The following is a 69,641-nucleotide window of genomic DNA, read 5'->3' as shown; positions in this document are numbered from 1 at the left end:
GAAAGAGAAAGAGAGAAACATTGATGTGAGAGAGAAACATTGATTAACTAATATTTGCCTCTCATATGTGCCCCAGCTGGGGATCAAATCCACAACCTAAGTATGTGTCCTGACCAGGAATTGAACCCACAACCTTTTGGTGTATGGGCGACACTTCAACTGAGCCACCTGGCCAGGGATGAGGGCAGTTTTTCTGTGGACAGCACTTCTTGTCCTCTGTAAATGTCAGCGTAAGGCCCAGAAACCGAACCCTTTGCAATCAGTAATAACACACAAGCCAAAGGTGAAACACAGGTTAAACAGAACTTTCTCACCTCTGCCAACTCAAATTCAACAAAAGCAAATCCTCGGTGCTTTTCTAGGGGGAAAAAAAAGGAAAACAAAAACAAGTAATTACTGTTTAGGGCAACGGGAAGAAAAGGCGGGCACAAGGAAAAGGAAGCCAGTCACACGCCATATGCAGCATCAGAAATGCTACCCGGTCCCTCTTTCGGAAGAAGGAATCTCATTCTTTAATTCTTCTGGGTTTAAAAGACATTTCAAGCTATATTCACTCTATCTTTTAGTGAACATAGCTAAATAATAAACTATATTTTTCTTTAAAATAAGCATTCTTCTACCAAGACCAAATTAAAACCTTCACCATTGCAAGCAAGGCAACTAAAAAAATTAAGTCATTTAACTTATTCATTCTAAATACACATCTTGAGCATCAATTGTAAATAAAGCATGAATCCTAAAACCTGGATAAGGATACTCATTCTTTATCCTCAGGAAAATGCTGATCTACCTAGAAAGGCCAACCACAACAGGGTTAATTTAATTAATCAAGTAACCTTAAAGAACCAGTATAATTTTACTGTTTTTACGGATAAAGATCCAGGCCCAGAGAATTTAAAGACCTTGCTAACGAACATTCAGGGTGATAGGGCTGGGCCCAAAGCTCCAATCCTAAAAGTGACAATAAAAGTAAACAGAAAACTGAACTATATCGGTGATATCTATTAAAGGAAAACCTACCCGGGCAGACAAAGGCCAAGTCCCCATCGTTAGACGGGGCTTTCCTGCTGCCTTGTTTAATAGCAGAGAAGCAAGCAGGTGTGGTAGGGTCCTGAGAGACAGTTTGAAACAACAGTCAGGTACATTCTGAGCCCCATGTAGCTCAAAATCTATCTTCCTACTGGGCTATTGAAAATTGTTTTATCTCAAATCTAATAGATGGGACTTTCCGAAGAGTGCTGTTACAGTTGACAACCACAAGCCTCAAAACATTCCCTCTCCCTGGCTGGTGTAGCTCGGTGGATTGAGCGCGGGCCTGTGAACCACATGATCACGGTTCGATTCCCAGTCAGGGCACATGCCTGGGTTGCAAGCCAGTTCCCAGCAGGGGACTCATGAGAGGCAACCATACATTGATACTTCTCTCCTTCCCTTACCCTCTAAAGATGAATAAACAAAATCTTAAAAAAAAAACCAACATTCCCTCTGCATCGAGATCATGGTCACACTGCCCTACTGTGGCACCTTCCAGAACTTTCCTACATACCAACCTTATAATACACTGTGATAGGACTTAAACAAAAAATTTTTAAGTTATTTTTCCAACAGGAGGATTCTGACCATAAGAGAGAGTAAAAGGACTCACCTGTTTCATAATCCAGAGGAATCTGAATATCTGTGATGTCTCCAAAAGGAATAAAAGCAGCGTGAAGAACTTTGTCATCCACCTCCTCTGCAAGTCCACCTGCAAAGGAGCCAAGGGCCTTCTGAGTCACTGTCCTTTATTTTCTTGAGAAGTCCCTGCAGCCCAGTTAGCATCCTATAGCTAAGGGGAGGGGTCATTCCATCAAGTCCTTTGGGTACACAGGCACTCTGCTCATCTGCTCCCTCCCCCTAACTTATGAAACACACTGCTCTCTTCATCCTTCTTGTAGACCCTCATCCAGCTCCAGAATTACTGCAATAGCTTCTTAACTGATCTCCCTCTCCCCTACACAGCCAACTAGGACAGTCCTGGGAATTCCCTGCTTAAACTCCTTCAAAGGTTTCCTACTGTCCTCGGGATAAAGGGCAACCTCATTAGCAGGCTCTTCATAATTGCAGCTCTGCACACCTCTTCAGACTTTCCCCTCTGCTTCCTCAAATTTCTGGGTTCCCATAAGATGACCCACTTGCTCACAAGTATTTCATACCTCCTGGGCCTTTGCTCTTGAGGCTCTCTTTCAGTAAATACACTTGTCCTTATTTTGACTACCTGGCTAAACCCGGATCATTAACTCCACTGTCATCGCATCCTGAAAATTTGCTCTCACCTCTCCAGATGGAAGGATCATTTCTCCCCGCACCCAGGTGCTTGTCATGGTTGTCTGTCCCCACCAAAGCGCTCATCAAACTGTGCTACTGAAGTTATTCTCACTTCTCCCTGGCTAGTCTGAGGACCCCTTCCTTTGGGGAAGGGGTCAGGGCTGAACCATCGCTGCAACTGTTTGCAAAATGAATGGGCGCGAGGATCTGGAGGCTCATAGCATTACTCTACCAGTCCTCCCCACCTAGGATATGAAGGGGTACCTGTTAGAGCTTAGCAGGCTTGGAAGGGAGCCGGAAAGATGTTTACGTCTCGGGCTAACACCCCGAAGAAAAGCAATACCACCATAGATCCCGCCTAGACAGCTACTCGCTGTTCTCCGCGTCGGGTCCCACACCCGGCCCCACTCGGATCGGGTTCGCCCAGACCCGGCTTGGGGCGCCCATGCCTGCTCACCCACGTACAGCACACGCTTGGTGGTGGCCATTTTGCTTCCGCGCTCTCCTTCCGGAAGCCTGCGCCGGGTCCGCCCCCTTCCCACGGCCCCGCCCCTCCGCTCCCGCTTGTCCTGGCTTCTCAGCGCTCGCAGACCCCGCCCACTCCTGAGAAGAATGCGTCAGCCTGCATCTCCTAGGTAGCATCTGGGGCCCCGGGAGGTGCACAGGGATGAAAGAAGTTGCAAGGTCCAGCGCTGCTGGTGCTCAATGCTGCAGGAAACAATCATGGGCCCAATGAGTCGGTGCGGCAAATAGTAGACTACTGCGAATAAACTACGGTCCGCGGCCCACCCCTACCACCTGTTTTTGGACAGCCTGCAAGCTGGAACTGGTTTTTCATTTTTACACAGTTGAGAAAATTATTTAAACAAGAATAGTTCGTGACAGTAAAAATATTGAAATTCAATGTTCAATGTCCATAAATAAAATTATATGGGAACACAGTCATGCTCATTCCTTTAAGTATTGTCTGTGGCTGCTTTCACACTACCAGGGCAGGAGACCTATGGACCACAAGGCCTAAAATATCTACCACCTACCTGGCTGTTTAGGGGGAAAGTGTGCGGACTCTTGGAATAAACCAACTTATACATAAATCACAGATCGACACATGTAGTAGAAAGTTATGGGGCCACCTGTTTTAGATAGAGCGATGGGTTGTGGCCTACCTGAGGTCACATTTAAGCTGAAACCTGAAGGAAGGGGAGCAGAGAGTGGAAGAAGAGGAAGAGAAAAGGATTTCAGGGAGCGAAAACAGCTTCTGCTCACTCGAGGAACTAACTGAAAGGACAGAGGTGAGGGATACGCCATCCCGCAGGAAAGTTGGGCAGGAGCCACCCCATCCAGGGCCCTCCCTGTAAGCCATGTGGAAGATTTGGAAAACGTAGGAAGCTATCAAAGGTTGTGACCGGGAGTTCGAGGTCACATTTATGTTCTAAAATGTGTTCTCTCTGACAACTGCCCAAACGGAGCGCCTCTGATTGTTCCCACAGCATAGTCCAGTCCCTGCCCACGACCCCACCAAACTCCTCCCATAGATTGTGTCTTGTCTGCCATAGACCAAGTCCCCAGTATGTTTGGTCTGGATCTGGGCTCTCTGCCCTTTAAACTGCTCTAAAATCACTCTACCCATTTGATTTCCATAGTTTCATAATAAATCTTTGTATCTGCTATCTTTTTCTTTTTTCAAAATTATTTTGATTATTCTTGTACATTTACTCTTTCCTATGAATTTTAGAACCCACTTAGCCAGTTACACACACAACTCTGATGATTTTTTGTTGACATGAATTGAATTTGTAGGATTCTTTTGAGGGAGAAGTGACATCTTTATGATAGCGAGTATTCCTATACAGAAACATATTATATACCTCTTTAATTGTTCTTTTATATTCTTTTTATATTTAAAAATATTTTGCATTTTCCTTAGTAAGGTCTAGCATATCTTCTATAAGATATATTCCTAGATAACTTAGTTTGTAATGATATTTAGAATGGTATCTTTTCACCTAATATGTATCTTCTGGTTTCTTCTTTCTGTAGACAGTGACTTACTGATTTTTGTCTGTTGACCTTGTACCTAGTGACTCTGCCAAACTCTCTGATCAGATCAAATAGTTTTTCTCTAGATTTTCTTGGATTTTTAGGACAGTAATCTAACCTGCAGATATGACTGTGTTGTTTCTTTCTAATTCTCATACTCTAACTTGTTTCTCACTAAACTGGCCAGGGGCCCTAGAATAACAGGGGACAGTAGTGGCTACAGAGAGTGATCTTACCTTGTTCCTGACTTAACAGAAGCACTTCCAAAGTTTCCTCTTAAGTATAAAGGTTAGATTGGAGGTAAATTTCCTTTCATGAACTTAAATTCCCCTCCTAGTCTTAATTTCATAATTGTTGTTGTGAGTCAACTTTAGTTGTACATTTCTCCATTTTTGAAAGGATCCTATAATTTCTCTCCTTTACCAGTTAGTTGGCAAGTCATGGTGATAGATTAACTAGCACTGAATTTTCCTTCTTTGAATCAAGGGAAAATTATTACCAGGCCTGGATGATGCATGCCTGCTTGACACTGACCTTGGTCTTCTGCAACACCGTTTCCTTGGAAACTGCAGAATTAGGATAAGTGGGGGATATTCTGTTTGCCTCCTTTGTTGTGTGCGTAGGTTTACAGGAGTTGTCAAGGGGCACATAGGCTGTGGGCCTACACAACCAGAATCATACAAAATATTGGTGGACAATAGGGGCCTCAGCTTCTGCCAGTCAATGTGAACCCCACACACCTGGGCTCTCCCAGCGGTAGCTATACATGTCCTGTGGGTGAGTGACAAAAAAACCTGTATACCTGGGTAGCTGCTGGAACTCCCAGGGAGGTGAAAATACAGTATCTGCCTATCTCCTGCTTAAATCATTTTTGTCTCTAGGGTCAGATTGCCAACTTGAACTTGTAACCACAGCTGGGATACTGTACCTTTCATTCCAGTGCTTATGACATAATTTTTATACACTGCTGGATTCTATTTGCTAATATTTTATTTTGGGATTTTTGCAAATATTCTCATGAGTTTGAGGTAAATTTTCTTTTCTCATACTAGCATCCCAGATTGTGTTGGAATTAGTTTACAGGTCCACAACACTTACTTTCAATTCCAAAATTCAAAAAGTTCTGAAAACTACAAATAGGGTTTTTTTTGGCAGCAGGGTGGGGGGTAGGTGTGTTTAAATCATATTCCTTTGCAGCAAAACCTCATCTAAACTGATGTGAAGCTATTTCTGGTTTTTATTTATCCTACTTTGTATGTTTTGCTGCAGAAACATTAACACACTGGATTGTGGAAGCTGGTCCTGATTGTACCAGGGGGTTATATACAACTCCCACATTGCTTAGTCTTTGTAATCTCCCAACCCCACAATGTTTAAGGTAAAGGATTGTGAACCTATGCTACCCTAATAAGATGAGTTGATCAGCTTTTCCTTTTTTTCTAGTTATTTAAAGTAGTTTGCATGATACAGGAGATAATCTGTCTCTCTGAAATGTGGGAAACTTATTGGTAAAGCTATTTGAGCTGTGTGTGTGTGTGTGTGTGTGTTGGTGGTGGTGGTGGTGGGTAACTTGCCTTTCCTGGGAATCAGTTCATTGGTGCCATTTGACCCTGTAGTAATCGACTGGGCCAAGCCTTCCTAGTTCCCTTTGAGGAAGCTTGGTCTTGAAATTCAAAGACATTGGAGACACTAAAGACCAGGTATTGGGCCATTTGATTTGCAGAAGCTACTGAGTTTTAGGCTTGACAGTTTGAGAAGAAAAAAGGCTTTAGGAGATTTTGTTTAGTTTAGTTGTGAAGTCTGTATTTTACTTTTACCTCTAGGGGGCTGTCTTGGATCATAAATTGAAATGCTGTTTTTAAAACCATATCCTGAAATAGATTAAATGGATACCTGTTTAGATATGTATTATTTTCACTTTACAGGTGGTGAAACGGAGCCTTAGAAAAGCTAAGTAACTTGCTTAATTCACGATAGCAGCATAAAGCAGATCTGAGATTTTTATCCTAGATTTCAACACTATTTTCTCAGTCTCCCTGTCTGTCTCTCTCTGTCTCTGTCTCTGTCTCTTTCTCCCCTTCTTTTCCATTTCTTTCCCATAAAAGAACTATAACAAGGTGGTTAAATGTACCAACTCTAAAGTCAACCTACTTGACCAGTAAGGGTTGGCCCACACCAGTACTTATAGGGCAGAATGGCACCAGGTACCAGATCTTTATAAACAGTGAGTGACCTACCATACTTACCAAAGTCTGGCTCTATCACCTACCAGCTGTTTGACTGAAGGAAGGTTACTGAATTGCTCTGTGGTCCAGGTTCCTCATTGGTAAAAGTGAGATGGTAAAGGATATTTTCCTTGGGTCTTGAGCATACACAGAGAGACTTCCCTACCACATGGCTCAGCCTGTGTTGCTAATGAAGTGCATGGAAGAAATCCATCAGGGGCCCAGAGGAAGATGCTAAAGTAACTGCTTCTCAGAGAACCAGTCAGAATCAGCAAAAACAAAACAACAACAGAAACACAACTCAGCCTGGTGATGAAATTGTTATTTACTTGTGAGAGCTGTACTATTTGGAGTAAATCTAATAGACTTATTGAATCAATAAAATTCAAAAAAACTACACATGGAATTGGGACTAAGCTCCATTATAAGCCGAACAGCTCTGTTCTGACGAGCTAAAGACTTGTTTAAACCAGCCAATCCCCTCTCCTTAGGAAACTCTGCCTTTTGACCTTATCAGCCCACCCTTGTCTTTGGTCCCGGAGTCAAACTTCACGGGGCCTGTTCTCCCTTGTATGTTATTACCTACACGTGTTAGCTCATCGGTGTGGTTTCCAGCATTTAATCTGAAGACCCAATCCCACGGGTCCCAACTTCCCTGTTGAATCAAGTGTCTTGCCGAACTGGCAGCACATTCAGGTTAACATTCACTACATATCATTATTTATTTTTTTATTTTATTTGGGATAATAGTGTCTATCTCATAAGACTATTTTAATGATAAAATGAGAGGATTCACATAGAGCAATGGTAACAAAGTGTCAAAAATATGATTGCTATTGATGTTGAGTGCCTAGACATCAGGCACTGTGGTCTGGTCAAAGGACACGAAGGTGTGTGTCCCCCCTGATCAGGGGACAGAAACCACACCAGTTATCTGGGCAGAGAGAATTTGACCCAAAGCCTTGTTACCTCAGTATAATTGACTGGTTAACTAAAAGGCAAGAGAACAGAAAGGCATCTTGCAGGCAGCGACTACGGTGGTCCCTCCTCCCATCCCTTATCTGCAACGGATACGTTCCAAGATGCCCAATGGATGCCTGAGCCCCAGGATACTGCCGAACCCTATACAGGGGTGGTCAAAGGAGGTTTACAGTTGTGAGCACGTGAAACACAGTTTCTTCTTATTCTTTTTTTTTACCAACTAGTCTTCCAATAGTTTATTCTTGTATCGTTGTAATCATAGCCTGCGTGTCTTTTCCCATATGCACAACTATAAACCTACTATTTCCCACGCTGTATGGGCTGCTTTTTCCTATACATGAATATTTTTTCACTTAAAGGAAGCACTTTCAGGCTTCTCTTTGGCAGATCTGAATTGCCAGCATCACTACTCTTGTGCTTTGGGGCTGTTACTAAATAAAATAAGGGTGGCTTGAATACCGTGGTACCATGACAGGTGCTCTGATAAATGGAGACAGCTGCTCAGTGACTAATGGCTGGTAACGTGTGCAGAGTGGCTACGCCGAACAAAGTCATTAAAGGAATTAAGAGAGAAAAGAATATAAAATTGCTATTGGATTGCAAGAATCATTTCTTATAATAAATATCTCTATCTATATATAGACACGGATCTCCTTTTGGTTCTGTTTTTCTTGAGAACCCAGACCAACATAGTCTTGCTTGTATTTGTGTTCCCAGAGTTTAGGACTTAATAGGCATCCAATAAATATGTATTAAATGAAGGAATAAAATGCAAGTTGAAAGAAGACAGATGCAGAACTTTCATGCAAAAGGAGGCCAAGGGTTGTGACTGTGACGAAAGCCACGCCCTCCGGCACTTAGGCGGAGCCTCTTGACTTCCACCTCTGCTCACGATTTTTCAGTGTTTTTCCTAGTTTCCTTTCCTATCACCCCAAAGGAGAAAGTGTCCCTGTTTCCCTTTTTCTGATTGTTCCACCAACCTTGGCCTTCAGAATCTTTCGTCCATCTCTTCCTCTCCTTCTCCTCACCAAGGGCTCTCCAACGACATCCCTGTCCTCTGGAAGCGTCTAAAGTCTGTGACCACTGCCCAGCGGTCCTCTTTTGTTGCCACATCTCGTTTCTGGCTCTCATCTCTGGCCCTTTGGTTATGCGCTCAGTGAAATCAGCAATGATAACAGCTAAAATACATGAGCAGTGTGTGCACCAGACAACTTAAGAGGCATTGATGCATTTACTCTTCACAACAATATTGTAAAGTTGGTTCTAACTTTATCCCGGTTTTACAAATGAGGAAACCAGAGGGTTTAGGTGACTGGCCTGAGTGAGTGAAGTGAATGATGTAGCTGTGACTGGGCAAGGCTGACTTTCCACCTCGCCATCTCCTTGTGTGCCTTTCCTGCCCTGGCTGGGATGAAATACTGCAAGAAGAACCTTCTCCCCACTGTCTGGCTCTTCTACCCATCTTCCTTCAAGGGTCTCCAGAACCTTTGGGGCCCTTCAAAGGCCCTTCAAAGTGTGACCGCCCCGCCCTCTGCTGGCATCTGCCTCTCACTGCACCTCCTGTGTGCACTTAAACAGCTTTTATTAATTGAGTCTTTTGGCTGCAAACCATAGGAGCCAGCTCTAGCCAATTTAAGGGGGAAAAGGGTGGGCTAGGTGGGGAGAGCAGGGGATGAACATTAGGAGGGTCACAGGGTATCTCGTGGATTCCAAACCAGGATTGAACAGCCAAGAAATTGTCACAGAGGGGCAGGCCTAGAGCCCCCCCCCCCCCCCCGCCCACAGCAGGAGGTCATAGGACTCTCTTCCTAGAGCACTGCCATCCACGTGCTTCAGCTCTAATGGCACTGAGACCTCTGTGCCTCTCCATTCAAATTCTGCATTTCCAGGAAACAACATCTGATTGGCCCAACTTGAGCCAGGGGTTTCCTGCAAGCACAGACTGAGGCCTGGGGCCTCTGTGGTGGCTCACTTACTTCATCTAATGGCCAGGCTGGCCACTGTGTGCCTTGATCTGCTCCTGTATTCCCACAGGCCCTCGGAAGTCTTCAGAGCCGATAGGCATTCCGGGGTGTGTGTGTGGGTATGTGTGCTCAGCGGCTGAGCATCCCTGCTATGCCAGGCCACAGGTAGTGGGCAGTGGCTGGTCCATTTGATGGTTCAAAAGTCCTGGGCATGGGGGCAGGGTGCCTGGGGTGGCAGGAAGCATGCAGAGAAGTGGCTATTTACCAACGGATAGAAAATGTTTTAATTTTAACAGTTGGTTGTTCTGGTATGTCATGGCTGAATTTCAGCCTTGCCACCACAAATCAATTGCTTGTCTTTGACTCACAGCCAGGAGTGACATCCTACAGGCCCTGCTGGCGAGGTGCCAGATCCCAAGCCATACTCCTAGATAGTGATGGTCTCTGGAAACACAAACGTATATGCACATTTTTTTCTGACCCCCAATGGATAGCATGCCATGTTCTTATGCGATGGACCCAGCAAGCCTAATTACTTGCTCCCAATCTTATCTAGCCTCTTCACCCCCAACTTCAAGGTCTTTACACGTGCTGTCCAGTCTAATAAGCACAACTTATAGGTGATTATCTAAATTAAAGTTAAATAAAAATTTAAAGTTCAGTTCTCTGTGAGAACTTACGGTGAGCAATGGCACACTTAGCCAGAGCTCACCATAAGCGACTAGTAGCTACTTTAGGGGGTAGCCTGGATACAGAACGTTTCAATCACCACTAAGTTCTATTGGTCAGCCCTGGGCTGTAGGGTCTTCTGAAGTTCTCAAGAATTGACTTCTCAAGGGCACACTCTATCCTCTCTCCAGCTGGTGTTGCCACCACATGTCTTCTTGCCAGTGCTTTTTCGTACCTTGTCCTACCCTGCTCCGGCAGCACTGAGGCAGATCAGCACACCTACGGGTCAGCTGAGATAGAACTGGAAAATAGGAGTCAGACTCCCCTTCCTGAGGATCCCCCAAAACTTCATGAGCTAATTCTTTGGGGCTTGGGGAAGAGCTTTGGGGGAAGGGAACCATTTGAATTCACCCGCAAGGAAAGAGGGGTGAGAACAATGTGTCTCTCTCTACAGTCACGGCATTCCTCTGGTCCCTGTCCTCTTTGTAGGAATCTGGTGGGAAGATAGAGAGACTCTTGGGCTAGTTCTGAAGCTGGGCCCCTCTCAGCAAACACTGCAGAAAGATGGCTGAAATGACGACCTTCAGCACTCTGAATTTATAGTACCAGTCACTTACCGGCTTGCTCTCAACTCTATTCCCATCCTACTATGCTCTTCTCTGTATAGCAAGAGGCTGGAAGCCTTTATCAGATTTCTTTGTCCACTGGCTTTCCATTAGGTTTTGCCCTTGGGAGGTGCTGGTGGGACTTTGGAAGGCAGAGGGAGAACCCGTTTTTCCCTTTTCTGGGTGTGGTAGGAGCAGAAACGGCGGGTGGGCTCGGGCAGTGCTCTTCCAGAGGTGGCGGCCGTGGCAGGCACTCCAGGAACCCCAGCAGCGTGGCACTCGTGAACTCTAGCTCTGGCAGGGCCACCAGCGGCCCCACGTGACTTCAGGCTTCCAGACTGCAGCAAGAGTGGGAGCTCCTGGCTTCCTGCAGGGCGGCAGGGCTGGTGGTTCTCCTGGGGGCTGCCGGCGCTCCGATTGACTTAGCAATGCAACGAGCGAGGGCTCTGGAGGGCACCGTTTCCCCTTCTGCCCCTGCAGCCGGGGGGTGGGAGTGTCTTCCTCCAATCACAAGTGTCTGGGTAACTGCCCTGTGTTTTGTTTCTCTAGCCCTTCTAACACTTTTGCGTCCAATCTCTTGTACTGAATTCCTTCTTTGAAATAGCAGAATAATTTTTGTTCTCTCTGGAATGTGAAAGGAAGTGGTGTGAGCCACTTCCAGCTTCCTCCGCTCTCTCTTTCCTTTTTTCACCGGCTGGAGACCCTAGGGGATGATAGAACCACAGGTAGAAGGAGCCCTGGTCCCAAATCCCTGTAAGAAGCAGAGCTACCCTTCAACCTGACACTAACCCTGGACTGTACATAAGCAAGACATAGGCTTTTATCGCACTTGAGTTATTGTAAGTTTGTATCTATCTGTTACAGCAGCTTAGCCTTTGCCCCAATTAATACAGCAACTTAACCATGATTTATATATTTATGTGAATATAGTGCTGCTTGCGCCAAGCACTCAGCGGAGCACCTTATCCTCACGTAACAGTAGCTCTTTTCATTATTCACATTGACAGACTGGGCAACTGAATTGAGGAGAAGTTAAAGTAACTTGTCCAAGGGCTGTCTCACTTGGAAGTCTATGTACTTAAGTAATAGATGGATCTCTGATATACATATATGCAATGCAATGTATCTGTATAGATAGAGAGAGTTCATAGGAACTCTTTGAAATAGATGCCGTATTTTCGGACTATAAGACTCACCCTCCAAATCTGGGTGGGAAGGGAGTGCGTCTTATAGTCCGAATGTAGCTTACCTGGCTCACTGTGGGCAGGGGGGGGGGCAGTGGAGTGGGGTCACAGGTTATTAAATATTTTGCCACATTTTTTGCTTCAAAAATGTTTTCACATTTTCCTCCTCTAAAACTTAGGTGCGTCTTATGGTCCAGTGCGTCTTAGAGTCCTAAAAATACGGTATATCTATAGGTGTGTAGATACAGACAACTATCTATTCCCATTAGGTTTGTCTCTGCTTGTCTCCACTCTCTACCCTCTCTGTGCTGCCCCCATGAGGCTGACTTGTGAACTACATCAACTGAGTTTCTTTATCTTCCGGCTTCCGGTTGGGTTTATCCAATGGAAAACCCAAGTAGGAGAAAAGCACGTGGGTATAGAAGGAAGTCAAGATATTTATGCCACTCACCCTCAGTCTCTCTCTACCACACCATGCCTTGGCGATGGCTGTGTCCCCTTACCAAAGTCCAGGGCCTCCACTGGAAGGCTCTATCCTGCAACATCTCTGCTTCCTCCGCTGGCCCTTTGAGGCCTCGTCTCCACTGGTGCTGGCCTCATGGTGCTCCACCGTACCTTGTGGGTTTCTCTCAGCCCTGCCCATGTCTGTGTAAATAGTTCCCTCTGTGACCTATCTTCAGTTACCTGTGTGCCATCTGCTTGTTTCCTGTTGGCACCCTGATAAGTACAGCTTGTGTGTATTTTTATACTTTAGGAACTCCTGCTGTCCTTAGTAGGAAGACCCACCTTTCCTACCCTGGGTGCACATTCTTTGGGAGGAGTTGACCTTATCTGTCAGTTCTAGGGGCAGGTAAGTGACTCAGCCCTGGCCAACCAGAGCACTGTATTAGTGATTGATTCTGAGCTTAGCCTGGATCCCAAGTCAGGCCAAAGGGAACCAGCAAAGGATGTTGACTGGCTGCTCTGGGGAAGAGCAGCTCTCTTCTTCTCTGTGGGACTCTAACCTGAGAGCATGCTGGTCTGGAGATGCTGGCAGATATCTTGCCTTTATGTGGAACAAAGACCTGGGAAGAGGTCACATGTTAATGCCATTGTTTAAGTTCATGAATCCAGCTGCCCCTAAAGTCCAATCTACTCCTGGGGTTTTCTCTTATTTGACCCTCTACATCCTTTTCTTGCTTGACTCATGTGGGTTAGATTTTTCTGTCACTTGCAACCAAGAGTCATAAATGTTGTAGAAATATGTCAAATTCATATGTGCTTTCTGCAAGCAAACAGAAGTCACCTTTAAATATCTGAAAGAAAGAGAGAAAGGAAGAAAGAAAAGAAAGAAGAAAAGTTAGGGCAAAGGGATGTACAGTGGCTCACAGAACCAAAGGGAAAGCAGAGGAGGTTTTGAAAAGGACATGTACCCGAGTGGTCCCTGGGAATTCAGACAGTGGGAGTGAACAGACAGTGGTGTTCATTTCCACTGTCTGAGCACTGCCCTCTAATAATAAACCAGTGCTAACCATCTACTACCCCTGAGTCACTTTACTCAAGATTCAGATTAGCTTAGGCAGGAAGGAGAGAAAGAGGGAGTCCAGTGAGCCTTGTATAAGCCTCATGCCCAATCCTTGCCCATAGGAAGGCAGGACACCTGGATTGATAGTCCCCCAAGACCGTACACAAAGCAGGCTGGGTAATTCCCCAAAGCGAAATCTGTTCTAAGCACTTTGCATATATCAACTCATTTTAGTCCTCAGAGTAGCCCTTTGAAATAGGTACTGTTATTATTATCCCTATTTTGCAGATGATAAAATTAAGACATGGAGAGGTAAAGTAACCTGCCTGTGGTCACACAGCTGGTAAGTGATGAGCTGGGATGCAAACCCAGGCAACTTGGCTCCAGAGTCTGTGTACTTCCCCCACCACACTATAGGGCTTCAGCAGCAGGAGGGGATGAAGGCAGGGCAGGCAAAGACACAAGGCCCCCTGCAAGTAAAGCTCAAGGGAGAAATTAATGGGGAACTTCTACTCTCTGCATCATTTTTTTAGCCACCGTGTATTAACCAGACCTCTCTTCCCCCCAAAAAAGATAACTGAGAAATTTCTATTTTGGTTTACCTGGCCGGTATAGCTCAATGGATTGAGTGTGGGCCTGCAAACCACACAATCGCGGTTCGATTCCCAGTCAGGGCACATGCCTGGGTTGCAGGCCGGTTCCCGGCAGGGGACTCACGAGAGGCAACCATACATTAATCCTTCTCTCCTTCTCTCCTTCCCTTCCCCTCTAAAGATAAATAAATAAAATCTTTTAAAAAACTTTTAAATAATAAATAAGTGGACAATGTTTAGATATTTAATAAGAATGTACTTTTCAATACTTAAAGTTTCTAGTTTTGAATACATGGTTACATTGTACTCAAATGTTTGATTTTTATGTGCCTTGTCCTGTTATTCAATAAAATCATCTTCATTAAAAAAAAAAGAAATTTCTATTTTGGAAAGTTAAAGAAAATCCTGCTTAACTAATAGAAAAAAGGGAAGGAGACCAAAGCTGGTGCTCTCACTGTCTCCCAGACACAAAGAAGACTGAAATATCTAGGACCCAGGGGAATTCCAGCTGTCACCAGGCTGCACTAGCCAAAGCTGAGGAAACCCAGGGAGGGAGTCAGGAAGGCATTATCCATCATAAAGACACTGTTAGTGGCCAAAAAGAGGAGGAATGCCAGCCCTTCGGTGAAGCCAATTGAAGCGGCCACTGACTGCAGACCTCTGCTCTCACTGAAAACCCTGCCCTGGGCTCAGTTCCCTTCTTGCCCTTTTTTAGGGCCGTCCGCACGACCACGCTGTTTCTTCTTCCATGAAGCTTGCTCTGACCTCACTCTGCAGTGCCCGTTCCTTCAACAATGTGGAACAAGTGTTGCCAAGGCTCCAAGCCTGAGAACAACAAGGCACAACAAAGCTCCAGAGCCTAAAACGTATTACTCCAGCTCAGCCGTTAGCTGCAGAGAAGTGGAGACTCCAGCTCCGTTCTGGACACTGCCCCTTCTCAGGAACACAGGTCCGTCACAGTTAAGAGTGTGGGCTCTGGAGTCAGGCTCAGTTAAGAGTGTGGGCTCTGGAGTCAGGCTCGGGCTGCCATCCCAACTTTGTCTCTAACTGGCTGTGTTACAATAGGCAAGTTGTTGAACCTCTCTGAGCTTCCATGTAATAAAGTAATTATTTCACGGCAGCTTCACTGCCGTGAAATAAAGTAATGATACCAGTGCTGAAATCGGGATGATACCAGGGCTGAAATTCAGTCCCTGTGCACTCGTACAGCTGAACTGGTTGTCAAAATATCAAAATACCTTCCAAATTGACTGGTAAGTAGTTAGCAGTAGCCCATGGGCCCCTACCTCTCTAGCTTAGCTCCCCTTGATCCAGTAACCAACATGTTAACTCTTGGCAGAACAGAAACCTACCAAATCCTTATCTAGCACTAAAGGAGGGCACTGAGCATCTGTCCTGATCGGTAATGCTCATGCCTGAAGAGAATTGTTAGATGTACATATTTTTAAGATTTTATTTATTTATCTTTAGAGGGGAAGGGAAGGAGAGAGGGAGAGAAATGTCAATGTATGGTTGCCTCCCGTGTGCCCCCTGCTGGGAACTGGCCTGCAACTCAGGCATGTGCCCTGACTGGGAATCGAAAAACGATCCCCTGGTTCACAGGCCCGCGCTCAATCCACCAAGCTACACCAGCCAGGGCAGATGTACATATTTTTTAATCCTCACTGAAGGATATGTTTATTGATTTTAGAGAGAGAGAAAGGGAAATGGCAGGGGCGGGGAGAGACATTGATTGGCTGCCTCCCTTACATGTCCCTGCTGGGGATTGAACCCACAACCTGGGTATATGCCCTGACCAGTAACAGAACCTGAGACCTTTTGGTGCACGGGATGACGCTCCAACTAAGCGAGCCACCCGGCCAAGAGTTGCTAGATATTTTTAATATCGCCCTTGGCAGTGGTCATCTCTGGAATGGAGATGATGCAGATAAAGGTCTTGGCAGAGAGTCTGGTACATAGTGAAGCCATTCAGTCAAGGTCAGCTGCTATTGTTGTAAACATCAAGTCTAAAGAGCAGGGGCAGTATCAAGATCAGGGTCTCAAGTGTTAAGAGCAGGTGAAGATGGGTTATAATTGGCAGCTCAGAAACAGCCACAGACCCTGAAAAGATTCATGGGGTGATCCTGCCTGATTTAAAGAGCTAGAACCAGACTGATATACCCTGCCTCACCAACTGCCCCTTGCCTTCCTCCTTCCCCTGCTTACCTGGGATTCCGGGATCACATGCTAGATTCCAGGGCCAGGGAGGGGGCGTCAGGAGAAGCACACCCTGGCGCTCTGCGACCAGCTCTACTGCTTCCGTTGGAATCCCATGTCTTGTTGGCCTGAGACAGAGAAGCTGCTCCCAGGAGGCTGGGTTTTGCCTTTCTAATGCCTTGGAGTCTCAGAAAGAATATTCGAATCCAAGGTCATTCCTCACAAGGACTTGAAAGACCTTGAAAGAGAGGCAGTATTATGTACTGGTTGGAGCCAGACTACTTGGATTCAAAACCCAGCTCTGCAGCTTTATCAACTATGTGAACTTGGGCTAGCCAACTGCTTTGAGCCTCAATTTCCTTATCTGTTAAATGGGAGTAGTAGAGTTCTTAGTACCTGCTTCACAGAGTTCTTAAGAGGAAAACAAATTAAGTAATATGTATAAAATGTTACAATAATGCCTGACACAAGGACATTCTCAATTTATGTTAGTTATTGTTAAGAATCAGTCAGATTGATGCCCACACACTTCTGTTCGGGGTGACGACCATTCTCCACCTTGCTGCTCTGGGACTCCCGTACCCGCTTCTACATTTTACAGGCTGGGAGCCCAGAGAGAGAAAGATCTTGCCTGGCGTTATATGTGGCATCATTGGAAAAGAAGAGACCCATGGAATTTCCCCCGCTAGTGGCCAGACCACCTCAACTTTCGCTGGTTCGGCAGAAACCCCGCCTCTTTCTCCGCGGCTCTTCGGCATTCCCGCTCCCATTGGACCAATCTCCCAGATGCCCCGCCCCACTTTTGACAGCTACCTAGAAATCCCTTCCCCGCACGTGGCCCAGCGGGAGGCTCTCTGCTCCTCCTTTCGCCCCAATTTGGAATAAGAGTTTTCCCACAACCCTGACTCCGGCGTTCTCAGCTGTCAGTGCAGCTGGGCGGCCCGGCCGAACTTAGGGGAGACCCTCAAGTGCGGGGAGGAGGTGTTCCCGGGGCCCTGAAACCTTCCAGACCCGCTCAGTGTAAACCGCCTCGGGTTTGTGTCAACATCCGAGGCCGGAGACTGGCGGCAGCTGGGGACCGCCTCCGACTAGGGACGGGAAGATGGGAGGATGGGGGAATGAAGGGGTCTATAGGATAGATAGAGGGGTCCTTTTGCGGGGGAGATCCCGAGAGGTCTTTGAGGGTTCCATGAGACATAAGGACGGCTGTCGGGGCAGGGCTTGGAATGAAGGGTTTACGAAGCCCACGGCTAGCGCGGAGCCGGAGAGGCTGGGTCCTTCGCCATTCGAGCTGAGCTCTCCGCGCCCGCCCACCCTCCTCTTCCGTTTCAAGGCGTGAGGGGAGTGAGCGCGTGGAGGGTTGATGCGGAGACGTGGGTTGCTGACCATCCCATCTCTTCCCTGCCCTGCCCAGCTCCTCTGCACTGCTCTTCGCCTTCCTCCGAATTCGGGTGGGATATGGAGGGGGGCACACACTGTGACTCATCCCCTCTTCCATCCCCACCCCCGCTGGGGCCCAGCAAAGGAAGGCTTAGAGACTAGGCTGTGGCTCTCCCGTTTCCATAGCAACCGCGCGGTTGTTTTTGAGAATCCACTTCAGTCGTCGACACTTCTCACCCCAGACTGCGGCCCGGGGCCTGAGCCTCGAGGGGGGCTACTGAGGGGGTTACCGCCCTCCTCCTTCCTCACGACTCCGGGAAGGTCAGCGCGGGCGGGCGGGGCGCGCTCCTGCAGCTGGGCCTCACTGGTCGCCGGGTCCCCACCTGGAACTCCGCCTGCCACTCTGCCCCAGAGGAACCAATCAACGCCCAACCTGCCGGGGATGAGGCGGGGCTTATACAAATCTTGTTGCCTCCGAGAGGCACTTGGCGATTCAAGAGCTGGGAGGTGTCTCCGGCGCGGACCTCTGAGAACCTGGCCGCCAACCTGCGAGCCAGTCTTGGTCCCCGAGGCCGGCTGAGGCTCAGAGCCATCCAGCGACCCGGCGAGCGGCCTCAGGTAACGCGGGTGGGGCTGGGCGGAGGCCCTTGTCCCCTCACCCTCCACTCTCCATTTTCAGCCTCGTATCCTGCCCGCTCTGATTCATCTCCCTGACCCCAGGTTCTGCCAAAGGGTGCAGCATCTGGAGAGTGGACCCCCACCCAAGTCCAGGTCCCATGGGTCCCAGGAAAGGGGGGCAGAGCTTCTTCCTTATCCCTAGCTCAGGTAAGAACAACCACGGCTCTGTCCCCCAACACCCCCCCCCCCACACACACACACCTGGGGGTGTGGTGTTGCTGGTACTAGAGGAGGCACCAGTCGACCTCCCTCCTTTGGAGACAGGTAATCCACTTAGTCCCATAGCAACCCCTACCTCCTTAGATAGCCCCCACTCACATCACCCAGCCCCACCAGCAGCTGGGCTCCTCCCCCTCTCAAAACACTCCAACCCTCCCTCCTGCCTTCTCACAACACTCTCTCAGCAGCGCCCCCTCTCCATGGTCTCAGTGCTAGGCAAAGACCCCATGTTTGGCCTCTTTCATCCTGGTCAAAGAATGAACCAGGGGCTCCACCGCCCAGCAGACCTCCCATACCTGTCAATCACTGCTGCAAAGGTCCCAGCCTCCTCCATTCCCCTCACCCCTCAGAGCCAAAGCGCCAAGTCCTCTTATTTTTCCTTTCAAATGTCTTTCTAATTTGTACCTTCTCTGCCCTTCTTGTACCCATTCACTCCATCTGAGTTCCTATCTTCCTGCGGCTCTGGGGGAGCTGTGCGGAAGCTCCACGTGGACTGTATTGCTCCTGGGGGTGCAGAAGAGCTGGGTTCAAATCTTGCCTTTGCCTCAGTGCTGTCCAACTTTGGCCAAGTCACTTCCCTCTCTGATCCTTCATGAAATGAGAAAGGGGTCAGGACTAAGGGTGGGCTGGATGAGATGATCTTGAACAGCTCTCAAACTGTGACACACTCTGGTTCTATGGTTGATTATAAGAAAACAGGACCCTTTCCCTCTATCCCTGAATCACGAGGATGTTTCAGAGAAGGCCTGGGAGCTTTAGTTCTCACTGAAGAGACATTGCTTCTTACACAGGCCTAGGTCCCAGCCATCCCCTACCCACCCCCATACACACACTCCCCAAGCCTGGGCCCCTTCTTGGCTGGTAGGAGTCCCTCCTAGACCAGCAGCCCGCATGGCATAAACAGCGCCAATGTAGGGTGGCCAACAGGGCCCACACTCTGTTTATTATCCCCTGCCTCTCATTAGCCAGGAGAGGGAGAAGATCTGGCTGCTGCCACTATGGCTGCCGCCACTATGGCTGCTGCTTGGAGAAGAGCAAAGGAAGGAGAGGAAAGAGAGAGAAAATCTCCTGACCAGGGAGCTCTTGTCACCATGGCAACCATCTCAGCACCAGCTTCTCTGAAGCTGGGTGAGGGTGTGGGATTATCACATCCCTCAGTCCCTCCCACCCTCACTGCCATCTCCCCATCTGAAGCCCACAACCCTGAACTCTGCCCTCTGCAAGAAGCCTCTGGGCACACAGGCCAGTGGCTTTGTGTATGGCCTCATGCCAGCTTCTTCACAGCTGGAGGGTAGCCCGCAAGAGGTGAGCAGAGGAGCCTGTGCATGATCAGCGGGGCTACAGTGCCAACAGAACGTGCCCCCAGTGCGTCCTGGCCTTTGCTTTGTTGCTGATGGGCTCTGCTTTACCTTGGGTGAACCATTCCTTCTGCCGGGTCTGGCTAACACTGTCTCTGAAGTTGGTGTAATGGCGGGAGAATGCAGATAAAACAGCCCGATGCTGTTCTATGGAGGAAGATGGGGTTCTGTCCCTCATGTAATCCAGAACCCACTGAACATCGCTGGGTTCTGGGCACCACCCCTATGCCTCTGCAGGGCAGTTCTGAGCAGCCACAGAGGGACAGAGTGGGAACTCGCATGGGCAGCTGCAAGAGGACAAACTTAGGAACAATAAGAAGAGCACTTTTCTTATTCTTCGAGCTTCTCCAAAGTGCACTGGGTGGTATTGGGAGGAGATAAGCTCTTTACCATTGAGCAAAAAGGTCTGGAGAACTTTTTATGATGGAGGCAAGGGTTTAATGCAAAGGCCTCTCCCAAGTCAGGCTCCATTCTAGAATTCTTAGAGCTGCAGTCACGTGAGGGTCAGAGAGCTCCATAGTTGTGGGGCTCAACTCCATAGCCTCACAGGTCTACTCATGCCTGGAGTGCTGCTTCTATGCTGCTGACTGTCCAGGCCCACAGGCTGATTATAGCTGTGTGAGTCCAGGAAAGAAGGAAGGGTATTGGGGGAGAGGAAACCAGGTAAGCAATAGGTGAGGCGGGTTCTGTCTGTGAGAGGCTTGGCTTGAAAGGAGTATAGAGTTGTGAGGGGAGCCGTGGGAGGTGAGGCTGGACGGGTGGGCACCTTGACACCAGATTCTAGAGAATTCAGGAGTTTGAGGGGGCCTGTGGACATGGCCACCTCTCACATATATTGCACTTCTGGGCAAAACCAGGAAGACATTCTCTTGGAAGAGAGGAGTCAGAGGAAATTCCTCTGCGACAATTGAGTCTACGGGCATGGCTTGCCCAGCGGGGTCCCAGCTGGACTTCATTCAGCCCCCTTGGCTGTGCCTCTGGCCCTGACTATGGTGAGAGAATGAACATAATGAAGTTTCCCTGAGCACTTCAAAAGAAGGAACAATAAGATTTGGTGGCAAGTTGGACCTGGGGAAAGGGGAGAGGGGAAAACTAAAGGTAACTGACATGGCATTTTCCCCTTGAAGGGCAATGGAGAGAGGACAGGTATAGGTTGAAAATGAGTTTGGTTGTAGATGTGCTGGGTTATAGGTGTGGTGGGCTACCCCAAGGGGTGGATATTTCCTGGGTGTCAGACACCATCGCCTGGAGCTCAGCAAGATGGTCTCACTGAGGCTAAGAGAAAGATCAAAACTATGGTTTCCCTGAAAGGCAAGTAGGAGTGGGGAAGGCTTAAACTGGGCAAAAGTAGCCATGATCTGGAGGGGGTGGTTCAGGCAGTAGCATGGATTCAGCTTAGGTGCTTATCTGGGCCCTACCATTGACCCACTGTGTAACTCTGCATTTTCACTGCCATAAGGGGATGATCTTAAAGGGCACTGCCAGATTTGACCTGCTGATTGGAGAGCTAGAGGAAATAAGGAGAGATGGAGGAGACAGTCCTTGGTGGGCCTGGGACCAAATGAGGGCCAGGGACAGGTATAGCCCCAGATAGAGAATTGTGGGAGGGGGCAGAAAAGGTGCAGAAGGTGAGAGCCACACAGACACTATGACACACACAGCGACAGTGCGCTCTGGCAGATCTGCAGTCCTGTGTGTTGGCGTGCTGCCACCCACACCCCACACGTCACGCAGACACTCAGGTGCATTTCACAGGAGACAGCGACAGGCGCTCTGCCTTGCCCATCAGAGACCTCCACCTCTGGGATCTCTGCTTCCTTGACTATACCTTGAGTCTTCGGTGTGCTTTGAACTTGAGGAGGGGGCCACTGGGTTTGGGGCCTGCCTCCTTCTGCCCATGGTGTTCCAGAGGCATCCTTGCCTCTGGTTCAATTGCAGCTATTTTGAACCCCACATTTCCAGGTTCCTGAAGATGTCATGCATCCTTTTCCCTGGCTTCTCCTAGGGGCATACAGGATTCCTCATCTTCTGAGGGTGGTAGGTGGGGAGGATGTAGCTACCCCCACTGCTCCTTGATCTTACTCCTGGCCCATGAGAGTAATCTGAGGCCCATAGATATCCTGTAACTAATTTGAGGTCATGCAGCAAGGGAGGGGGCATGGAACAAACCGATTTCTGGTTGTTTATGGAGCTCCCAGCAGTAAAGATTAGCAGCCACACTAGCCGGGGCTGGGCTGTAGAAATGGCATTCCTTCTGCTGACCCGAGGGCTTCCTTTTCAGAGTGTCTTCATGACAGACTACCCTGTGGTTGGAGTCTGGTGCCATTCCAAAGAGTCCAAGTAGGTCAAGGTCCCCTCCCAGGCCATGTCTTGGGAAACTCAAGCTCTGGAGAGACAGTCCTCCCATGGAATTCAGACAGGCTGTCCACCCAGCCTCCAGGGCCTGGTGCAGCATCACTCTGGCCAGGCTTCCTGGAGAGGGCTGTACACCCTCTGCAAACACTCCTCCTGGCAAAGGCTATCTGAGGGGCTCATGTTCCAGCTGAGGACTCACTCTTCATCCACCCCAAAATTGCTTCAGCCACTCAACCCCGGATCTGAACACGTGCCCAAACTCCTCCGCCCCTCTCACCCAACATCCATTCAGTCACCAAGTTCTGCCAATGCCCACTCCTAACAGCTCTCAGCCCACCCCCATTTCTTCACAGCCCTTTCCTCGGCGTCCTCACCTCTCACCCGGACTGTGTAGCACGCCCTTCTCTGTTCTCCCTACCACCCCCACCCAGGCCATGTTGCATACTGTAGCCAGAGGAAAAATTTTAAAACACTATCCTTCTCCCTGGGTCCCCAGTACCTAGTTCGGGACCTGCCATACTGGAAGCATTCTGTAAGGGTTGTGGGATGAATGCTATCTTCCTAGCCCTTGCTTTAAAACCCCAACAGCTTCTGTCCCCTCTGGGTAAAGGCCAAACTCCTTGGCACAGATTGAAGGTCCTTTACAATCAGCCACCTACCTCTTTGACCTAAATATGAGTGAATGAAAGTTGGCTCGTGTCTACTTTATCCACATGACAAGCACAGGGCCTGCCACACAGTCAGCCTCAACAATGCGCAGGGAATGAGGGAACTAATGAAAAGATGGATGTAGTCAGGGCCATCAATGCTACCAGCTAGGGGTTCTACTTATATGGAAGAAAGTGGGAGAGAAGCTTCCTGCTGGCATGGCCTGAAAGGCCTTGAGGGAGAACTTGGGAAATGGTGCCAGTGGGGGACACATGAGGAGGCTGCTTCTGGTCTCTGGTAGGAGAGGAACCTGAGAGACAGGTGGCACTGAGTGTGAAAGTTCTGAAAAGCAAGGAGGGAATTAAGACTGTAGTCTATGGGCGTGAGGGGCTATGGAAGGTTAAACAGGAGAGGAGAGGGTGAAGGATGTGGCACGCAGCACCCATCAGTGAAAAGGAGGAGAGCTGAGTGAGACCTGAAAGGCTGGGGATCCTGGGTGCCAGGAGCGGAAACCTGAAGGGGAGAGAGGAACGGCCTGGTGCGGAGGCCCTTTTACGGGGGCAGAGTAATGAGGGGAAGGGACCCCCTCCTCCTCGTGTTGTGGGGTGGGTGGGGCGGGGAGGGGAGATAGGAAATCTTGTGGGAAGGGATGGGTGAAGGTTAGAGCCCCGCTGCAGGAGGATGGGACTTGTTGAGCGTGGTGGTGAGAAGATAAGACCCTGCTGTGGAAGGAGGGATCCTGGCTGTGGGAATGTGGGTTTCTTACGGGTGGGGGCTGTTGTAGAGAAAGGGAACCCTGGTTTACAGACTTGGAGGACCGCTGCTGAGGTGAGGGCCTTGCACCTGTCCCCCAGGCCCCGCCATGGGGAAGACCAACAGCAAGCTGGCCCCAGAGGTGCTGGAGGACCTGGTTCAGAACACCGAGTTCAGCGAGCAGGAGCTGAAGCAGTGGTACAAGGGCTTCCTGAAGGACTGCCCCAGCGGCATCCTCAACCTGGAGGAGTTCCAGCAGCTCTACATCAAGGTGGGCGGGGTCAGGGTGTGCGGGGCGGGGCCAGGCACCAGGGGGCGGGGGCGGGGCCGGCGGGGGCGCGGCTGCTGCTGAGCCCCACCCCCGCACCCCCACCTCAGTTCTTCCCCTACGGCGACGCCTCCAAGTTTGCCCAGCACGCCTTCCGCACCTTCGACAAGAACGGCGACGGCACTATCGACTTCCGGGAGTTCATCTGCGCCCTTTCGGTCACTTCCCGCGGCAGCTTCGAACAGAAACTCAACTGGGCCTTTGAGATGTACGACCTGGACGGCGACGGGCGCATCACGCGCCTGGAGATGCTGGAGATCATCGAGGTGTGCTGGCTGGGGTTGGGTCCTGGAGGCTGGGATGTGCTGGGGTGACGCGCCCCCTGTCTTCGCAGCCCGGCCCTTCTCTGGTGCCTGGTGCCTGGTGCCTGGTGCTGCCCTTTCCGGCCCACATGCTCCTCCGGGGCCTTGGGAGCCTCCCTGGCACCCACGCCCCCCCCNGAGATGTACGACCTGGACGGCGACGGGCGCATCACGCGCCTGGAGATGCTGGAGATCATCGAGGTGTGCTGGCTGGGGTTGGGTCCTGGAGGCTGGGATGTGCTGGGGTGATGCGCCCCCTGTCTTCGCAGCCTGGCCCTTCTCTGGTGCCTGGTGCCTGGTGCCTGGTGCTGCCCTTTCCGGCCCACATGCTCCTCCGGGGCCTTGGGAGCCTCCCTGGCACCCACGCCCCCCCCCACCCCCACCCCACCTCGCAGGATTCGGTGGCTAAGTAGCATGGGTTGGGTGCTTGGTGTTGGACAGGTGAGTGCTTTACCCACCAACCCAAGGGACTCGGTACTGTCAGAAATTCCATTTTATAAGGAAACGTAGCAACTGGTAGTCCGTGATTCAAATCGAGGGTGACAAATTGTGGCCAAGAAGTCCGACTCCAGAGCCAAAGTTCCCTTAGCTCGTTATTCTTTCAACGAATATGTATTGAATGCCTGCCACATGCCAGGCGCTGTTCAAAGGTCCTGCTTTCATGGGACATTTTCTATAGTGAGAAAAATGTAAAACAACAACAAAACTATGCTATGTTAGGCAGTAACTGTAATAAAGAAGATAAGCAAAGCACAAGGGAGAGAGAGCATGGAAGAAAGCAATGTTCTAAGGTGAAATGTGAGCAGCTACCTGAATAAAGTGAGGGAGCTAACCCCATAGATGTCTGGGGAGGGGGGTTCTATGCACGGGGAATAATAAATGCAAAGACCCTGAGGTTAGATTGTATTTGCAGCGTTCAAGGAGTGGTCAGGAGGCCAGGGTGGTGGAGAGAGGTGAGCAAGGGAACAGTGGTGGGAAGGAGGTAGATAAGCAGCCAGGAGCCCAGTCACGTAGCATCTCATAGCCTGGGGCAGAGACTTGACTATTCTGAGTGAGATGGGAAGCCAATCATGGCTCGCTCCAATCTGTATGGAGAATAGACTAAGGGGTGTGGGGAGAGCATCGAAAGCAAGGAGACTGGTTAGGAGGCTTCCACTTCCACAGTAGCCCAGTCAGGAGCCGATGGAGGTGACAACTGTGAAGAATCACTCAGTGGAAGTGGTTAGATATGGGATTTATTGCAAAATCAGGCCTGACAAGGTCAGTTGAAGGATCGGATGTGGATGTGAGAGAAGGATAGTCAAAAATGGTGTCAAGGTTTTTGGTCTGAACAACCAAAAGAATGATTCTGCTATTTCCTGAGACAGGGAATGCCTGGAAAAGAGCAGGTTGGAAGCGAAGAGTTGGGATTCAGACACATTAGTTTGAGGTGCTCATTAAATAAGCCATCCGAATGACCATACATCACCTGCCAGCATCCTCAACATTTCCCAGTGTTCTCCCTACCCGCTCCCAAACCCCCACCATTGACCCCCAATCCTCCCTGCCCCCTGTGCCTCACCAGGCGATCTACAAGATGGTGGGCACCGTGATCATGATGCGCATGAACCAGGATGGGCTCACGCCCCAGCAGCGTGTGGACAAGATCTTCAAGAAGATGGACCAGGATAAGGATGACCAGATTACTCTGGAGGAGTTCAAGGAGGCGGCCAAGAGCGACCCATCCATTGTGTTGCTGCTGCAGTGCGACATGCAGAAATAAAGAGTGGAGGCTGGTGAGGGGCAGGGCCCCTGGCCAGGAGGAACGTGGCCACCTCCCAACCCCATGGTCTCTGTGGCTGGCCCTTCCCCAGGGGGAGGGGTACACCAGCTTCACCCTCTGGCCCACCCACCCCTCTTTCCAAGCCCTTGCTCCCTCAATCAAGATCTTTGAGGGACCACCTCACCCTGGAAAAGAGACAGATCTTCAGGTATCCCGTGGTCTAGCACCACCCCCAGTCTTGGCCCAGAACTGACGCTCACTGGGTGTAGGGGAGTTGGCTTTTATCCCTACCGGTAGGGTTAAGGAGGGAGGATGGTGTTCTGCTTTGAAAGTCTGTTCTTCCTGGGATTATGCTTTGTAGAATGTGGTCCCATACACCCTAGGTAAAGGGCCAAATTGGCTCTGTCCTGTGCTGAAGACCTAGATCCCGGAAAGGTGGTCTCTGCCCTGCCCCCTGGACTCTACCCTTCTGGCCCCCGTCTTCGGAGCATTCATTCAGTTCTTTCTTCAGCTAACACTGAGCACCTGTTCGATGCAGGGCACCTGCAGGTGCTAAGGATATGGTGGCCTACAGGACACATTTTGTGCCCTCTGGAAACTCCTAGAGCAGTAAGGCGGGCTTCCAGTGGTCAGAGTCACAGATGGGGATGTCGAACACAGCCAGTAAAGCTGGTTAACTTGAGAGGAACTATTGAATCTTTCCACTCAGTCCTACACAGAGCTGCAGAGGATGGAATGAAAGGTGTTTGGAGGTCTAGGAGCCATGTGAGTGGAAGTTTTAAGAAAAATTTATGTAATGCCTATTTTTTCAGTCAAAGTGGAAAAAATCCTTAAAAGGATTTTAAGCTGAAGTCATTTTATTAGTTTAGGGTATTAATATATTACTCAATTTCTTATAAAATGATCAAATGAATATAGAAAGGCCACTCTTCATAGGAGAAAAAAGAGCTGAGACAAAAGTAGGGAAAATACCACTAAACTCACCAGAAAACACCTTTTCTTATCAGGCTACATCCTCAGCTGCACCATCAGCAGCTTCCTTTCTGATGATCTCTTTCAACACAGTGAACAATGCTGTTGCACACTCCCCCTGGTCGGGTGCTATCTGCAGAAACACACACACACACACACAAGATTTTCGAAGAGTGAGGCTGTGCATTTCCCACATTTTGGTAGTTCCTTGGTGGATTTGGTCTACTTTCAAGGATGGGCTTATGCTTTCACTGCTACCAAAGCAGAAGGAATTAGAAGATGAGGACCACCTGGCCACCCTTTAGGCTGCCAGGCTGTGTTTATGGACCAAATGCTTAAAAATGTACTGGGCATGCTCCATTTGAAAAGCCTTCTCATACCCCACACCCTAAATCTGCCAGGTAATTCATCGTCTTCTCAGTGCACTGGCTTCACTTTCCAACGTCTGCTCTCTGATTCTGGATCCATGAGCTATACAGCTGCATGCTCTGCTGGAAAACTCATCCTGCTTCTCCAAGTCTTGCACTTATACTCTCCCATACCCGTGGTCAGAAGTTAGCTTTGATGCACAGTGACAGTTGATTTCCTCTCGAACCGCCAGTGAAAACAGTCTAGTACACGGGTGCTGTTGGCCCAGGGTGGGAGCAGGGGATGGTTGCAGAGTTGGGGGGTGAGGATTGTATCAGCAGGAAAGCAATGCAGCCAGCATGCATTTTACTTCTGAGTGTTCACTTTCCCTCCCTCTCTGCAGGTGGAAACTCTAGGGCACAGGGGGCAATCACAAGGTCCGAGGGCTGAATGCGACCCCCACCTTGTTTTATTCGGCCTGGCACCTTGTTTCTACCCTGCAGCAGCACCGAGCTTTTGCTTAACTGTTAAGGAGTAGTTACATTTATATAGTCCTAAAATGACATTCGGCCCTTTGAAGGCAACCACGAGGCTGATGTGGCACTCAGTGAAAATGAGTCTGACACCCCTGCTCTAGGGGATGCTGACCTTTGGTCCCCAACTCTATCGGACCTTACTTCTTGCTGCTCTTGGAGGTAGCAAGGCCACTGGATTCCCACCCTCTTTCTCTCCTCCTAGGACCAGCCACATGGTAAAGCTGGGAACTCACATCCTCAGGCAGTAACCAGCATGTTTTTACCTGGTAACACCTCAGAGGATGTCCCACTGCTCCCAGGAGCTGCCCACTGGGTGTGTCTTTGCTGTCAGTGCACCACAGGTACAGATGCCCAACGGCCTGGCTCAGCTGGTACTTCCATTGGAAGACTTTTTACAAAACAAGGTTCCTCTCCCCCAAACATTGAATCTAACCCAGCTCCCGTTCACACAGAACTTAGGGCTTTCGAAGGCTTGCCACCTACCCCATCCCATTCTACATTCAAAGCCTAAGGAAGCGAGGATTTTCATTCCCTTTCTCTAGACTTGGAAACCGAGGCACGGTGCATCCCTGGTGCAAATGCACAGTCAGGGATTGGCACAGCACCGAGACTTGAACCCAAGGCTCTAAGCATGTGGGTCTTTCTCAGGCTCATTTATTTGACTCTGAGTTGTCCAGAGGTCGACTGTGGGGCAAGCTAAGTTGGTTATGGTCTTTTACAAGCTTCCTGCTAAGGCTGTGGTCTCCCAAAAAGAAACCGAATCTTGGCTGAAGACTCCACATTTTCAAGCATCTTGTTTTCTGTTTCTGGGCAGCTCTGCTAACAAGTCAATGCATCAATGCTAGGAGGCTTCTGACTCAGAACCAATATGGGAAGCATCTTGCACTGTCTTTACCTTCGTCTTCTTCCCTGAGAGAACTGCTTTTGTTTTTTCCCAACTGGTGGGCAAGTCCTACCTGTGAGGGTGAGTTTGATCACGCCAAGCTTTTGGACACATACCCCTGGGTCCAACATCACCCCCTGGGTGATGTTTGCTGGTGAGGCCAAAGATTCTCATATGGCCCATCAGTGTTGGACACATAACGCCAGGCCAGGAACCAGGCCCACCATCTTGCTAATGGGAGGAGCCCCAGACAGGCCAGGCCTTGCTCCCATACGCTGCTGTGGTAGAGCCCTGGCCCTGCTGTGAGAAGAGAGGCAGTCCTCCCATCTCTGCCCCAGCCAAGAGGGACCTGTCACAAAGCACACGGTTAACAGAGATTGCACGATGGCTTGCATAGACTCAAAGATACACAGACAGTTAAAACATTGATATATACAAACTCCCCTTTGAAGTTCTGTATCTTCTTGCAGCAACTCTGAATCACAAATTTCTAACTTCTGCCTTCTAACTGTATTCTGCTTTCATTCAACCTTTGAGCTAATTGATGAGTTCCTTCCTATCTCTAAAACTCATCAGCAAGGGCTACTTCAGATGGCCACTCCAGCCCTTTGGGCTCTAGTCAAGATTACATAACTTACCTGAAATCAAAAATGAAGAAAAAGGAAGGTTATATGCAAAGGCTCTGTGTGTTCTCCTGGTGATGGCAGAGTCTCTGGAGGTAGAAATTCATTCTGCTGCAGAGAGAGAGAGAGGAGAGAGAGAAGGAGAGAGGAGAGAGAGAGGAGAGAGAAGGAGAGGGGAAGAGGAAGGGAGGGGAGAGAAAAGTAAGAGAATACGCTGAGGTTTCTAGGCAAGGTAGTAAGTTGATACTGTAAATATTTTTACACAAAAATTTACTAAAGCAACAAATATTTCCTGAAGACCCACCCTGGGTGAGGCTTTGTGCTGACTTTAGAGATCATTGTGGGGGAAGAATACATTTTCTACATATTTTATTCATTAGTTTTGAAAAAATTCAAATCTTGCCATTGAAAAGTCTCAGAAAAATATGGGATTGTCTTTCTGAAAGTTTCAGAGTTTTCTTTTACCTTTGCCAGAGTGTGGGGGCAGGCCCAGGCCTCCCGGGGTGTCTGGCCCTTCCTGCTGGGTGGAGGTTCTGGGAGTGAGGAGGCCTGGGGCAGGAGGGGGTGGTAGGTGGCACAGGGGACCCTCCCAACTCACCACCGTGGCACCTGTCCCCTTCAGATGCGCTGCTCCTGGCTGTGCTCACGGTGACTGTCCTCACTGTTCAACCCTGTGCTGTGTGGTGTTTTTTTCACTGACAGTGAATAAAAGGTGTGACTGTGTTGGGGCTTCCTACTCTTCTCTGAGCTGGGATAGGGCGGGGGAGCTCACACCTGGGAGCACCTCAGCAACTCCTTGGGACTGGGGTCCTCGTTCTAGCAAGGGCTCTGGTTATAGGAAACATCTGCTGGATAGTTCAAAGAAAGGACAGCAGATTACAAGGGACCCTGAAGATGGAAAATCAAGAACAAGTGGGCCTTATGTGAACTAGAACTAAGAACGGGCCTCTCTCTCTTCTCTGGGCCTCACAGGCTCTCATCCCCTTGGCAATATTTGCATTTGTGTACTTTTCCTTGGTTTCTCTTCAGATTTTCTAGTTTTCCCTGCACAAATTGGCTGCGTCCTAGCCCTGTATCAAGACTCGCCAGTGATGACAACCCTCCTCTGTGTCTCAAGCAAAAGAATCTGATTGGTTCAGCTTAGCTTTTGGTGGGAGCCCTTGGTCCAGTCGTCTATGGCCACACCAGATGCTGCTGCGTGGGGTCTACAGGTGGAGCAGTTCCCCCAGAAGGGAGCTAGTGGAGGTGGATAGTGGGGCTTAGTTTCTCCCTCTGTCCAGTGAAGGCTTCATACAAGCCCAGGTGAGTGGGTAGTGGGCACTGGGGAGAAAGGTTGGGAGCCAGTGTCACAGTGGTCCACATGGTGCCCTCTGCACCAGTTGGAAAAGGGGCCCCTCTGAGTGGAAGCACCCCCGTAGCTATGCAGCCAGACCAGTGGACGGCACCTTTGAGCTAATTGGAAAAACATGCCCCTTCTTCTGAACAAACAAGGCCTTTTATGCCAGGACGCACCTGCCCTGCTGGCCACAGGCTGTGTAGTGCATTACCTGCTGGTCACACCAGGGGTCCCCAACCCCGGCCACCTGAGCTCCACCTCCTGTGTGATTCCACAACCTACCCTCTATCTCCATCTTCCACAAAACTGATCCTGGTGCCAAAAGTGTTGGGGACTCTGGGTTACACCATTCACAGGAGCCCAGCATAGAGCTCTGAGACCCTCACTGACTCAAATATGGTAGGGGCTGGGGATGGGAGTTGGTGGTGAAGTGTTCTTCTCAGAAGACCCCTCCATACTCAGAGAGGTGCTGTTACCTGGTGGGCGTTGGGAGCAGTGGCAGCTGCTGGTGCCTGCTCACTCCTGAAACATTCAGTTGCTTTTTACAAGGGCTTTCTCAAGGACGCTTGGAGGGGGCCAGCTTCCTTGGCAGGAAGCAATTAGGATGGAGGAAGGAGGCTGACCTGGCCTCAGGGCAACCATGAACCTAAGAAGGTGACTCAGAAGTCTGAGAACCTGGGGCTGCTATTTCCAGCTGAAGCCACACTGGGGGGATGGGGAGTCCTGTCTCCTGCCTGTCTTGGATGTTTAAGATCTCCTAAAAACTTGCCCCTCAGGCCCTCCTCATCTTTAGCCCAGGTTAGTCCCCCTCCTGCTTTCAGGCTTGCTCTCTGCACCATTTGTCTGCCCCGAAGAAACGAGAAGCACAAACCTAAAGCACAAATCTGACCATGTCCACTCTTCAAAAGTCTCCCCCGCCCTCAGTATCATAAACTCCTTAAGAGTGCCTCAAGGTCCTGCGCAATCTTCTCCCACCTGCTGACCCCGAAAGCCTGTTCTTCCCCCACCTCCCTCTCCTGCACCCTACATTTGAGACACCCTGAATTTCCCTAAGGGATCTCTTAGGCTTCTGCACCTGGACACAAGCCATCGCCCCTCTCTGGGCCACCCATTCATTGTCCCATCTCGACGATCTTCTCTGTGAAACCCTCCCAAACCTCAAACAGTGGGCCCCTCATGGATACACAGTCCACCACAGTTATCCTACAGCTTCCCCTGTGACTCCCTGTCCGATGAGCTGGGCACCTGTATAAGTCTCTAGGTAAAGTGGGCTGGATTAGTTGAGGCCAATTCAAACAAGCTCAAGTGGAAAGGGAGGCTTAGCCACTCATGCAATTGGGAAGTTCAGGCTCTGCTGCATCCAGAGGCTCAATGTTGCACACCACCCCCTTCCTGCTTCTGCTTCCCTCTCTGTGTGACCTCACTGCCCTCCAGATGGGCATCTCCCCTGATTTTTCACCTGCCTCGGGGGAAGATGGGTCCCCAGACCCCATTGTCTCAAAGTATAACCTCAGAGAAGAAAGTCAGATCTCCCAGTACTCCTATATGGGAGAGTGGCCCAGCTGGGGCCACATGCTCATCCTTGGCTTCGTCTCTGTGTCCAAGGATATAGGGTTCTACAGTTGATCAGGCCTAAGTCACAGGCCTACTCCTGTGACCAGAGCCAGTTACCAGAAGAAGAGGGTGGGAAAGGTTGCTAGTCAAAAACAAACAAACAAACAAATGAAAAACAATAGCCACCAACTTTGGGGGGTCAGGGGGCATTTGCTGAAGTGCTATGGAGAATTTCATGGGAATTTAGAGGTGGGCATTTAGCCAGGGCCTCAGCTGGGCAACTGTTGGGGCCAGAGGCAGCTCCCTCTCAGAGCAGCAGGGTCCTCTTCCGTGAGGTCTGTACTGCCTTCCGCACATTGGCCCATTCTGCTCACAGAGCTTCTGCCCTCTTGGTTGTATGTTGCATACAACAACAGGTCACTCAGGCTCGCCCAGATCTCTCAGACACTGTGTCTCACAGCATCCTCAGCTTCACTCTTGTGAAGCTTTCCAGTCCCTGTTTCCCAATTCCCAATTCCAAAAGCTGATCTGGCCCAGATCAACTTTTCAGCCCAGGCCGCACAACTCAAAGGTCACTGGACAGCACGGGGTGGCTCACCCTTGTGTCAGGGGATCACTCCCACCCAAGTAACCACCCCAGACGTTCTTCCTAAGTGGCCTCCTCCGCCTCCATGAGGCACCTGAGAATAATTAACCCCTTCCTAGAGTGTCATTATTTATTGCTGTGTAACAAGTGACCCCAAAACTTAGTGCTTGAAACGACTTTTCCCCCCATGATTCTGTGGGTTGGCTGGGCCCTGCTAGGAGGTTTTCCTGCCTCATGGCTGGGGTCGCAACACCTCACTGGCACCAAGCTGGGGCTGGAACAGCTGCGTTGGCCTCACTCATACACTTGGCAATTGATGCTGACAGTCACTGGGGAAGTCACTGTTCTCCACTGGCTACTTATCCTCCAGGGCTACTTCGTCTCACTAATGTGGACTTTCTGGAGGGCAGTGCAGACTTCTTTACCTAGTAGCTGGATCCCAAAAGGGCAGCAATGGAATCTGAAAGGCCTCTAAGGTTTAAGCTCAGAAACTGTATAACGTCGCTTCGACAACATCCTATTAGTTAAAACAAGACACCAGGTCAGCTCAGATTCAGTTCCACCTCTGGATGGGAGGCATGTCCAAGTCATATCGCTCAAGGGCAGGGAGGATGGGAGAGAGTTTGGGGTCATCTGTGGAAAGAATCTACCAAGGCTTGAGAAGGGCAAGTGGAAACACTTCCCCAACCCTAAAAATTGTTTGTTTTTATTTTCCCTTTCCTCCCGGGATGGCAGAGTCTGTCTGGGTCCCTCCGTTCTGTACCCTCTTCCAGGCAGATGCCCCCCAGGCTAAGCCAGCATTTTCTCCTGCTGGTCCTACCCACCTGTGCACACTTCTAGGCTCACACGGAGATGCCCCTTGTCGGTTTCCTGGCCTGTGCCTTGGGATGGAAAGCATTAATGTCTGCATCCAGGGTTCTCCACCAATGCCCTGAAACTCCAGGATGGTGGTCCATGTGTCTGATTCTGAGTCTTCTCTTCCACCCTCCCTCCATCCAGCCACCTCACCATATAGCCTGTAACTGAGCATCCCAAACTGACTGATGGGACCTGGTGGTGCGCGCCCCCTGCTGGCTATCGAGGGCCCAGCGAGAACTTGGGTTCAGAATCTCTGGGTGTCTCTCAGGTCGGGGCACCCCACCAGGCAGAGGAGAGCCTAGTCTCAATACGGACTTCAAGGACCCTTCTGCCTTGGTGGAAAAGAGCTGCCGGGCTGGAAGCGGGCTCCTGCTGACAGAGCTGTGCATCCACTACCTCCTCTTCCGCGGAATGGACTATGGTTTAAGGGAAAGCCGCTCAGGGTCCCATGGTCATTGCAACGGAGGGGGAAAGGGTTAACTTTGAAGCCGGGCGGGGGACAGCTACCTTCTCATTTTCTCTCTGAGATTCACCGTCCTGGGAAACTAAGTTGTCAGGCCGCCCCTCTCCCCCCAGTCCTGAATCCGCAGCAGCCCGCAAGCCCCGCTTCAGGCCTCCTCCACCTGAGAGCCCGAGACGCCAAACCCCGCCCCCCACAACCGCCCCATTCACTCTGGGCGCGAGGCGGCGGGGGACGGAGAGCTCAGCTGTCCTCTGCTCGCGCGCACCACCACGGCAACACCCGGGCGACCGGACCGAGAGGGCAAGCTTGGCACCGCCGCCCCCAGCCCCGCCCTCCCGCGGGCTCACTCGCCCACACTCCCCGTGCTGCCTGTCTCCTTTTCACGCCCGGGACGCGCAGCCCAGCCCGGCGAGCTCCGAGTCTCCGCCGCCGCCCTCCCTGGTTGGGGCACAACCAGAGCATGGAAGCCGGGGAGCCCCGGGAACCCCGCGAGCCCGGGCCGGGGGCAGAGACCGCCGCGGCCCCACGCTGGGAGGAAGCCAACGCTTTCTCCGACAAACTCGCGCCCAAGAAGAAACCCAAATTGGTAAACACGGGGCATGCGGCTGGAGGGAGGGAAGGTCACCAGGGGTGGGGCCGCAAGCCCCCTCCCCCCTGCAGAGGACCCGCGGTGCCCCTCCACGAGGGGACGCAGGTCCTCAGCACCAGAATGCGCCCCGCCGTTGGCGCAGGCTTGGGTTTATTTTGGGAGCTCTGCTCCGCGTTTTTTTTTCCGGGGCTCGTGTTCCACAACCAGGGTCCCCCTCCCCCATGCTGTCACCTGGGTGCAGCTCAAGGCCCCTCGGAGCGGCTCAGCCCCTCTCGGAGCGGGCTGCACGGGGCGCACCGGCAGTACTTGGCAGTGCCGATCTGTGGCGCTCGGGTAGCGACCCGGGCCCTAGTAATCGGACTCGGGAAACCCGGCTCCTCGCTGTGCGCTCCGGTTTCTGCCATGTGGGTACCTCTCTTCAGACCCGAGCCTCTCGGTTTGGGGTCTGGCTCAGGGCCCTGCGCCCTGGGCTGGGGTGCCGTGCTCCCTGCGTCCTAAGGGTGCACTCAGGGTTCTGCGTCCCTGGTTCTGGGCTCCCAACGCAGAACTCTATGCCCCAGCTCTGGGCTCTGCTCCCCTCGTAGTAAGCATTAACATCCCCTCTCCACCCGTGTTGGTCTCAGCCCTGCAGGACTCACAGAGGAGAGAGGTCCTCTTCCCATCCGACAAGTTCTTGATGAGGGCAAACAGCCCTCATCTAGTTCTGGGTTGGCCCCTGGCCCTTGCTCACTCCCACTTTGTGATCTCAGAGCTTGCCGAAGAGACTGAGAATAGAGGCTGGCACAGAGCACCCTCCTGACCTTCAAGTGTCCTGTCCCTACCCTCCAAAGACCCTACCCCAGGAGGCCCACCTTTCAAAAGTCATTTCCTGAGACTCTGCCAGGCCCTCTCAGCAATGGGACTGAGAGACAGTGCAGGCTGAGTCCCTGCCTCAGGAGCTCACACTGCACTGAGGGAGACCCTGCAAGTGGTGCGTGCTCTGGCCAAAGACCATGCAAGTGCGGTGGGAGCAGGGGGAAGAGGGGACTGCCCACTAGGTTAGACTCCGTAGAGGTGGCATTCGAGCTGACCTTAAAGCGCGAATAGATGGTTTTTCCCAGACAGAGATAGAAACTGGATGGGTAAAAGGCACCGCGACGCACCTGGGTTGGAGAGCGCAAGGTCTTTGGGAGAAGAGTTGGAGGAGTGTCAGAGACCCACGAAGGGCCCTGAGTGCCACGTTGAGGAGCCCGGACCTTATTCAGTGAGGCTAGGGGTTTTAAACGAGGTTCCTTGGAGCCCCATGTTTCAGGGGGTCTGCACACCCGTGAGTCCAATTTATTTTCTTTCTTCTTCAAAGTATGTTTTAAACAATTAAAAATGTATAATAAAACAACTCACTCAAATGTGTTATGCAGATGTCTTTGCACATTGGAGGCCACTAACATTAATTTATGCTGCAGGTTGATTGTTATTATTATTATTATTTGAACATTTTATTTATTTATTTATACTATATTCTACACTTTATTTTTAAATATATTTTATTGATTATGTTATTACAGTTATCTCAATTTTTCCCTCTTTGCCCCTTTCACCTGGTACCCCTCTTCCCTCCAGCAATCCCCTCCTTAGTTCATGTCCATAGGTTGTGCGTATAAGTTCTTTGGCTTCTTCATTTCCTATACTATTAACATTGCCCTGTCTATGTTGCACCTACCAATTATGCTTTTGAATCCCTGTAGCCTTTCCCCCTTTCTCCCTCGACCCCTCCCAGCTGATAACCCTCCAAATGATTTCCATACCTATGATTCTGTTCTTGATCTGGTTGTTTGCTTAGATTTTTTTGTTTGTTTGTTTGTTTTTTAGATTCAGCTGTTGATAGCTATGAATTTGCCTTTTTAATGTTCATAGTTTTGATCTTCTTTTTCTTAAACAAGTTCCTTTAGCATTTCATGTAGTAATAATTTGGTGATGATGAATTCCTTTAGCTTTACTTGGTCTGGGAAGCACTTTATCCGCCCTTTGATTCTACATGATAGCTTTGCTGGATAGAATAATCTAGGTTGTAGGTCCTTGCTTTTCATCACTTGAATACTTCTTGGAAGTCCCTTCTAGCCTGCAAAGTGTCCTTTGAGAAATCAGCTGGCAATCTAATGGGAATTCCTTTGTAGGTAACTCTATGCTTTTCTCTTGCTGCTTTTAAGATTCTCTCTTTGGTTTGCAGCCCGAGTTCAATCCACTGAGCTACACCAGTTAGGTCAAGATTCTCTCTTTATCTTTAACCTTTGGCATTTTAATTATGATGTGTCTTGGTGTGGTCCTCTTTGGGTCCAACATGTTTGGGACTCTCTGTGCTTCCTGGACTTGTATGTCTATTTCCTTTGCCAAATTAGGGGAGTTCTCTTCCATTATTTTTTCAAATAAGTTTTCAACTCCTTGCTCCTCCTCTTCTCCTCCTGGTAAGCCTATGATTTGGATGTTGGCATGTTTGGAGGTGTCCTAGAATCTTCTTATACTATCCTTGTTTTTCTAAATTCTTGTTTCTTGTTTCTGTTCTGGTTCAATGTTTATTTTTTCCTCCTGTTCCAAATCATTGATTTGATTCCTGGCTTCCTTCCCTCCACTATTGATTTCCTAGAGATTTCTCTTTGTTTCACTTAGTGTAATCTTCCTTTCTTCCTTTCTGTTGTTGCCATACTCAATGAGTTCGTTGAGTACCAGTTCATGATCACCAGTGTTTGGAACTCTGCATATGATGGGTTGGCTATCTCTGCTTCATTTAGTTCTTTTTCTGAAGTTTTGGTCTGTTCTTTCACTTGGGCCATATTTCTTTATCTCCTCAATTTGGCAGCCTCTCGGTGTTTGTTTCTGTGTATTAGGTAGAGCTGCCTTGACTCCCTGTAAAAGACACCTGTAAATTATGTGGGGTGGAGCCATAGGTAATCACCAGGGTGGAGCAACCTGCTTTACCACTTTGTGGCTCTGTGTAGGGAGAGGGGAAGGGCTCAGAGAAGAGACTGTGCTGCTGCCTGGCTTCTGGGGGTTTGCCTGGCACTTGCCCCATTTTCCAGTCACTTCACGCACTCCCCATATGCAACTGGTGCCCTTCTAGCTGTTGCCCTGGTGTTGAATCCCCAAGTGAGTGGGTTTGCGTATGTTTTAAGACCATGTAGACCATTTAAATGGAGTTTCCTGAAAATCTGGCAGTTTCTTCTGCTTCCCCAATCCCCAGTGGATTTTACAGCCAGAAGTTACTGGGATTTCTCTTCCCAGTGCTGGAACCCTGGGCTGTGCAATCTGGCCTGGGGCTGGGATCACCAGCTCCCAGAGTATCCCTCCAGATTTTTACCCACCACACATGAATGTGGGACCACCTATGCCCCATTTCACCGCACCTCTCCATGCCATATCTTGTCTTCTCTCCGCCCCATCTCCAAGTCTCCATGCCTCTTACTCATCTGAATGAATGTGGCTTTTTTTTAAAAATAGATTTTGTTTATTCATTTTTAAAGAGAGGGGAAGGGAGGGACAAAGAGAGGGAGAGAACCATCAATGTGTGGTTGCCTCTCACGCACCCCCCACCGGGGACCTGTCTCTCAACCCAGGCATGCGCCTGACTGGGAATTGAGCTGCCAACCCTTTGGTTCGTAGGCCATCACTCAATCCACTGAGCCACACCAGCCAGGGCTAGATGTAATTCTTTTTGTGGTGCGCGTGGAGGCAAAGTGTGTCTACTTATGTCTCCATCTTGACCAGAAGTCCCTATTATTATTATTTCTTTAGCAAACCTTAGAATAAAGCTTTTCCTGTGATCTGTTTAATAGAAGAGTATCTTGAGATTGCTGGCAAGTACTGCTGAGTCTCTTGAGACTTGTAGCTTAAAACAAAACAGAACAAAATGCCTTCGATCGTTTGCAGCCACTTATTGGTGTGAATCAGGGCTTTCTCAATACTGTGAAAAACCCAACAATAAAAAAAGAAAACAAACCAACAAATGCAGAAACAAATTGACTAAATGATGAAGCTTAAGTCTATACCAGTTAAGTCTGAATCCTAACTCTCAGTTTCCATTTCTCATTATCCAAACAACTGTGTTGTTTTCATTGGTTGACACAATAAATACTTTATGTATGTGTAATACATTTGAATTTGTGAAATAAATTTATGCCAGTAAGATATGGTAATATCCAGTTTACGTATTTGGGTTTCCCCCAAGAGTTCATTTGCATAATAGGTCAACCTACTTTTTAAAAGAGCGTGAAAACCATTATAGGGCGAGGCAGGGTTTTTCAGCAACGGATTAATTTGTTTTCATTTTCATTTTAGAAGGAGCACCCTGGGCAGTGCTGCGGATGGATTGGAGAGGGCGTGCCTGGCAGCAGGCAGGCTAGGGAGGGTGCCGGTCCCTGTCTGCGGAGCAAGTTAGACTACTCTCACGGCCCCGGGGGATGGAGGGAAGGGGATGGGCGCTGGGAACCCAGGTGGTCAGTGGAGCTCCCCAATTCATTTCCTCCCCAAGCACCAGAGAATCCAGACACTCAGGCCCGGTTGTCAGTCCCGACCTCTCTGTCAGCCCCTGACCCTCGCAATTCTCTGAGCGGCAAGGCGCCTGGTGGCTTCCTGGCCCCTACTCCTTCCTGCCCTAGCCCCTCCTCCCACAGGCTATTCTGGGGGCTTTAGGCCTCATGGGCCACATCAGGACCTGGCTGGGCTCATTCTCATTCCCAGGAGCCTAAGTGAACTATTTAAGCCTCAGATGCATAGGAGGCCCTCACCTCATGGGGCCAGAGGACTTCCTCAGTGCAGACCTATCTGTCTCTCTTTCCTCCAGCTGCCCTTCTCCCTCTAAGTCCTTCTAGAAGTAACAGCTCTTGGCCAAGTTCCTGTCTTGGTCCCAACAGGCGGAATCATATCAGCCTAAATGAGAGTTCCTCAGACAGGCGGGGTGGGGTTGTGCTGCCCTCCACTGTCACCCCATTGCAACCCCCCATGTCAGAGGGGGGCACCAGCCTGGCCCCCACCCGGCTGGAAGGCAGAGAGAGTTGGCAGGCCAGTGCTCCCAGGCTGAGTTTCTGGTCTCGGGTGAGGGTCTTTCTGGCCTAGTTCCCAGTCTGGAATCTGGACTCCTTTCTGATTTCTGGGGGACCTGTTCCCAGGCTCACCTGTAACACGTGACAGGGTGGCCTCCCTCTGCAGCTGGGTCTAGGAGGGTCTCTGAGCACTTGCTCCTACCCAGCCCTGGCCAACCACTTTCACCTGTCCCTTCAGCTCCCCCTGCAGCCCGGGCCGCTCATCGCTTCCAGCTCACGCCCTCTAGGTCCTCAGACTCCACCTCACCTGGACAGTGTCAGAGCAGGCTGAGCGGGGAGGCGGGGGCCTGCCCTTGGGACCTCCATCTGAGGTGAAGAGAGGCCTGCCCATGGAATCCTCAGTGTGAGGGCACTGTGCCCCTCACCATTTCTCCCAAATCTGGAAAGGGGCTATGTGGGAGGGCTGTCTCAGGGAAGTGGCTGAAGTAGCAGGGGTTGGGGTCTCCTGAGAGTTATTGAGAAGGGGCTTATGGGGGATGGGGTGCTGCTGTATAGAAAGAGGCCAGAGACTTCGGATCTTATCTTGGCTCTGCCTTGACTTTGCTGTGTGACCTAGAATAATTTTCTTTCCCTCTCTGGGCCACTTTCCCCATCCCTAAAAGAAGTGGCCCTGGTTGGTGTGGCTCAGTGGATTGAGTGCTGGCCTGGGAACCAAAGGGTTGCTGGTTCAATTCCCAGTCAGGGCAGATGCCCGGGTTGTGGGTTATGTCCCAGGTAGGGGACACACGAGAGGCAACCACACACACATTGATGTTTCTTTCTCTCACGTTCTCCCTCCCTTCACATCTGTCTAAAAAATAAATAAATAAAATCTTTTTTAAAAATAGAAGAAGTGGAAAGTTCTAGAGCCAAGGCACCTGGGGTGATTTTCTTGCAATGGCCCAAGGTGGGATGGGATGGGGTCTGGGCAGGTCAGCCAGGGGGGACCCAGAACATGGCAGTCTGGCAGGGACTGTGGGGCAGAGAGGAGTGAGACCTCGGCTGGCTGCCTGGGCTGGAGTGGCCGGCTTGGGAACCTGCCTGAAGGGGCTGGGAGGGCAGCCGATTCTCTGTCCTTGAAGGGATGGTGGACTCTGTCCCTAAGGCAGTAAGCCCAGGGGGCGGGACACACTCAGCCGCTGTCCCGAAGGCCAACAGGCTTCCTGGGTCTGGAAGAGTAGGTCTCCCTTCTCTCCTAACTCCACACTTCCCATCTCTCACCATCCTTCTGGCACTCTTTTTCTCTAGGTCTTGTAGCTTTATTACTTTCTTTCCTTGAAGGCTCACAGCTGCTGATGGGGTTGGAAGGTACCTGGGCCAAGGACACACAGACACAGGGTGGCGGCCAGCAACTGGGGCAGGACTTGAGCTGAGCCCCAGAGGAGAGGCACCTGTCCTGCCACTGCCTTTAGACTGGCCCTGCTGGCCGCAGACAGTGCCTCGTGGGAATAAAAGCCAAATGCAAACTGTGGTCTACCTCACGAGCTTGGGGAGCTCTTTGGTCTTCCATTCCAACTCGGAGGTTTTAAATCCTCTGAGGTTTTAAATCCTCACTTGCCAGTCATAGGCACTTAATGTAAATTGATTAAAATTAAATACAACTAAAAATTCAGTTCCTCTGTCTCACTAGTTGCATTTCAAGTTTCTCCATAGTCACATGTAGCCCCCTGGACAGCTCTGGACATTTCTAATATCCCAGAAAGTTCTATTGGACAGTGTTCTTCCAAAGGATGGCACGGGTCTCTGTCTTGGGGACAGGTCACAAGCTCCATGGGGGCAGGGATCACACCTGTCTTGTTTCCTGCCATGTCCCCAGAACAGTGCCTGTCACATGGTCATCACTCAGTGTTGTCAACTGATTGGAACCTAGGCTTGACTCCAGAAAGAAGCAGCGGGGCCAGTGCGTGGCCTGCAGGGCCACTGGGAGAAGGCCCCGATGTGAGCCCCTCATCTGCAAAGTGGTAATCATGGTCCCATACAGCGCAGGTCACAGAGATGCAGTGGGACTCTGGGAGTCTGGGAGTCCCTTGGGAACCCACATCCTGACCCTCCCAGGGATTACCAAGGGCCCAGCCGCTGTCTGTGATGGCACACCCCTGTCTCCATTCCACTGCAGGGGGTGAAGGAGTTCTGAGAGCTTCTGAGGCCCTGAGAGAAGGCCCTCTGCAACCTGGCACCTTCCTACTGTTCTGGGCTCACCTGTACCCCCACACCCTGGGCTCTGCTCACCCTTGTGAATACATGTGCACACCTCTTCACGCCTTCCTTCACCCTGCTCCCCCTCCACGTCTCAGCTCAAATGCCTCCTCTCCTGTGACAACTTCCTCTGAACCCCTGTCATCAAGACCAGGCTTTCACCTGTGTTCTGCCACTCATTTCAGTCCCCTCCGCATCGCTGTTTCTCCCCTCCCAGACTGTGAGCTCAGGGGACAGGACCTCCCCAGGCAGAGCCCAGGTATCTGGCACAAAGAACCAGTAAATGTTTGTCAAATTTGCATCAACCGAAAAAAATATTCTTGGAGCACCTGCTATATGTCAAGTAATCTGAACAGATTAGAGCACTTCACTGAAGTTTCTAATTCGTGTAAAATTTGTCATGACAAATATCGCTTCAATATGTTACTCAAAAGTTCAGAGCCATTAAAAATGTACTGAGCTCTTGTTATGGGCTAGGTACAGTTCTAAGCACTAGACATACAATAAAGTAACAAGATAGACATAGTCCCTGCTCCCTCAGAACTTAGGCACAGTTCCTGCTTCCTCTCTAGAGTTCTGTCTAGAAATAGAAATAAGTGAATAAGCAATTATAACTTACTATCGGGGGGTGGTGGGATGGCATGGGAGTAATAGACATAAAACTATACTTGAAAAGTAATTAAAGAAAGAAAGAAAGAAAATAAACAACTTACTGTTGAATTTTACTAAAAAGGAAATAGAAAAATAGGAGTGGAAAAGGAAATGGGAGAGGGAGCTCACCCATAGGTAGGCGTGAGAGAAGGCTTCCTGGAGGCGGCACGGAGTTTGAGACCCAAAGGTTGGGTAGAAGTTAGCTGGGCTGAGAGTCAGGGAGAGTGCAGATCGGGAGGGGGAATGGCATGTGCAAAGGCTCGGAGACAGATGGGAAGTTGTGCTCGCACATGAGAGAGGTCAGCGTGAGCAAACGGGGGTCATGGGAAGGTGAGCGCGGAGAGAGAAGTAAGGGATCTGTCATGAAGAGCTTCCTACTCTACACCAAAGGCTACTGACTGGAGTCTGAGAGGAATGGGTACCACTCAAGGGGAGGGGCGCACCACCAGACTTGAACGTGGGAAAATCCCTTGACAACAATATGGGTGACAGATTGGAGGATAGGACAGATGGTGACGGACTGGGCTGTGGTAGAGGAGACAGAAGGAAGTGGAGGGAGTCCAGTGGAGTTGACAGGTGTGGGTGACTGATTGTTGGTGACTGATTGATAGGGAAAAGGAGTTGAGGAAGAGGGGAGGCTTGCCTTGACTTCTGGGCTCCTGGTCAGGAGAGAAGTGCATGGTGGTGCAGAGCAATGGGATGAAGAAGGAGGAAGGAGTCCAGGTTTGGCAGTGGAGAGAGTGGCAGGAATTTGGCCTTGAGCACGTTGAGTTCGAGTGTCTGTTAGTCAAGTGGGACAGTGAGATGCATGAGTTAGGAGCACAGGAGAAAGATCTGGGCTGGAGACAAATGTGGTCACATAGTTGTCTTGTTTCCAAGCACAATTCCTCTGACGGGCCTGTGGCTCCCATTTTATAGTGGAGACCAGAGGCCACCTTGAGCATCAGCCCCACTCTGTGGCTCCATACATTGTATTCCCTTTTCTGCTGTGTCCAGATGGCTGGCCAGATTGCAGACTCGCTGAGGGCATGTCCCTGCCACCCTAAGGTGCTTCCTAGTGGAGAGCCATCATCTCCGTCCCCAGCTGGGTCCTACACAGAGAGGGTCCTATCCCAAGACTAAGCCTTCTCCGGCAGAGGCTAGGCCTGGGTTTACTTCCTGCCCCAGTGCCCAGAGGGGCTGGAACACAAGACCCACCTCAGGGGAGTGTGAGTGATGGCCCTTCTCCTGCACCTCTGCAGCCCAAGCCTCAGAATGCAGTCACCATTGCTGTGTCCTCCCGAGCCTTGTTCCGCATGGACGAGGAGCAGCGGATCTACACGGAGCAGGGCGTGGAGGAGTATGTGCGCTACCAGCTGGAGCACGAGAACGAGCCGTTCAGCCCGGGGCCGGCCTTCCCCTTCGTGAAGGTGAGTGGCTGCCCACCATGAGCCGTACAGTGCCTTTGTCGGGGGTTGGAAAAAGCACTCCCATGGATGTTTGAGTACGGAAGAGGGGCCCTTGGGGATGGTGCTGCCCCACGGGAGCACGGCTTGGCTAGGGGCAGAACTGTTGTGGGACGACGAGGCCACCCCGGCCTCCGGACTAATGCAGCCCCACACCAGGTAAACAGTCTGGTGAGTGGAACACTGGATTTCAGCGCCCACTCATGCTTTCAGTGAATCAACTAGTACAACGGCAGAGATCGGGAGGAGGAAGCCCATGTCCCCGTCCTCCCCAACCCTGGCCACCCGCTGCAGATGTTCGTCCCTGGGCATCTGAGCAGCAGGGCCCCCTCTCCCATCCAGGCTCTGGAGGCTGTGAACAGGCAACTCCGGGAGCTCTACCCCGACAGTGAGGACATCTTCGACATTGTCCTCGTAACCAACAACCACGCTCAAGTGGGTGTCCGCCTCATCAACAGCATCAACCACTATGGTGAGCATGCGGGATGGGACCACGGGACACCCCTGCCAGACACCTGGGGGCGGGGCCACACCTCTGCAGGGCGAGGGTGTACCAACTAGAACCCCAAACCCAGGGATGTGCTGGTAAACCAGCTCTTTAAAAAAAAAATCATCAACAACAGCAAGAAAAGCACCCAGTTGTGGCATTGGCATTTTCAGGGTGTAAGCATTCCCACCATGGCTGATTTCAAGCTACCAACAGTCTAACAATCACATTGGCTCCCAGAATCCCAGGATATTTAACATTCAGTTCCTGCAAGTCAGTATCAGCCGGCTCCAGCTCGCCGCGCCCTGGCCGCACTCCTCATGTGATCCGGCAGGGCCCTTGCAGCCCGGCGCCTCCGCGTCTCCGACTGCAGTGGGGCTCCCGGGCCTCACAAAGCTGCTCGGAGAACAGGTGCAGTCATCCGAGTGCGTGGGGCTTGGTGGCCTAATTCAAATCCTTGATTGAAAGTAATGGACCCTTCAGAGCCAGTTTAAGGGGGTGGGGGGGGGGGACATCTTTTGTGAGTTTATAGGAGTGCGTCTTAGAACCACAGAACAAGAAGTAACATTGGGCCTAAAAGGCCCGAATCCAAGAACTGGAAATCTCTCCTGGGCTGTTCTCTCTCTGGGCCGCATGAGCCCTTATTTCTGCTTCTCTCAGCAAGTCCGTGTCTTTATTTTGTTTTTGTTTTTGTTTTTTTTCCCGTCTCTTTTTCTCCCCGAATTAGGCAGGCTTCTCTGCTTTTCCTGAACGTGCCCAAAATTTGTAAGTTTACAAGTCTTTGTTTTAAGCAACCAAGAAAGTCCAGTTGGCATTTTTTAAATCTTAATTTCAAATTGCTGGGAGCAGGAGTTATATTCAAAATATTTAACCGACTGTGATGCAGGCGCGGAGTAATCAGGACAGACAGCGCCTGCAGTACAGGAGCCTGTCCAGAAGCACTCCTGCTGTGCCCCTTCCGTTGTGGATTGTCCCGCGTGAGGGATGCGGTAGTGTTGGACTAACTCAGTGGACTCAGAGCAGCGGCCGTTTATCAACCAGCAAATATTTTACAACCTCTGCAGACATAGGTACTGGGTGGCTGTCAGCCCAGGCTGTGAGAGAGTCTGATTGGCCTAGCCGGGGTCAGGTGTCTGTCCCTATCCAATCAGCGAGGGCCAAGAGGGTCACTCCTGGTTAGGGATCCATCGTGTTTAGTACTGGAATCCCCTGGCGAGAGGATGTTACTGTGAGCCGCACAGCTGCTCCGGATCGTCTTCACTTCATGGGTGAAGGATGGAGCGGTTTAGCGAGGAACGACACTGGCCTAAAATCACTCAGAGAACCACTCCAGTGCCCCACCACCGCTCAGAGCCGAGACAGTGTCTACTGCACCTGGAGGGACCAAGGCGGGGCCCTAAGGGTTGACTCGGGCATCGTCTGACTGTTCTGTTTCCTCCCCAGACCTGTTCATCGAGAGGTTCTGCATGACGGGTGGGAATAGCCCCATCTGCTACCTCAAGGCCTATCACACCAACCTCTACTTGTCAGCTGATGCAGAAAAAGTTCGGGAAGCTATTGATGAAGGTGAGTGAAACTAGGGAGGGGGATCATAGGTCTGGCATGAGTCTGGCAAAGGGGTCCCCGAGGTGGGAGGCCGGGTCCTAAAGCCCCGAGCAGGTGCTAGGGGTTGCGGTGGTCACTGGAAGGCAGACTACCTTCCTTAATTCCTATGACCTGTCCCATAGACTCTGAGAACAAGGCCCACCTATTCTACTTACCTCGCCTGCTCTGCACCCACCCCAGGATGGATGTCTCAGCTCTGGGGCTGAGCTCTGTCTGGAGCTGGAGCTGCAGCTGAGCTGCAGCCTGGGGTGGAGTGGGCGTGGGTATCGCCCACCTATTATCGCCCACCCCCTGCCCTACCACATTAAGGATGCTTTTACTTATCACCATCACTCTGGCTTCTGTTTCCATGGAAGCCCTCCTTATAGCCCAGAAGGCCACTCCCTTCGAGGAATCTTCCAGGTCAGTAGGAGTTCTGATTCCTGTGTGACCCATGGGCAGCCTCTGGCCCTCTCTGGGCCAGTGAGGAGAAAGATAAGTTTCTAGTTCAGCCTGAGCAATGAGTGTGGTCTGGGAAATGGCCAGCGTTCCAGCAGCTGAGGCGAGGTTAGGAGACCTGGCCACAAGTTCTGACAAAGAAAACTTCCCTCCATGTGTCTCTTTCAAGGGGCAGTGTTGGGTGGCAGCCATAGCCTTGGTCCTCTGGCACAGGCCGACAGGCCCCCCCACCTGAGAGGGCTTCTCAGGCTACGCACTACTGGCAGGTTTATCAACCAGCAATATACTGACTTTTCTCTTCCTCCTTCACGCTGTCTCCTGCCTAGGAGCCTGATGTCTCACTCCTCTGAGCTGCTCGGGCCTCTAGGAGGCTCTTTAGCCAGGGACCAGAAGCCATTTCCCCACACAGATGTCACGCCCTCTGGTTGGAGCCATGGCCCTGGCCTGCCTGTGTGCCTCTGTATGTCTGCAATCTGAGCTCAGGCTGGAGAGCAGGCGGAGGTCAGGGCGGCAGCCCTGCTCGGGGTAGGGCTGGTTTTGGTTCATCTTGGCTCCAGTATTGGCAGAGTGGAGAGGGTTCCTGGCCTGATGCCCAGGGCCTGGTCCTACTTATAACGTCCTCAGGCAAGCAAAGTTGCTGCGGGGTTGGCACTGCTCACCTCTCCCAGAGCTCTTCCTACACCCAGCCCCTCTGATCCCAGATTCCCAAAGAGCAGGGCTGAGGTGGCCTCTGGAGAGATGAAGGGTAGGGAATGGGCTGAACCGACTGACCAGGCCTCCAGCCTCCACGCACAGGCTCTCTTGTCCACTGTAGCTCTAGCCTGGAGCCCGGGTTTCTGGCAGGCATCCTTGACCTAGAGAAGCAGAGAGTCTGTGTCACAGTCAAGTGTAATTAGTGCTGCCCCTTATGGCCACCTACATTGCCTCAAGGAACCCTGAACAGCCAGGCTGTCCTGAGTAGGACACACCTGGGTGCCTTTGTGACAGCAGACTTAGGGTACCCACGCCCACTCCACCCCAGGCTGCAGCTCAGCTGCAGCTCCAGCTCCAGACAGAGCTCAGCCCCAGACAGAGCTGAGACATCCATCCTGGGGTGGGTGCAGAGCAGGCGAGGGCCTTGTCAGAATCAACAGCAAGAGAGGGAGGCCAAGCCAGGGTCAGGGCTCCTGCCCAGCAGCACCCTGCAGGTCTGTATCAACAGTCTGTGAGGGACCCCAGGAAGGACCTCAGCGGCCCGGGGACCCTTCCTTCCAGCCAGGACTGACGTTCCGACAGTCCATGCCAGCATGACCTCCCTAGATATTATGATATTGACATTCATCCGTACTGGCTGATCCGTGGCTCCTGCTCTGAGTCCGCTAAGTATCCTGCTGTTGCCCGGGGCTCCCTCAGACCTTCCCACACAGCAGCAACTGAAGGGAACCTCAGGCTTAGGCCAGAGCCCTCAGACCCCTGCTCAGGGCAAAAGCTGCCATCCATTCTTATGGCCAGGTTTTTAATATCCCAAATCTTAGCTCTCATTTACCTTGTACCCTCTGAACCCTGGATGAGGCAGGTGAGACAGCCCTATCCTGGCCCCAGGTGTCAGGGAGCCCTATTGTCAGGATGAAGGCAGACAACATTCACCTCTCTCCACCCAGGGATCGCAGCTGCCACCATCTTCAGCCCCAGCAGGGACGTGGCAGTGTCCCAGAGTCAGCTGCGTGTGGCCTTCGATGGGGACGCGGTGCTCTTCTCAGACGAGTCGGAGCGCATCGTCAAAGCCCACGGGCTGGACAGGTTCTTCGAGCACGAGAAGGCCCATGAGAACAAACCCTTGGCTCAGGTGCTCCACACAAGCCCCAGAACCCCCGAGTGGAGCAGGGCAGCTCCCCAGAGCCTGCCTTGGCTGGAACCTCCAGCCCAGAACCACACTCAGAGGTTGGCCTAGAATCTAGGCGGGTCTGCTCACCAAGCCTTCAGTCTTCATCCCTCTCACTTGACCCCTGGCTCCCCTCAGTGAGCTTCTTCCCCTTCCCCAAGCTCCTACCCCTCTTGTTGCAGTCCCATTCTCCCTCTGAAGCCCCCATCTCCTCTCAAAGCCCCTCTCTGAAGCCTCTACCTCTCCTTTGCAGTTCCTTGCTGAGGTCTCCATCCCTTCTCTCTCTTTTTTAAGATTGTATTTATTTAGTTTTAGAGAGAGGGGAAGGGAGGGATAAAGAGAGGGAGAGAAACATCGATGTGAGAGAGAAACACCAATAGGTTGCCTCTTGTACAAACCCTGTCCGAGGACTGAACCTGCATGTGCCCTGACCAGGAATCCAACCAGCAACCTTTTGCTTTGCAGGACATGCCCAGCCAACTAATACTGGTCAGGGGCTCCATCCCTTCTCTACAGTCCCCCTCACCCTCTGAAAGCCTCAGCCTCTCTCTGGAGCCCTCATCATCTCTCTGAGCTTCCCCCGCCCCTCTGAGTAGTCTCCCTTCCTCTCAAGAAACCCCTGCTTCCCTCACTGGAGGAGAGGGAAAGGTGGACTGGAGCTCCTCACCTGGGCAGGGAGATCCAGCTGGGCGTGGGGTCTGGGGCAGTCCCTCTGCTTTGGGCTGACCAGCCCCAACTACCTCCTGCCATCCATCCTTTGACAAGGGGCTCAGGGACCCCCACTCAACACCATACTGCTCAGAAGTCTCCTTGAGGGCAGAATACGCCCTAGTCCCTGGTTACAATTCCTTGGGGTTGGAGCCGATGGAATTCTCCAGGCCTCCTGGGAGCTCCTATTTGTGATTTTTTAAAAAGATTTTATTTATTTATCTTCAGAGGAGAAGGGAAGGACAGAAGGAGAGGGGAATATCAATGTATGGTTGCCTCTTGTGAGTCCCCTGCTGGGAACTGGCCTGCAACCCAGGCGTGTGCCCTGACTGGGAATCGAACCTCCATCATGTGGTTTGAAGGCCCGTGCTTAATCCACTGAGCTACACCAGCCAGGGCCTATTTGTGATTTTAGCAAAAATCTCCATCATCCCAGATCCCCTCTCACCAAGACTTCAGCAGGCTCCAGTTGCAGCCCTGAACATTCATTTCACTCCCATTCTCATTAATTCCCTCTAACACCCTTGGGAATCAGGGCAGGACTGTGTTCCCACTACATGGCAGGCAGAGCCCAGGAGATCACTGCTTTCCCCAGTCTCCCAGCAGGCGAGGGGTCTCCAAGACTGGGAACCTGCCTCTCCTTATTTCCAGCTGCTGTTGTAGTTTTGTCTTTTCTTTTCTTTTCTTTTCTTTTCTTTTCTTTTCTTTTCTTTTCTTTTCTTTTCTCTTCTCTTCTCTCTCTCTTTCTCCCTTTCTTTCTTTCTTTTACCATCATCTGGTTCTTTACTCACATGTCCTCATTAACCTTCATTGCTCCCAGCACTGTAGAGAGTAAATCCTTTCCCTGACCCCAGAGAGCCAGAGCATGACACCCTGAGCCAGTTACACCCTGGTCTGTCCGTCCGTGTCATTCGCAGCTGGAATCCATTCTGCCTGGAGGATATTTTTAATATCTTCCCTGCTGGGGAACACAGAAGGTCACACTTACTGAGCTGCAGGACAGACACCCATTTTTCCCGGGGGGCACAGAGATGGACACACAGAGTAACAGCTGTCCTGGTGTGGTTATTCTGACACAGACTGCCCTGTGGATGCACAGTGGCCTCAGCAGGCAGAACAGGGCTGAGAGATGTGGGGACCTTCAGAAGCTTTCCCACGCCAAGCATCAAGACATGAGTGCTTTAGGGAGGAGCCCAGCTGGAGAGGGAGCAAAAGTTTGCAAGAGGGGTGCGCTCACAGTCTTCCCTTGCCTTCTCATAGGGACCTTTAAAGGGCTTTCTGGAGGCTCTGGGTAGGCTGCAGAAGAAATTCTACTCCAAGGGCCTGCGGCTGGAGTGCCCAATCCGCACCTACTTGGTGACGGCACGCAGCGCAGCCAGTTCTGGGGCCCGGGCTCTCAAGACTCTGCGCAGCTGGGGCCTGGAGACAGATGAAGCCTTGTTCCTTGCGGGGGCGCCCAAGGGCCCCCTGCTTGAGAAGATCCGCCCACACATCTTCTTTGATGACCAGATGTTCCATGTGGCTGGGGCTCAGGAGATGGGCACAGTGGCTGCCCACGTGCCTTACGGTGTGGCACAGACACCCCGGTGGACTACACCTGTGAAGCAGACCCCAGCTGCACAGCAGCCGAACTGCCAGCCTCACTGACCCTCAGTGTTCCAGGCACAGCTCCCTGTCATACTTTGACATGTCATCCAGTGGACTGACCCTTCTAGTCTCTTACCACACTGCCTTGCTGCATGTCTGCCCTCATCCCTGAGTGAGGTACTGGTAGACAGTCATGAAGACCGGGCTGGCATTCTCACCAGCTCTCATTCTGGGCCAGCTCTGTGCCACAATGCTGGCTAGGAAAGTAAGACTGTGGCTGGACTTCAGGGGGAAGTGGATGGCACTGGGCGTGGCAGGGTCCAAGGAGCCAGGATGCCTGCAAAGGGCCTGGGGTGCGGGGCGGGGGGGTGGGGGTGGGGAATCCAGCCCCGTATAGTTCGAAGAGCACTGCATCAAGAGAGAGGGGACTCTGACCTCTGTGCTCTGTCCTGGCATAAAATGCATGACTTTGACCAAGTCCCTCCCCTACTTGGGCCTCAGTTTCCCCATCTTTTAGGTGGTTTTCAAACTCCTTTAGCTAAAGAAGCTTGGTTTTATAAGATTGTCCTCTTTGAAGGAAGTGTTGTGTACCAGCGCTGCTGCTGGTCTGCACAGCACCTTTGTGCAGACTACACAAAGACGCTGTCTCTAGAGTGAATTGTGCAGAGAAGGCCCTTCCTCTGGGCCGGCTGTATCCACGCTGGGTGCACAGCTTGCCCAGCAGGATATGAGGGGGACGTCAGCCCCCACTGGGCTCCTCAGCCCGGAGGCCTTTGTCAGCTGGGCACAATGCACAATCATCCACAGCAACCCCACCTATAATTTTACACGTTTGGAAACCACTGGACAAAATGACCCATTTGCTTCCTGTGATCCTCTAATCTGTCTCATCAGGGGTCAGCGGCTGCCAGGTAGGGGGTGTCTGTGAAAGAAATGAGGGGGTGGATTAAACCTGCATGCAAACTCTGATCCAGCCAGCAGGGGGCACTGCAGGCACGTCCGGGGGAGCAGCTTTAGTGGCAGCTTGCTCCATGTTTCCATTGCTTGTGCTTGTAGCCAAAGTTCAGTTCCTGCCTGCCAAGCCTCTCACCTCAACCCTCGCTCCTCCATTATTGCATTCTGCTGTGTCACTGAGCAGCCCTGCCAGTGAGGGGAAAGGTGGAGTATTGGGGTTTACTGTTGTGGGCCCAGGGGGCAAGAGCTCAGTGGGTGAAGTGAGAGGTTGTCCAGGCTGAGCTTGAGGGAAGGAAGGCATGTCTGGGATGATGTGGGGTGTGTGAGAGGTCTGGTCTGTGGCCATGGCCAGTTAGAGAAGAAAGGGGCTGAAATGTGCACTAGAAGCTTCTACAGCTATGAAATTGTGAGTGGAAGTAATGAGCTCTCCATCACTGGGATGCGTGCAAGGGACACCCATGAGTCTTGCACCCTTGCAGGAGTGCCTGCAGCCCCTTCGCCACCACTTCCAGGGTAGAATTCTCACTGCTTGATGAGTCAGCCTCTTCCTTTGCTGACCAGCCCGGTTCTCTCCGGAGGGATGATAGGCACCAATGGCTGGTCCCTTGGGAAGACCTAGGGGTGTGAACAGACATCTCTATGGGTGGGGGCTGACTGCCCAGTTCCTGGGGGACTCCTAGCTGTGATCAGGTGCTTTGTGAAGAAAGCCAAAGGTACTGTCAAAGTGGGCAGGAGGCTGGAGGTGTGTGCAGAAGAAGGGGGTAAAGAGCCCTCCAGAGCCTGACCTTTGTCCTCTTGAGGATGCACAGGTTCTGGGCAGTGCAGGTAGGGCAGTCGTTGCAGAAGGATCATCCAGGAAGGAGAAAAAAGTGAGAACACAAAGGTGGTTCTCAAAATGAGCTATAGTTCGGCCAGAACTGAAGTGCTTGGCTGGGCTTTTGCCATCAGCGCCTAGAGGCGGGTGCTGGGGCAGAAGGGCAAGGCTGTGCGGAGAGCCGGGGTAGATGCCCCGCACTGACCGCCATATTGGGGAAGGGCAGGTGACGAGGATATCTCTGCACAGGGTCTTTTTCATCCACAGCCACAATCTTTTGGGGCAACAGTGGAGGCTTTCAAGGCAGAGGGCCTGGTTTTGAGCTCCTTCCTCTACGCATGCTCCAAACCAGCCAGAGATAGTAAGAGACCTAAGGGGAAATGAGAAGGAAGTCAGAGAGCTCAACCCAAGTCATCTTAGATCTTGGCTGAACCACAGACACATCTGCCCGCCATCCCCTCAGTCAAAATCGCCCCCTTGGATGAGCCTCCAGGGCTCCCAGAGCCCACGGAACGGTGGGTAGGCTGCGTGATCAGGGTGGACAGTGTGCCCTGTGAACGCAGACCAGATGTCGCCTAATTAAGATAAACCCAGGGATTCTGGGAACTACGAAGTTCTGCCCCCAAGCCTTAGTGATAAATGCTGCTGATTCTTCCAGATCTCTCAGGAAGCCAAAGATAAGGTGCAGTAAAAGCCTGGATTACACTGGAGCCACCATTAATAGACACAGACAGGCCTGGGCAATGAGAGACAGGAGGGTCCAAATTCTATTACTGAAGCTATAAATGAGCATCTCAGGTCTGGGGGGGAAAAAACCTTTCAGAGACTGGAATAAAAGGTTGGAAGTTCTGAGGGCAGGTTTAGGCAGCAACCAGACACACCTGATTGTTTCGAGGGCTGAGGGGGAGCATTCACCAGGCAACGTAAAAAGCCAGGTGGGCACTAAAGTCTCAGACCCCACATACTCTGAAGCACCGGGCCCAGACAGCGCAACTCCTGGCAGCCTGGACCCCTGCAGCCAAAAGCATCGCAGCCCGGCAGGTCTTGCAGAACTTGTCCCAGGAAATGCTTGCCAACAAAGTCCCAGACCCACTGGAAACTGCTAGTTAGCAGAAAAACAGAAGCCCTGATATACATAAGCCCTGAGACTGCTAAGATCATTGCAAGACATCCCCTCCCCTTCCCAAGAGCCCTATCAGAATGGTGGGGGTATAGCAGAAAATGCCAGAATAAATCAAAACTAGTAAGAAATTCAAATCCGAGATGGATCTGGCATTATAATGATATTCAACTGGTATGTACCAGTCGGGCCAAACTGGTGCTTAAAATACTGAAATGTCTTCAGAACGTTGGTAAATGGCTCTGGACTGAGTCCCTGAGTGGGTCTGAACGATTGCCCTGGTGCCTCCACTGTGACTGCTCCCTCTTCCCACCATCCAGTTAAAGGGGCTTCTCAGGCGGCTTCCGGGAGGCGGCGGCTGCGCAACAGCCAGCGGTGCCGTGCTGGTTTAGAGAAGTAAGGAATTGCCCAGTCACCCAGCTAGTAATGGCAGCAAAGGAGCTCAAGCCATCGCTGGCTGGCTGCCCGGGCTTCCAATCGCTTTGCCACAAGGCCGAGATGTGGGCCCAGAGGTGACAATAGAAGATTCCTAACAAAGTAGTTCACCGACAGCCCGTTAACTCACTGACCTCCTGCATGTTAAAATGCTTAATATACGTGAGTGGGTACATTTTTTATAGCTTCCTAAACAGTTAAGACAAATTGAAATTAGAGTCAGACATTTACAGAGCCCTTGGAGCACCTCAACACCCCCAAGTTCTGGGGAACCCAGTTTAAAGACCCTGAATTGTGCCAATGCAGGGTTGGTAGACCATGGTTCCTTGGGCCAAACAGAACCCACTATTTGTTTTTGTAAAAATAAAACAAAAAACAAAAACCTTTTATTGGAACACAGCCATGCCTCTTTGTTTATATATATATATATCAATGGCTGCTTTCACAGTACAATAGCAGGGGTGAATTATTTCAGTGGAGATCGTGGAATATATTTATCTGGCCCTTTACAGAAAAAGTCTGCTGACCCAGGGGCTCGGACAAACACCCCCAGCTTGCTCATCAGTGGGAAAGACCAGCTCACATGCACCTAAGCACCCAGAGGCAGGGGCTGACTCCCCCTGCCGAGGGGGCAGCATGGGGCACTGAGGGGAGCTACGTGCACATCTGTGGGCATTGCTGGGACTAAGGAGTCCCACAGGCACCAGCTAAGTACCTCGATGTTAAACACAGCAGACCCTTGTCATGTGAAGAGTTGAGCTTTCGAGTTTTGACTACTTTCAAGTGACCTGTGGCTGGTTGTAATTCAAAATGTGATTGATGCAGAGATTTGACTTGAGTGTGCCCACCCCACCGCCCCCCGCTGATGGGCCAGGGGCAGGGAGCAGGGGTCCTGTCTAGGGCTAAGCCCAACTGGTTGTCCAGCATCTGCTCAGGGTGGCTTTGTTCTTGATTTGTCACTGCCTCTGTGGGGCCACTTGGGAATGATTGATGCCAGTGGGTGGGTGGGCTTTCCTTAAATATGAATTCCGCGTAAAGGGAAGTGCCCAGCGTGGGCTTCAGTGCTCAGATCTGACAGGTCGTCCATTGCTCTCTGGGCGCAGAGCAGAAGCTAAAACAAGCTCTTCACAAGGACGATCCCCACGAGGCCTTGGTTGGCTCAGGAGTCACTGATCTAGTGACAGAGAAAACTCCAATAAAAGCTGGGATGGCAGTCTTCTTGTGCTGTGAGGTGTGAGCAAGAAACACACCTACCTCATGACAGAATTGTGGAGCAGGAGAAATCTGCACATTTAGGGGTTTACCAAGGTTCCAGGATCCATGGTAAGAACACGTGTGGAAGCCACCCTACCTACAACCATGGTTGCTGTCGCTGTTTCATCACGATGCCCCTCCGCTAAGCCCAGGCATCCTGGGCGGTCACTACCAGTGCGCTGGAGTGGGCATGAAAGATGAAAACGTATTTTGCCATCCGCATTGGATATTGGGTGGGGCATGCAAGGCCCTAGATGCTTATTTTCTGACACTGTAGTGCGACTCTGAGATTGCCAGAGTCTCACCCGACTCTCGCAGAACAGGAAGAGGGAGAACGGCAGGCGGCGGCTTCCGGAGGAGTACGTGAGAAGCAGTGTCCCCGGTTTCACCCGCTCTTCAAGAGAAGTGCGAGCACCCCTCTTGCCAGTAGGTGGCGCTGCAGGTCCGCACTCAGCTGTTCCTGGTGGTGGTTGGTTGGTTGTGGTTTTATTTACTGGTTACTTTTCTCTCCTTCCACAGTACTCGGTGCTATGTTGGACTCCCGAAGGTAGCTTAGCCAAAAAGTATTGTACTGTAGATGATCTGAAAGTGTTAAGTGTATCTGTCTGAGGTGCTAATTGCTCTCACCAACAATTGTGGTCACGTGTATGGACACACTCAGTGTGCGCCACAGGATAAAAACTGTGCATTGTATCCGTGTTTATGTAGGTGTGTGTAATGGGTCGGATATAGCTGTTGAGGTATCCTGTGTGTGTGTGTGTATGTGTGTGTGTGTGTGTACAGGATGGTTATCTGTTGACTAAGTGTCCTGGGGGCTCCACACACCGATGGCCAGCCCAGCTTCCTGAGACTAGTTCTGGCTATATCTATCACCTTGTGGGCATTTACACAGGTGCCGAATGGGGGCGCTGAGGCCAGGTCCTTTCTTTCTTTCCAGCTTCTCGCCTGTGGCCGACAAGGTCTTGGCTTCTAACACTCTGCCTCCCAGCTACCCCCTGCTGCCTTAAGAAGGAAATGGTGGAATCTGTGCCAGGACACCCCTTTGGGCTGCATCTGCCTCACCATCTCCACTTGTTTCTCCCCTCCCCCTCACAGTTCCGGGCCAGCATGTCCAGTTGGGAAGATGGTGTGCTGCACAGATCCAGATGGAGCCGTTCACACTATGGCCTCAGTGGTACCTCCCAGGCAGCTGCAAAACCCACTGGCTGTGTGCAGCTGCCCTGGTCACTTCATGGCCATGAAAGGGGAAGCTGCCTTCCTCACGGCACCCGCTGGCCCAGCCCAGGCTGGGCTGGGGTTCCTTCCTCTGCTTGCGTATTCTAGCCCGGCCCAGAAGTGATTTACCCTTGGCCATGGTCGGGAAGCTTCTCCCTGACCGGCCATCCCTCAGGCCTTTGGGATTCAATTTATGAAAGTAGAACATGGCTGGCAACTTTTCAGTTACTTGTCTGTAAGACAAGCCAAAGCTCGGCAGACTGGGGTCACCGACTCCCACGCTCTGGGTAGATGTGTCTTCACGGGCCGACTGTGGAGATGAGTCTGCCATGGAATTAGGGGAAAGGGCTCAGGGCTAGACTTATAACTGCCACCAAATCATGAGAACATGGCCGACAAACTTCCTGGGCCAGGTTCCAAACGCTGATGCCTCGGAGGGCCAGGCAGGAAATAGAAAAGCGCAGAGGGCTCGGCAGGGTCTTCGGTGAAACGGAGAGTGCGTGCTCTGTTTGACGTGGTTGCTGCCCTGTGGGAACGTGGGCTGGTCTTGCCAGATGCTTCGTCCCATTTTCCAAGGGGAACTACAAATCCGGACTGTCAATGTTGGCAACTATTTTGAATTTAGAAAACACTGTGAAGGCCAAATAAAACACACCTTGGAAGCTAAATCTGGCCCTTTGGTCTCCAGCTTGCTCCCTCTGGCTCAGGTCCAGAGAACTGAGTTTTTCAGGACTGACCAACTGAGAGTAAGGATGTTACCCTCAGATTAGCGGAGTTTCACATCTTCGAGAGACCTTAGAGATAACCTAGTTCATCCCCGAGTGTTTTAAACTGTGTACATACAGACTTCTTTATTCACTTAATAACACACATGTCCTTGACTTCTAGCTTTCTACTTAAAAGCATCTCCGTACCCCCCATTTAGAACAAGATTCAAAATGAAGCCTCCACACACAGTATGTTTGTATCTACTTGCCAGATACAAGTATGCCATTTGCTTGATGATAGCTCTACCTCTTTTTTTTGCAAATGTGAGCTACCCTGGTCTTCCTTCTAACCAAGGGATGTCCAAGCTTTTGGCATCTCTGGGCCACACTGGAAGAAGAGTTGTCGTGGACCATGAACTAAATATATAAACACTAACGAAAACAAAGAGATCTCATACTCTTTTAAGTACGTTAATGATTTTGTGCTGGGCCACATTCATAGCCATCTCGGGCCGTATGAGACCTGTGGGCCGCGGGCTGGGCACCCCTGTTCTAACCCAACCTTCTCAGATCACTTTTTATGACAAGCCTCCTAAGTGCTTCCTTGAACCGCTGGATCACGGGCTTCGTTATCTATGGGACTTCAGTTGCCTGGGGAGAGATAAGACTGTTCGTACTTTTCTCAGTTTTGCCCTCCCCTGGGCTGCTGTCAGCCCTCCCCAGCCCCCAACCCTGTCTGGCTCTGTGGCCTTTCCCCAGTCACGTGACAAAGGGTGCTGCAGTGCTTGTCAGTATGGGTCCCTCTCACTCCGCCAGCTTGCCTGACCTTAATTTTACAACACGGGCTTCTGCTTCTTTAAAACGCCGTTCAAATAAATAGAAGACATTTAAAATAAATGTCTATTGTCTTCTTCCTGCGCCCCGGCCCCCCTACTGTATTCGTAGACTGGCTTACAGTCCCCTCAAGAAATGCCATTGAGGACACACAGAGTGAGCAGGCCTGAGGTCAGTTTTATTCGGGGGTGTCCGTGTCTCTGCAGATGCTCTTGCCGCACAGGAAGACCCCCCTGAGGAGAGATTCTGTGATGGGCAGCAGCCTGAGCCCATCAGAAGACAAGCTTCCCTCAGCGCTGCTCTTGACATGGGCTCAAGGTCCCTACCTGGAGCTACCAAGGTCAGGAGGTGGAGTGGGAGGAAGAAGAGGATCTAAAAAAGGACATGAGATGAAGGAGGAAGTGGGTAACTCGGACCCTAGCCTCAGCCCTCACGAAATCCTTTCTCCTGCCCCTCGGGTCCCCATAGCCCCCTAAACCGAGGGCCGATACGCCTACCCCGGCCTGCCCACGACCCACACTGCTCCTGCCTCTCCTGTCACCTCCGTCTGCCGGGCCTGTGAGGGAGCATCTGAAACCGCACATCCTCAACTAGGCTCCCTCTGAACTCCATGGACCACGGCAGACAGATCACTCCCTCCCTAAATGGTATTTAGGTACGTGGTTCTTTCTCCCATAGCCCAAAGGAGTTTCTCCAGTTTCATTCTGGTGTCCCCCAGCCCTAAGTGGATGTCATGTCAATAACTGTGCCTATAATTAAATGACTGAATTCAGGGCTGATAGGACTGGGCCAGTGGTTTGATTCAGGTTAGCTCCCACACACCATTATACCCCTACCAGCCTAGTATAACTTATCCCAGTTTATCTTAACCATCCCCCTGTCTCTGGCCAATCTGAGACCCACTGTGCCTCCTCGACTCTCTGGCCTCCAGTCCTCCACCTTCCTACCTGGGCAGCAGAAATAAGGGGCAGTGTGACTCCCAATCTCTTTCCTTTCTCACACTTCCCATCCTGCAGCTTCCTTCAGGGACCTTGGGGCCACTTACTAGGCAACGTCATGGAAACTCTGTGTTCTGAGATGTCTTGGTCTCAGTGTGAAGTTTTTATGTCCAAAGGCCATCGGTACCAAAGCTGCTTATACTGGTTTCTAGCCAATGGACCGTGACTAAGGTGAGGGAGAGGGCAGGGGGCGGGGGGGAGATGGGAGGGGCAGTGGCCCAACACCCTCTCCCACCCGGGCCGCTGGTGCCAGAACTGAATCCTCTACTTTCTGATGTGAACTTGGACTGTGTTTGGGAGCAAAAAAACCCACGGCACAGCAGAGACGTGACCGTGGCTTGGAGCGTTGGGATGGAGAAATTGCAGACACAGTTCTTGCTTCTCCTTCATGCCCTGCCCTTTCAACTTGCCAAGCTCTTCCAAGACCTGTGAGCTATGTGGCCTCTCTTTATTTTTCTTTTCTTTTGTTTGTTAGTGGTCAGTTCTACTTGCCAGTAGGCCATTTAAAAAACCAACTTGTATAAACAGGTAACTCAAGGATAAAATAACAAATTCACACAACAGTTAATGGAATAGATTCTGTTCTAAAAACTTGCTATATATCATTTAATTCTCACAATAACCCTGTGAAGTAGGTACTATTGTCATCCCCATTTTACAGATGAGGAAACTGAGGGCCAGAGAGGTAGCCCTCAGTGGGCATAGCTTTATTTAAACTCAAGTTGTCGGCTCCAGAATGTGTATTACACTATTTTGACTCTTTCGTGTGTGTGTGTTTTATGAGAGAGCAGGGGGTGGAAAGGGAGGGAGAAAGACAGGGAGAGAAACATCAATGCAAGAGAGAAACACTGACTGCCCACTTTCTGCAAGTGCCCCAACTGGGGACGGAGCCTGGAGCCCACAACCCAGACATGTGCTCCAACTGGGAATCGAACTGGAGACCTTTCAGTTTGTGGGATGACGCCCAACCAACTGAGCCTTGCTGGCCAGGGCTTTCATGTATATTTTTAAGATAAAACACACATGACAAAATGAGAGCATATATTAAGATAGTCTGTGCTCTCCTGAGCTTCAGGGACAGTGCAAATAATTTTCTGCCATTTGGGCTACTCCAGGGGAAAAGTGTGGATTTTAACAGGCGCCTCTGTACGAAGCCGTGCCATCTTTCCAGAGATGAAGACACTGGCCCCCTTCATCCCACTGTTTTTGGGTCTGGTCAGGGAAGGCCTGAGTGAGATATTCGCACCCACATCTTGCCATGGTGAAAACCAGGTCCTGGAGCGGAGAAACGACGTGCCTGAGGACGAGAGCTAGCAGACACGGAAAGGAAATGGGATGTCAGGGTATCAGCCCCAGGTCAGTGCCATCCCCTGTGGGACCCCGTGGTTTCGCCTGACTTCATGTGCATCCTTATTCTTTCATTCATCTAGCAAAGTCCCCTTAGAAACCCTATAAAATTCCTTGTGGTTTAAAGGTCACCCCAAGATTAGCACAGTGGGGCCACAGCCCAAGCTGGAGAACTTGACACCTGCTCACTGGGCTGGGTGACCTTGCAAAGCACGTATCCTCTGCAGCTGCCGGGAAGGCCCCTCACTCATATTTGCCTCCAAGAGAACCAGCTGCTGGGAGTGTCACTCCCCAACGGCCTGCAGCTGCTGCACCTTCAGATCCGAAGGCAGCGTATTTGCCCATCCGTGACCGGGCCACAGTGGGGACATCAGAGCCATGCTAGTGTGGCCTCACGCAGGGCTCCTCTACAGGACTGTCTTGACTCTGGGCCACACCAAGGCGTTCTCAGAGCTGCATCGCAGTCTGCGGCTCTTCCTACACGTCCTTCTCCTACACGTCCTTCGTGATCAAAAGGCTCTTCTTGCTTACTCTAGCTCCCTCCCTTTATCTTTGCAAGTGTTTTCCTCAATAAACCTCTGACACCTCTCATTGGCCTTGGCACCTGTCTTCTAGAAGATCTGGACTGACAGACCCTCTCTGGGCCCTAAGGCTCACGCTACCTGCCCCTGCGGGCAGCTTGTGCCAGACGGTCCTTACAGTGCCTCAGCACGGCTAAGTGGCGGAGCAGAAGTGCGGTTTCCCTGCTGACTCCAGGAGGCATGGTGGAAACCAGCTGCAGTGCAGCCCCAGGCAAGGGCCAGCTGCTGCCTCCGTCTGGGAACCAACCCACACCCTCTCTCAGCCCCATTATCACGTCCCAGCCTCCTTTTCCCCAAGAGGGAGAAAGAGCCTCAGAGCCTTGGGCCAGGGTAGGAGCCCTGGGTTTTCATCCAGTTTCTATTGCTGACTTTCCCCCTCTGGGCTCCAGTTTTCCCCATCTGTACAGTGGGACTTCGGCTTGGCTGGCCTGGGTGGGGGGAGGGGGACTATGGCTATTGTGGGGGTTTAAGAAATAACCTTGGGCCCTGGCTGGTGTAGCTCAGTGGATTGAGCACAGGCCTACGAACCAGAGGCTCGCAGTTCGATTCCCAGTCAGGGCACATACCTGGGTTGCAGGCCAGTTCCCGGCAGGGGACACACAATACATTGTGTGTCCTCGGCAGAAGCAACCATACATTGATATTTCTCTCCCTCTCTCCTTCCCTTCCCCTCTAAAGATAAATAAAAATATTTAAAAAAAAGAAATAACCTTGGCAGCTGGTAAGCTGCTTCCTCTGCCTGTAAAGCCCAGACCTGGTGGGAAACTCACCTGGCAATATCAGGGCAGGGCCAGGCCTAAAGCCGTGTCCTGATTATGCTGGGACACCCACAGGTTATGGGGTGCTGTGCCTGGGCTCCGGAGAGTGGCCGTCAGCCCCAGAAGGGACAGCTCCCTGGGCAACCATATTTGGGGGGGTGGTAAGCAGATAGTACCTGTGTGTTGAGGTCCGGGGCCCTAGAGGGAATCACGGGAGTACATGGAGGTGGTACTAGTACCTGAGGGAAGCTGGACAGGCTTCCCAGAGAGGGACTTTTGTGTTGGGCTTTGAAGGCTGAGTAGGAGTGTTCCAGATAAAAGAAAGGGCTTTCAAGGTAGACAGAACACAGACTTGGAACAAGAACCTATGTTGTGTGTTCTAAAACATGCGAGAAATGACAGGACTGTCGGGGAAGTGGTGAGAGAGTGAGCTGTGTCCGGACTGTGGAGGATCTCTGATAAGGTCAAGGTTCTACAGCCTTCACTGATACACGTCGGAGGTGGATGCTAGTTTTATTTTTAATTTGTAGATGAACAAACTGAGGCCCTGAGAGAGGGAGAGGGTCTCTGACAGGAAGGCAGTGGACAGTGTCAGGCCCAATTAGTCTTGGGAGCCAGAGGCCAAGTCCTGTTCTTCCTATCGTGGTGGCAATGCCAGGGACCAGCTCCCCATCTCCCCTCCCCTCCCCCATGGCCATCTGACATCAGGGCGCGTGGTGTCCTCAGTCCCTCTCCTTCCTCCACCTCCAGTGTCCTTGTCTGTGCTGACATCATGTACGCATGGAAGAGAAATCTGCTGAGATTCCAGAGAGGCTGGAGTGTGGGAACCAGGACAGATGCTGCTGGCGCTGCCTCGGGGCCCAGAAGCCTCTGGAGCCTCTGGGCGCTGCCAAGGGGGCTCTGGAATGTGCCGGAGGCCTCTGGCTTCCTCCGTTGCAGCCCCCCAAGCCTGGGAAAGCTAGGGAGGCTCTGATCACCCGGCCACTGTGTGGCCTGGAGCAGCCTGAGTGGGGTGTTGTGCATCCAGATGGTGGGGCCAGCCCAGCCAGCCTGCCTTCAGGGGCCTTGGGCTGGGGCCCCTGGACACTCAAAGATGGAGCATGAGCCTCATGACCTCTGCAGCGCCTGGCTGGAGAAGGGAGCCAAACCAATATTGTGTACCACCTTCCCTAGAAAAGGCACTTGGGTGTGTGTGTGTGTGTGCATGTGTGTATGACAGATGAACAGACACAGATGGTCCCACCCCTACCCCTCTGGGCCCCAGGGGTGGCTGTGCACCGCCTGTTCATCACATGTGGCTCACAGCAGCTGCACATTCCGTCAGTGACCAGCTGTGGTGGCAGCTGGGGAGGGGGGAGTGAGCACTGATGGGTCCCAAGGGAGCAGGGGAGGAGGGCAAGGGGAGGACGGAAAGGGCCTGGGAGAGCAGGGGTCAGGGAGGGGGTGAGGGAAGGAGGCTCCGATTGTTCTCAGGATAAAACACCAGGCAGGATCGCTTGGGGGGGGGGTGGTGACTGTCTTCTGGCCGGGAGCCCCTGTAGATGTGGGCCCTGGCACAGAGCGTTGGGGGTGGGGTGTTCCAGGATGAGTCCAGCACACGCTGGCTCAGTCTTGGCACATAGTTGGACCAACGTGAGTGTAAGGAGACATACCAGGCAGTTGGATGGATATATGGATTCAAAGCTCAGGGGAAAAAGGCCTCTATTGGAGATATAAACTTGGGAATCATCAGCTTGTAGGAGGTAAAGCCATGGGAGCAGATGAATCTCCTGAGGAGAGAATGCCTGGGCTTAGTCAGATGCTACCATCACCCAGCTCTCACTCCAGACACTCTAGGCACCGTTCTGCGCACCTCACCTCACCTCACCCTCACGGCAAGCCTGCGGGGTGAGGATGGTTACTGCCACCAAAAAGAAAGCCACGGCACACGAAGGCCTCCCTTCCTCTGGCCCCCTCCTGCCTTCCTGCGAGGCTCTGGGGATGTTTCCGCCCCTCTCTGTGTCTGTGTCCCCAGACACAAAGGGAGGGCCAAGGCTCTGCAAAGGGAGGCCTGCACTGGCTGGGAGGCTCCCACTGGCTGGTTGGAGCATCGTCCCACACACCAGAAGGTTGCAGGTTTGATCCCCACTCAGGGCACATACCTAAGTTGCAGGTTCAATCTCTGGTAGGGTCGTGTATGGAAGGCAACGAATTGATGTTTCTCCTTCACCTTTTCTCTCTCGCTAAATTCAATAAAGATATCCTTGGGTGAGGATTTTTTAAAAATGGAAGACTGGGCGGTATCCAGGTGCTCCAGCCCCACCCCACCTCCCACCCCCACTCCCCAGGGCCTGGAGCAGGACAGTGGCTGCTAGGCCTCAGCGACTCTTTCCCCGGGGGCCAGGCATTGCCTCCTCCACAGGGAAGGCGGAGGTCTTCAGAAGCCCCCCAGCTCCCCTCCCTGTCACCAGTTACTTGGCCAATGTCGATCAACCACCTACTACGTACCAGACACTGCTAGGCACAGAGGAGATGGCAGTGAGCAAACCCAACCGGGTTCCTGCCTTTATGTGCTAGACACAGACATAAATGATCTCACAGTTGATAACTACCAACCCCTGACCACTTCCCCCAGCATCTCGGCGCCAACCAGCCCCTCCTCTGGGACCCTGGGGTAGCTCCACCACCCAGCACTGGAGGCTCAGTGCCTGGCCTCGCAGAGTCGCCATTTCAGGATGTGGCCGACACGCAACCCCACCCTTTGGAGCCCAGATCATGTAAGTTTAGTAAATACCAGCCCTGAGAGAGACCGGGGTTGACCTAGTGTGGGAGTCAGGGATTGAGAAAGTTCCCTGGAGCTGAAACATGCCCTTGAAAAATCTCTTCCTGCTTACTCAGATCCAGGGCCGGGGGGTGGGAAGGAGGGAGGGTAGAGGTCTTCTCTCTGGTCCCCTCTCTTTGAACTGAGGCTCAGTGCCACCCCTGGGCTCTCGGGGACTCCCTTCTGCCTCCTCCTAACCCCCACTCCATCAGCGAGCAAAGTCCGTCCCCCCACCAACCCTGGAGACCCTGCTGGACTCTGGAGCTGCCTTTGTGCCCTCTCTCTCTGACCTGCCCCTTCTTCCAACCTGCCTCTGTGTCCTCTAGATTCTTCCCAGTCCGTGGACCTGGCCCCTGCTTCATCCTCCTCCATTCATGCCAAGGCCTCTGTGGCCTTGTGATTGTGCAGCTTCCTCTTGCAGGCCCCAGACTGTGACCAAGCCCTTGTCCTTGGCCTTCACTGGCCTGGGCCCCTGGTGCTCCATTCTTGCCCAAGTTTCTCCCTCCTTCCCAGGGTTTCTCTGGCTGTTGTTCCCCAGGTTTCTCTCTGGGTTTTCCTCCTTCTTGCTCGACACCAGCTCCTTGTGCTATTTCATGTGCCCCTAGGTTTCAGCTACCAGTCACCAACTCTCTGCTCCAGCCCAGACCTCTCCAGGTTCCCTCCTGGGTATCCCGTGGGACTCACAAACAGCACGGCCACACTGAATGTTTCACCTTCTCCTGTGTCTTCCACTGGTGCTTGTCACCCTCACATACCCACTCATCCGGACAAGACCCCAGCATCACTCAGATCTCTTCCCTCTTCATCTCCTCTGAACCAGTTCCACTTGCCTGGCTTGTTGTACAAGTCTCCTGATTGGTCCACCCCACTCTGATGCGTGGTACTGTGGTTACCAGCGTGAATTTGGGTGCCAGGCTGCCTGGTTAGAGTCCCAGCTCTACCACTTACTAGCTGAGTCACCTTGGTAATTTACTTAACTTCCCTGTCTCATTAAATGAGATTGTAATAGATAATAATAGTAGCTTCTAGTATAGGTTGTTATGAGGTTTCAGTGGGTTAATGTATGCCAAATAGTACAATGGCTGATATATGGTAAGTGCAATAAAATTGTATTTTTATTTTTGTTTATTTATTTATTTCACAGAAATTTTTAAATATTTTATTTTTACATAGAGGGGAAGGGAGGGAGAAAGAGAGAGAAGCCCCAGTGTATGGCTGCTTCTCATGCACCCCCTAATGGGGATCTGGCCTGCAACCCAGGCATGTGCCCTGACTGGGAATTGAACCGGCAACCCTGTGGTTTGCAGGCCAGCACTCAATCCACTGAGCCACACCAGCCAGGGTTTCACAAAAACTTTAAATGCTTACTATGTGTAGACTCTTTGCTAGGCACTAAGAAACACAATAATGAACAACTAAAATGATTCCTGCCCCGGCCAGGCTTCCTCGCCCTGGGTCATCCCTCAGAGTGAAAGGTCACCTGTTTGATTCCTGGTCAGGGCACGTGCCTGGATTTCGGATTTAGTCCCTGGTCTGGGCGTGTGTGAGAAACAATGGATCAATGTTTCTTTCTTCCATCACCATTTTTCTTCCTTTCGTTCTCCCTCTCTGTCTCTCTCTCTCTCTCTCAAACAAAAAATAAAGATTCTACCCCCAAGAACTTCACAGTCAATGTGAAAGCCCTTTCCTAAAAGTCCCACGGAGTGACGGTTTCCTGGCGCCCCGCCCTTTCTCGTCTAAAACAAACCAGAGCAAAACCAAGCGCAGCCTGGACTCCACGCCTCCCTCCAGCTACTCTTCCAATGCAGCTTCCCGTCTCTCCAGCTTCTCAGATGAGTCCGCCCTGCCAGCCAGTGTTTACTGCACACCTGAGCACCAGGCACTGCGCTGGGTGCCGGGAGGGGGGGTGGGGGGCGGTCGACCGTGAGCAGGAGAGACACATCTCCACCCTCAACGAGCTTATCTTCTGGGGGTAGGGGGTGGGGAGCAGGGAAAACGAACAAATACAGCAACATGCAGAATATCAGTGACAGCAATGGCATTGATACTATTGTGAAATAAAGTGAGGTGGGGGTACAGAGGGATATCGGTGGCATTGGGGGCCATTTTAGATAAGGGGTCGAGAGAGTCCTTGCTGAAGACGTCACCTTTGAGCAAAGACCTGCGTGGAGTGAGGTCATCTGAGCAGATCTGGGGGAAGAGAACTCCCGGTTTTGTATATGTCCTGCTGGAGCGCGTGCTGGAGCAGGATTCCAGGGAGAAGGAACCCCAGATGCTAACAAGCACAAACTGCCGGCAGAACGGCTGGAAGGCTCCAGGGGCTGCGTGAGCGAGGCAGGAGCAGGGGCCAGAGCTTGGGGGGGGGGGNGCCCCCCCCCCCCCCCCCCCCCCCCCCCCCCCCCCCCCCCCCCCCCCCCCCCCCCCCCCCCCCCCCCCCCCCCCCGCACACCCAGCATGCCCTGCACCGCCCCAGCATAGTTATCAGTTCGCCTCCTTTCGCCTGCAGAGGTGCCACAGGCTCAGATGATAAATTGTACAGTCGCCCTACATACAGGCCACGGGAAGCAGTTGGCATTTTATTCTCGCTGAGATGGGAAGCCTGTAGAAGGTTTTAAGCAAGAAGTGACATGATCTGACTAACATTTTAAAGGATTATGAGCAAGTTCTCAAAACACTCTTCTGGCTCCTGCAACACCCCCGCCTGCTCTCCTCCACCTCCCCCGCTCTTCCTCCCCAGCCTCCTCTCACAGCCCTTTCTCTTCCGTTCAACTCTCGGAGTTTCTCTGGATCAGTCATTTTCAACCAGTGTGATTTCTCCCCCAGGGACCTTTTGGTATTATCCAGAGACATTTTAAATTGCACAACTGAGGCCGGTACTTCTGGCATTTAGTGGGTGGAGGCCAGAGATGCTGCTAAGCATTCTACAATGCACAAAACAGCCCCACACAGTAAACGGTTTTCCAGGCCTAAACGTCAGTGGTGCTAAGGTTAGGAAGCCCTGCACTAGATTAGCGTGGTCCAATAGAAAGAGAATGGGAGCTGCATATGCCATTAAAAAGTTCCCATAGGCCCTGGCTGGCGTAGCTCAGTGGATTGAGCGCGGGCCTGCCAGCCACATGTTCACGGTTCGATTCCCAGTCAGGGCACATGCCTGGGTTGCAAGCTAGTTCCCAGCAGGGGACTCACGAGAGGCAACCACACATTGATACTTCTCTCCTTCCCTTCCCCTCTAAAGATAAATAAATAAAATCTTAAAAAAATAAAAAATAAAAAGTTCCCATAGCCACATAAAAAATACTAAGAAGAAAATAAGTGAAGTTTAATAATATATTTTATTTAGTCCAATATGTATCAAAGATTATCATTTCAACGTGCAATCATTATAAAAATATCAACGAGGTCTTTTATTTCTTTCCTTTGAAAAAATCTGGTGTATATTTCACATTTACTACACACAGCAATTCAATGCAGCCGCATCTCAAGGGCTTAGCAGTTGCCTATGTTTCCTGACCATAGTATTGATGGCACAGCTCTAGGCTCGGTAGTCCATAATGCAGCCTCAAGTGCAAGAGCTGTATAAGGTCATAGAGCCTAATGGATCGGCTACGGAACCAAACTGCCTGCCGAAGTCCAGCCCTTCCATTTACCACCTGCCCGTCTGAAGTAGAGTTACTCCACTTCTCTGTACCTTTGTTTCTCGTCTGGGAAGTGAGGATAATATTACTGCCTTATAGAGTCATCAAGAATTAAATGAGTTAACATGTACAAAAGGATTTCAGGTGTTTTGTAGTGCTTCCCAAACGTTAACCACTGCAGTAGGCCCCTCCCCTGTCTCCATCCACACTCTCTCCAGGCAGCATCTCCTCCCAGAGCTTTAACTGCCACCTCTTACCTAAGGACTTCCCAATTTCCATATCCAGCTCAGCCCTCTCTTCTGAGCTCCAGACTCCCTGCCTGTCTGTGCACCCCACTTTGGTGACCCAGGGCACGGCACACGAACGAGTCCACAACCCAGCTGTTGACTTTCCCCTGTTAATCTGCTCACACAGGACAGGCCTCTGGGAGGCATGATTTCTGCCTTCCCAGGGAACGCACAGTGCATGGACTGTGCAGCCTCTCTATTGCTCGAGGTTTCCACTCCACTGGGGTGTGCCTACAGAAGTTACGGGAGTGTGGAAGGCATTTGTAAGCAGAGTCCAGAGGTGCATCTGGAGTGACCATCAGGGCCCCCCAAGGAAGTGCAGGCTGTGGGTACGGACCGCTCACACTGGCTGTGTATCAGCGTGTCTGTATATATGTGTTTGCGTGCTTGGACAAGGGGTGGCTGTGTCTGTGGACCCGTGTGGAAGAGGGCATGCACATGTTCTTTCCTGTCACCATCATCAAGGACCTCCAAGCAGGTCTCGCCATGGGGGTGAAGGTGCACTCATTCTCAGATGACCATCCCCATTCTCCAAGTGAAGGGGTGACTTCCTCTGGGTCCTGGTGGGTGAGTCAAAGGGAAGGACTTTTCTGACCCACCACATCAAGTCTGTCTTCCCATCTCCTCCTCTCTGCCTGTGAGGTCCCCTTCCAGGATGCTCTGGTCTGCTTCCTTCTGAGCCTTGGGGAATTCTCCGTGGTACTGGCCCATGAAATGGCAGGTGAGTCTGCGAGAATCTTCTGTGAGTCGCCCTCTCTAGAAGCTGGAGCCCTCACCAAGTGAACAGTTTGGTCTGCTGGGGGTGCGCCGACCTTTGGAGGCCTGCTGCAGCTTCAGAATGAGCCCTCTCCTTCTGTCCTGCTCTTGCTTTCTAGGACAGCTCCGAATCTGGTGAACTGGGAACTGATTTCCAGAGATAACCACCCCCACCACCATCCAGCAAGGTGTTCGGGACCTTGGTCACAGCCAGTTCTGCTCTGGTGGTGCAGCCACACCACAGCTGTTCCTTTTAAGGGTGACAGCCGCCTCTCACAGGTCTGACCACACCCCTACCGCACCCTACCCCACCCCACCCCA

General features: G+C 51.4%; 3 protein-coding genes across 4 annotated transcripts in view; 2 read left to right on the top strand and 1 right to left on the bottom strand.

Annotated features, from left to right (window-relative positions):
* The window catches only part of PPIE (peptidylprolyl isomerase E), a 13,144-nt gene extending 10,311 nt beyond the window's left edge, over window positions 1-2,833 (bottom strand). Inside the window, exons 1-3 of one of the 2 annotated variants that reach the window (XM_037032608.1) lie at window positions 2,762-2,833; window positions 1,646-1,744; window positions 315-358 (exon numbers count right to left, since the gene is read on the bottom strand). In XM_037032608.1, the coding sequence (XP_036888503.1) occupies window positions 315-358; window positions 1,646-1,744; window positions 2,762-2,792 (174 nt within the window). In that variant the 5' untranslated portion in view covers window positions 2,793-2,833. Of the gene's footprint in view, window positions 1-314; window positions 359-1,645; window positions 1,745-2,312; window positions 2,487-2,761 lie in introns of those variants that run through there. The other variant, XM_037032607.1, reaches the window with a different exon arrangement.
* A 15,290-nt stretch (window positions 2,834-18,123) lies between these two features.
* On the top strand, window positions 18,124-27,523 carry HPCAL4 (hippocalcin like 4). Its single transcript, XM_037032624.1, has 4 exons — window positions 18,124-18,263; window positions 23,758-23,927; window positions 24,035-24,250; window positions 25,851-27,523. Exons 2-4 carry the CDS (start codon window positions 23,766-23,768, stop codon window positions 26,046-26,048), a joined length of 576 nt encoding a protein of 191 aa, XP_036888519.1. The 5' UTR covers window positions 18,124-18,263; window positions 23,758-23,765; the 3' UTR covers window positions 26,049-27,523.
* Window positions 27,524-34,584: 7,061 nt separating this feature from the next.
* Window positions 34,585-51,173, top strand: NT5C1A (5'-nucleotidase, cytosolic IA). The gene is made up of 6 exons (XM_037032544.1): window positions 34,585-34,793; window positions 43,936-44,103; window positions 44,482-44,611; window positions 46,070-46,192; window positions 48,310-48,494; window positions 50,499-51,173. Exons 1-6 carry the CDS (start codon window positions 34,668-34,670, stop codon window positions 50,883-50,885), a joined length of 1,119 nt encoding a protein of 372 aa, XP_036888439.1. The 5' UTR covers window positions 34,585-34,667; the 3' UTR covers window positions 50,886-51,173.
* Window positions 51,174-69,641: the final 18,468 nt, after the last annotated feature.

This window comes from Sturnira hondurensis, unplaced genomic scaffold (genome assembly GCF_014824575.4).
Source record: "Sturnira hondurensis isolate 20B ecotype Veracruz unplaced genomic scaffold, ASM1482457v3 Scaffold0021490, whole genome shotgun sequence".
Classification (NCBI taxonomy): Eukaryota; Metazoa; Chordata; class Mammalia; order Chiroptera; family Phyllostomidae; genus Sturnira; species Sturnira hondurensis.
Note: the sequence above shows the minus strand (reverse complement) of the source record. Positions and strands in the feature narration are given on the sequence as shown.

Coding starts and splice junctions, on each gene's coding strand:
- HPCAL4 (XM_037032624.1), top strand. CDS start 23,766: ATGGGGAAGACCAACAGCAAGCTGGCCCCAGAGGTGCTGGAGGACCTG. Junction 23,928..24,034: donor TCCAGCAGCTCTACATCAAG/GTGGGCGGGGTC, acceptor CCCCCACCTCAG/TTCTTCCCCTACGGCGACGC. Junction 24,251..25,850: donor AGATGCTGGAGATCATCGAG/GTGTGCTGGCTG, acceptor GTGCCTCACCAG/GCGATCTACAAGATGGTGGG.
- NT5C1A (XM_037032544.1), top strand. CDS start 34,668: ATGGAAGCCGGGGAGCCCCGGGAACCCCGCGAGCCCGGGCCGGGGGCA. Junction 46,193..48,309: donor TCGGGAAGCTATTGATGAAG/GTGAGTGAAACT, acceptor CTCTCCACCCAG/GGATCGCAGCTGCCACCATC. Junction 48,495..50,498: donor AGAACAAACCCTTGGCTCAG/GTGCTCCACACA, acceptor GCCTTCTCATAG/GGACCTTTAAAGGGCTTTCT.